The sequence below is a fragment of a genome, unplaced genomic scaffold (assembly GCF_019419815.1).
Source record: "Pyrus x bretschneideri cultivar Hongxiangsu unplaced genomic scaffold, Pyrus_bretschneideri_v1 Contig36, whole genome shotgun sequence".
In the NCBI taxonomy this organism is placed as follows: domain Eukaryota; kingdom Viridiplantae; phylum Streptophyta; class Magnoliopsida; order Rosales; family Rosaceae; genus Pyrus; species Pyrus x bretschneideri.
In genome coordinates, this window is record NW_025999679.1 from 2,884,508 (window position 1) to 2,956,596 (window position 72,089).

General features: G+C 36.0%; 3 protein-coding genes and 1 pseudogene across 3 annotated transcripts; 1 reads left to right on the top strand and 3 right to left on the bottom strand.

Annotated features, from left to right (window-relative positions):
* The first annotated feature begins 14,438 nt into the window (after window positions 1-14,438).
* On the top strand, window positions 14,439-16,248 carry LOC103950469 (annotated as a pseudogene).
* Window positions 16,249-17,086: 838 nt separating this feature from the next.
* LOC103950470 (calcium-transporting ATPase 10, plasma membrane-type) lies at window positions 17,087-46,227 on the bottom strand. Its single transcript, XM_018648245.2, has 37 exons — window positions 46,113-46,227; window positions 45,979-46,032; window positions 42,621-42,660; window positions 41,356-41,506; window positions 40,087-40,203; window positions 39,960-40,002; window positions 39,326-39,435; window positions 39,106-39,237; window positions 38,903-38,992; window positions 35,177-35,246; window positions 33,891-33,961; window positions 33,719-33,802; window positions 33,552-33,629; window positions 33,390-33,461; window positions 33,107-33,190; window positions 32,945-33,027; window positions 32,756-32,864; window positions 32,619-32,674; window positions 24,617-24,659; window positions 24,435-24,518; window positions 23,898-24,035; window positions 23,734-23,799; window positions 23,538-23,636; window positions 23,111-23,221; window positions 22,585-22,752; window positions 22,358-22,417; window positions 21,407-21,571; window positions 21,168-21,284; window positions 20,848-20,946; window positions 19,525-19,662; window positions 19,310-19,410; window positions 18,609-18,654; window positions 18,365-18,490; window positions 17,944-18,051; window positions 17,761-17,852; window positions 17,497-17,596; window positions 17,087-17,403 (listed from the first exon to the last, which is right to left on the bottom strand). The coding sequence occupies exons 1-37, from the start codon at window positions 46,135-46,137 to the stop codon at window positions 17,392-17,394; spliced, it is 3,342 nt and encodes a 1,113-aa protein (XP_018503761.2). The 5' UTR covers window positions 46,138-46,227; the 3' UTR covers window positions 17,087-17,391.
* Window positions 46,228-58,433: 12,206 nt separating this feature from the next.
* Window positions 58,434-59,985, bottom strand: LOC103950497 (zinc finger MYM-type protein 1-like). The gene is made up of 5 exons (XM_048591935.1): window positions 59,971-59,985; window positions 59,710-59,823; window positions 59,180-59,187; window positions 58,937-59,022; window positions 58,434-58,576 (listed from the first exon to the last, which is right to left on the bottom strand). Exons 1-5 carry the CDS (start codon window positions 59,983-59,985, stop codon window positions 58,434-58,436), a joined length of 366 nt encoding a protein of 121 aa, XP_048447892.1.
* Window positions 59,986-66,504: 6,519 nt separating this feature from the next.
* Window positions 66,505-71,945, bottom strand: LOC103950468 (suppressor protein SRP40). The gene is made up of 7 exons (XM_009361681.3): window positions 71,692-71,945; window positions 70,986-71,050; window positions 70,341-70,375; window positions 69,425-70,173; window positions 68,838-68,927; window positions 68,688-68,749; window positions 66,505-66,900 (listed from the first exon to the last, which is right to left on the bottom strand). Exons 1-7 carry the CDS (start codon window positions 71,935-71,937, stop codon window positions 66,795-66,797), a joined length of 1,353 nt encoding a protein of 450 aa, XP_009359956.2. The 5' UTR covers window positions 71,938-71,945; the 3' UTR covers window positions 66,505-66,794.
* Between the last annotated feature and the right edge of the window lie 144 nt (window positions 71,946-72,089).

The following is a 72,089-nucleotide window of genomic DNA, read 5'->3' on the forward strand; positions in this document are numbered from 1 at the left end:
CTTGTATAGCGTAAGCACTAGATATTCAACCGGGGTTGCCCACTTTAAAAATTTGGTCACAGTACTGTACGGCAAGTCGATTGTATAGAGCAACTACACACAAAAAAATGGGATCAGGTGAGATTTTCTGTTGGGGCGCACTTTTTATGAGAGAGTTGCCATGTACAGATGTTCGTATGGAATATAATTTCATGTTTACCCAGCGTATTGAGAATTTTTTTTTGGATTCTATATTTTGTGTGTACGTCATTGTAGCTCTCACTTTCTTATTTCTTTCATTTATTAACAGAGAAAGAAGAAATAAAGAAGAAGAGAAAATGGTGATCGGGCAATGAGAGATGAAGATAAGATTTCAATTGTGTTTATTACATCATAATTCACAATGACTCGTACACTTTGTTTATATACAAATCTAACACACTACACAACTACAATACAACCTTTCAACTAGCTCAATCCTTACAACTAATTCAACCAATACAAACACGACAAATGTCACTACGATTATTATTCCCCACCTCCCCAAAACACGAAGCTGGGAAGTCCCATACTGAGATTGTTGCAAATCTTCAGGAACTCCCAAACTAAGATGTCGATAATGTTTCTGAAAGACAGGACTATGCAGTCCTTTAGTAAGAACATTTGCAATGTGGTCCTTTGTTGCACAATGAGATCTCCTTTTTGAACTTTCTCACGAACAAAGAGGTAGTCTGTGTCTAAGTGTTTAATCCAAGAATGAAAAACAGGATTTAAACTCAAGGCTATGGCAGAGAGATTATCATAGTGTAAGTATGGAGGTGCATTTATGAATTGAAGAACATCTTTGAATAAAGATCGAATCCAAAAGATATCAACTGCACAATGAGCTAAAGCCTTGTAGCCTCTATTGAGCTTCTGGAAACTGTTGATTGCTTCTTAGATTGCTATGAGATTGGATTGGATCCTAAATACACCACATTCAAGTGATTGTTCTTTGAGTATTGATATCAGTAGCCCAATCAGAGTATGAAAAATTCATGAGATTAAAATATGCACACTTTGTATACTTTTGACTAGATGGTTCCTTGCAGGTATCTAAAAATTCTTTTGACTAGATGAAGATGCAACTTGGTAAGTTATGTCATGAATTGACAAACCATGTTGACCGAATGTGCAATATCAAGTCTAGTCAAGGTTAAGTATTGAAGAGCAACAACCAGATTTCTATAATGACTTGGACCAAAAAGTTGAATAAGAATTTATCATGTTGATATTGAATATGCAAACCTAAGAAATATGTAAGTTCGCCCATGTCTGTGAGATCAAACATCTTTCCTAGGCTTGTTACAACTAACTAAATTTTGGTAGTACTTGAACCAGTAAAAATGGTATCACTAACATATAGCAAGAGAATAACGTTTTCATCATCAACTTTAACAAACAAACTGGTGTCTGACAATGAAGCTTCAAAACCAAAAGCTAGAAGATAACTTGTAAATTTGGAATTACAAGCTCTATGAGCTTGTTTTAGACCATAACGATATTTAACTCATCTGTAAACATGATTGAAATACTTGGAATCTGTGAAACCCTGAGGTTGCTTTATATAGACCTCTTCTTCAAGATCCCCATCAAGAAATGCATTTTTTATGTCCACTTGTCTTAAATTCCAACCAAATTCAGCTTCTAAAGCAAGAATGAGTCTAATAGTAGTATGTCAAACTACTGGACTAAGTCTCTGAGTAATCTAAACTTTACTGTTAACTATACTCTTGAGCAACTAGCCAAGCACTATGTCTAGATATAGAACCATCAAGATTCTTTTTCACTTTGTAAACTCATTTTCTCCCAATGATAGCTCTATTAGGAGGAGAAACCAACATTCATGTTCCTTGAGTTTTCAGTTTATCAAATTCTTCTTGCATAGCAGTTTGCCATTGCACTCTAGCAGAAGTAGTTTTAAAATTCTTAGGTTCTTGAACAATAGTCATATCAATCAAAAATGAAAATCCTCCAAAAAAGGAATCAAGTATTTGTAAAGATGTTAGTTCAAGTAATGAAGCAAAAAATGCTGCATAATTCTTCCTACAAATGGCACATGTCCGGAGCCTTGTTTGTACGCGATTATTCCTTGAAGCTGAATTAGGAAGAATAACTTGATCAATGTTATGTGGAGGTGTAGAGAAATGAAGAATTACCTATAACTGTGCAGAATCAAAGATAGGAAGCTAAAATGTATCTGATAAAGAAAAAAGAGTATGGCCAGATGTTGCTGAAGTTTCAAATTCCTGAACGTGTAAACCCTCATTAACATTAACTCCAGTGGATAAGGACACATCAAAAACAGATTCACCAAACTTATTGAAGGCTGATGAAATAGAGTAAGTAAATGGATCTTGAGGAGCTAAAACATATGTAATTTTTGGTCTTAATGAAATTGGAATACGTACTATAACAGGAGTTAAAGCATATGGATCATATCTCAATTGCTGCATATTAGATTAAAGATGAATTTGTTTGTAAAGAAATATTGTCTCATAAAAAATCACACGCTAGAAATTATGCATTTCTTAGTCTTCAAATTATAACAAATGACTCATTTATACTTCATTGAGTATCCGTAAAATACACACGTCAAACACCTTGATTGCAGCTTATTAGCATTACAAAGCCTTAACTAAGGAAATACTGCAGAACAAAAAATTCTTAAAAATTGTAAATCTGGAATCTTCTTGTATAATGAAAGATAGGGTGAACTCAATGACAAAGTCTTACAAAGCATCCTATTAATTAGAAATATTGAATGTGCACAAATAAAATACCAAAACACATGAGATACTCCAGCAGCAGTAAGTAGAGTAATTACAATTTCAACTATATGTCTATGTTTCCTTTCAGCCACTTCATTTTGTTATGGAGTGTAAGACCATGAAATCATTTGTAGTATTCATTTTGCAGAAAGAAAAGCATTAAAACACTTACCAGTATACTTTCCCCCACCATTTGATTGCAAACACTTAATTGGAATATCAAATTGAGTAAGTATGAAATTATACAATTTCTCTAAAATTGCAAACACATCTGATTTATTGCATATGACAAATATCCAAACATATCTTATATATTCATCAACAAAGGTGATTTAGTATATGTATCCTTCTAAGGACTTTATAGAGAGGGTCCTCAAATATTAGAATGTACCTTTTCAAAAGGTGACAAACATTTATCTTTCCTTGTAGGAAAATGAGTTCTAGACAGATAACAAGTTGTAATACTAGATTACTTTAACATTGTAGACAATATTTCATGAGTAGGATGTCCCAACCTATGATGCCACACATTAGACTTCACCATTTGACCAAGAAAAGCTTCTGAAACTTTTGTTGTAGACTACACACTTTGAGCAGGTTTTAATTACAGTTATTTGAAACTATTCTTTAGGCATACTCTTTCCTTGATACATTGTTTCCATTGTCTTCTTGTCTTGCACAAAGAATTCAATACATATAAACAACTTTTGTTGTCAACACAAAATTGTTTCACAAAAAGTAGATGTCTAGCAAAATGAGGAACATGTAAGACATTACTAAGAACAAGAGAATGATTATTGTTTTGAAGTGTAGTAGAACCAATATTCTTTATTGGTAAACTTGCACCATTACTAATTGTAGTTTTCTCATAACTTTAGCATTTAAGTTGGTCTTTAAGGAACGATGATAGTAGAAAGACATCGAGATGAACCAAAATCATAAAAATTCACATCAAATTCATTAATACTAAACTGATGAAAATATATATATATCAAATACAAGAACTATAGTGTCTAATCTGTTTAGAACAATGTGATTGCTTGTTGCCTAAACAATTGGGCTAACATATCTGAATAACATAAATAACTAATCTGCTAAAAAGCATTTAATTATTGTAAATTCAATCTAATAAGTGAGTGTATAATGAAGCATGAAACTGACAAGATTATGTACTTCATCTGCTCAAAATTGCGAAAGATATGTAAAATTGCCTTCGTATTTATGTTTCTATTATGCAACCCTAATAGAAATAGCTTCTATTCAAAGATGATGTTGTGTTTATATGCTTTTAATTAAGTGAAAAGTATTAAGTAAAGCTTTTAATCATCTGTCATAAGATCAATAATAACAACATCGATTAATTACTTGTTTTAATTACCTTCAGTGGATATGACCTCACCGAATTTCACAAACATTGAGACACTGACTAGTTCCAATTTTAAGAAGCTGAAACAAGATGTGCAGATAGTGCTAGACCTTATGAATATTGAATTGGCATTGAGGGAGGATCAGCATGCAGCCCTAACTATTGCAAGCACCGTTGATCAAAGGAACACGTATGAGAAATGGGAGAGAGATAACATGATGTCCCTAAAGATAATGAAGAAAGCTATGAAAGAGTTAGGATCCTCTCCAGATTCATTCCTTGGGGATCCTCGGGATTAAATCATCTCAGCGTTTATGTAAAATGTACGGTTGAGATAAGGCTTCCTCTTAACTTTATCACTCTCTCTTTCTCTTCAACATTTTTGCCTTCTTTGCTAGCGGTAATCGAGATTTTCTGTCATCCTTTTTGTCAATATTCTTCCATTGCTAAGAACTCTCTCCCTCATGCTACATCTCTATGGTGAACACGACCATGGATTTGTTATGAAGCTTCAACTTCACCTTTTTCTCAGTCCACCCAAATCCACCATTGTTAGAGCCCCTTGCTTGGGAGGTATATTTATGATTGAGTACATAACCAAATAATTAGAAATTTTATTTCTCCAAAAACTCTGAGTTCTGTTCTAATGAAGACTAAATCAAGAGTTTCTACTGGATGGCTAAGGTTGCGGTTTCGAGTGAGTGGTGGAAATTTTTATGGGACGTGGATTTGGTCATTTGATGCTGATAGAAAATCTCGATCATCGCTAGAGAGAAGGCAAGGACGATGCGATCCTGCGGAGAGAGAATGTGGAGAAAGTTAAGAGGAACAGTAATCTCAGTTGCATGATTTTGCATGAACGGCTGAAATTATTTGTTCCCAAGGATCCCCAGGAAAAGGATCCGGTGAGGATCGTAGTCCACCATGATACAGTCAGTGAAATGAGGCATACCAAAGCAGACTAATGCCACAAAATTCCTTTTTGTTGTTGCTGAAAATTTAAAAAGTTAGAGAAAGCTAAGACATGCAACTTTCTTACAAAGCTTACCTTTATGAAGTTTGATGGGGGCATAGCAAAGTATGCTAATGCCATAGAAGTCCTTTATGTTGTTGCTGAAAATTTAAAAAGTTAGAGAAATCTGAGACATGCAACTTTCTTACAAAGCTCACCTCTATGAAGTTTGATGGAGTTCGAAGTGTTCGTGAGCATATCCTCAAAATGGCTTATCTTGCTCATAAACTCAAAGACCTAAAAGTACCCATGACTGACCATCTTTTGGTCCATATGGTTTTGAATAACTTGCCTGCTAATTATTGTCAATTAAATGTGCCTTACAACACCTTGAAGGACAAATAGAGAATCGATGAACTCATCTCAATGTATACTCAAAAAGAAGACAAATTGAAGGCTAACAAGACCATGGAAGCTAACTCCAATGTTGGTTCATCAAGTACTATTGGTAAGAAGAAGTAGAAGAAATCAATTTCTTCTTCATTTAAAAATACTAACACCTCTAAAGGTTGTCACAAACTTAAACAGTTAACATTGATGTTGAAAAGGAAAAGAAGTGTTATTTTTGCAAAGAAACTACCTTTTAAGGAAGAATTGCATTGGTTTCAAATATTGGTTTGCTAAGAAAGGTGAAGTCTTAAATGTTTTTGTATGTGCTAAGCCAAATTTGGTTTTTATTCCTCCTCAAAGTTGATGGTTTGACACTGGATGTTCTATTTGTATATCCAATTTTTTGCAGGGCTTCTAAAAAACAAGGGAGATAAACAATAAGGTCTACAATGTTTTTGTGGAGAAGAGGAGCAAGTTGCTATTGAATCCATAGAAAGCGTCAAATTGGTCCTGTCACTTGGTTTTGTTTAGTTTTTAAGTTCAGTTTTATATGTACTAAAACACCCATAAGGACTAAAACTCAAAAGTTGTAGGACTACCATATATGCAACACGAGGAAATGACAGCATCACGCTTTGATGATCATCGTCAAAGAAGCATTGCAACGAGTCATCACCAACAAACGGCAACCTTCCTCCTTATGGTCCTTTGCCAGACAAACAAACCACAAGAAACACAATGCCACTAAATCTACTCTAACAGATGTTGCTCAAAAGATTTGAATATGAACAGTAAGCCATAGACTTTACAAATGTTCTCCTCGATAAAGCGAGAGAACGACCACAACTATAAAAACTCTGCTCGTCAAAATGAAGGAGCAACCATAACCAGAGGATGAAGATGGTTGGAAGATGTAAGAGAAATATGGAGGAGAAGAGAAAAGAAAAACTAAGAGAATTGTTGGAATTTTTAGGGTATTTCAAAATGCAAAGTCGATTTATTTCCTAAAATTATGGTTGTTAATATTATCACATAATTGGTTGGTATCCATCACTTCTTGTGAACCGTTATATATATATATATATATATATATTAATAGCTATAGTAGCCGTTCGTGCATTCATTGACATCTTAATTTGATATCAATTATTTCCCTTGTAACTGTTAGTCACTATTTGATGTGAATCATTATTCATGTATCTCCAAAATGTAAACCCATTCCGTAAGAGTTGATCAAGTGATTCTCTCCCTTGAACCACTCATTCATAAATGAAGCTTCTCAAAAAAAAAAAAAAAAAAAAAATATGTCTCTGAGTCTCTCCTCTCTCGTCTATGGATCCCTTATCCTTTCAAATGTTGATATGTCATTCAATTGTTTTGTACAATGGAAGAATCGAGTTGTTCACTCGATCCAAGTATTGAGAGTGTACGCTTACAAGGATCATAGGTTGTTGTATCCTGGAGAGTAGGGCGCCATAACCTGCTACACCGAGACATTATCTTAGAGGGGCGAAATCTACTCTGGAGGGCAGTGAATTTGCATGCCTCAACCTAAAAGTAACATCCATATCGCTAATATTTCCAATAATCTTAAGAATAAATTTTGGCTGCTACTCCTACTACTTCTCAATCACATATAGTCCTCGATGGAAAATTTCTATCCATGTTAGCTATATGGATAATTTAAAAAGGAAGCGTGATTGCAATATATATGGAGCTTTCATATAAGTACCGCAAATTATTTTAGTCATTGAATTATGATAGGAGCATATTTAGGTGATTTAGTTAGCTTATTGTCTTACATTTATGTTGTTAGTTCTTAATTATTTTAGTATTTTCAGCTATATTCATGTGTTTATAGGTTCACATGGTTAAAGTAGCAAGAAAGTGCATTTTGGAGTAGTTTTGGGCATCAATTCGATAGCATATGCTTGGAGCAAGATGGATGGACAAAATTGAGGTCCAAAGGAGGCTAGGAATCTGCTAAGGAGATGGAAGAAATTAATTCAAGACTTGGAAGAAAAGGAATCAATCACAAAGAAGGAAACATGAGTCAAACTTCCTTGTTTTGACTTAGTCAATCCTAATCTTTCCTACTTAATTTCCAGCTATCAAAAGGGGTTCCTAATCAATTTGGGACACTTAAATATATGTCCTAAAAGCTCTAATCCCAGTCCAAGATAAAGCTGCACCTTTCATACCTTTTTCTTCCAAAATCTGCCACATATCTTCTTTCCCCTTTTCTTCTAGTCAATGCCGCAACTTTCCTTTCCTTTCCCATTGGGATTCTGATTTGTTACCCTTTTTCCTTGAAGATTTGGAGCCCAATTCCTTCCCAAATTAATTAATTAAGGCCTTAACCTTTCTTCCAATATATAAAAGAATCTACCGCACAAAATAGGGCTCTCTCATGCTCTCCATTCATTCAGCCATCATCCACCCCCTACCACCATCCAACCTATCCATCCATCACCATAATTCATACCCAAACACCCTTGTGCCGTAACAAAGAAGGAGAAAGAAGAGAGGAGAAGCCTTGGACGTTTTGGCCATTCAAGCTTGGATTGTTGGAGCGTTTCTAGGTGTATTCAATCTTTGTTTTCAATGTTTAATTTATATTCCCTTTGTTTTGCTGTAAACATGAGGAGCTAAACTTGTTTTAGCTAGGGGAGACTTTGAAACCATGATTATATTTGTGATATGAATTGATTAATTTCAGTTGTGATTTCATAAGTTGTGAATGCAATTTACTTAACTGTTTGATTAAGAACTTATTCTTGTTTGTTGATTAAGGGTGCACACTTAATTTGCATGCTTGAATTTGGTGCTAGAATATAAAGGAGTCTCACATAATCGTTACAAACTTATATTCACAAGTAGTTAAGGTTGTTTTCCCAATCATGTTAAGTAAATTCCTAGCATGAGTATCATGATGTTATAGTTACAAGTGCTTTATCAATACTTATGATTTTTCATAGAACGTAATGATCTTTGATTGTATCTCTATTATGATGTCATGTAGGGAACTTTTGAAGAATGCTTTTGGTTGTCATATGATGTCATCCAATCCAATAACTAAAGGAAAAGCTGAAGGTTAATTAGTGATGTCACGGTTAATCTGGGGTGTAGAGGTTCATGGTTTATTGAAAAAGCAACTGGAAATCAATTTGTGTTTGAATGTATCATGTGTGGAAAAGAATCCTCTAGCTAGCTAATCACCCATCCATATCCCCAAATTCGTCCAAACTTTATTTAAGTCTTTTAGTTACTTGTTTTCATCTTAAATTCGTCAAAAACTCAATCCCCTTTACTTTGTTGTGTCAAATCTATCCTAAATTGTGCTTTTAAGTGTTTTGAGTCAAAACCAATTCTATTTTCGTCCAAATTAAGTCCTAGAGTCTAGTTTGAGTCTATCTGATTGTTTTGTGTTGTTTTGAGTCTTTTCAATTTGTTTTGAGTCATATAAGTTTAGTTAAGAGTCTTTGAGTCTATTTAAGTGTTTTCAAGCCTAGTTTTGTATTCTTGAGTTAGTTTTCATTAGATTAGCAATCCCTCCTAATCCCCGGCCTAGAACAATCCCTACTTGCATCTTTACTACAATTGTCAACAAGAGGGTTTAATTTGTGTGCTATTATATATCACATCAAATTATTACCTTCACTTAAACATTTCTAATAGTTCGTTACGTGAGCCTGTGTTTGTGTGCCATCAAGGAGGCTAATTCCCTGTGATTTTGCAAATCTAAAGCTAAAGAGCAAGGCATATATATTTTATGTGTAATGGCTTTGATTCTTAAAGAATAGTAGGCCATTCTTACATACCTTGAAAACAAAAAGCAGGTACGAGACTGACGCTTGAGCTTGATTTATAAGTGCCACAATCTTTTAGATTATTCTTTATAACCATTTTTTTTAAGGGATCTTTTTATATGGGTCCAATTTTATAAGCCTGTTTTGAATGGAATCCACTTATATTACATAAGCATAAGTGGGGGCTAGTAAGTACAACAATCATCCATGTCAGCAATTAAAATGCACATAATTTACCAACAAAATTACAACAATTGCCATTAGACCCCTTTATCAGGTCTCTTGCAGATTAATCTCTTTGTTTATTCAAAAACCTTATCCTCCCATCTTTCAAATTGGTTTGCGTCCGTGTCCAGCGAAAACCTTGTTTTGAATCCTAAATCCGTATGAAGCTATGAAAGCTATAAATTTTCTCCCAGTATATGATGAAAACAGAATAGGCGAAGATTTGGTTCTGGCTTCCCGGTATACCTGGAGAACAAGTATTGTAAGTTTGGGTGTTATGTGAACTGAGATATGCTTTGTCATATCTGTTTTTTAATTTCAATTTTAATTGAAAGGGGATATTCTTCATGTTTCCCTTTATTGATTGCACAATAAGATTTGTTTGTAATCTCAAATAATGTTATTTTGTCATTATCTGGACATAGTTCGTAAATGTACTTTCTAATTGTATAAGGATAGGTACTTTCAAATTGTTGATAAAAAATGGATGTCGGTAATTTTCCTACATGTTAGGTAGTTTAAAACCGTCCCAAACAGTAATATATCTGTACAACTAATGGTGAATGTAAAAGTCATATTCTACAAGGATAGGTATACCTATAGAACATGTATTGTAACTTCTCGGAAGATTTCAGTTTCATACATGGTCATATGGTATACCTGTAGAACAGGTACTTTCAAATTGTTGATAAAAAATGGTTGTCAGTAATTTTCCTACATGTTAGGTAGTTTAAATACAATATAAGTGGGATTTTTTTGCTACATGTTGGATTTTTTGCTACATGTTATCAATCATTTGGTAAGTTGGCATCTTGCGTTCATCCAAAATCCAAGAATTGAAGGATTCTGCAATATTAGAGCACATCTCACCATATTTTTTCCCCCTGAAGTATGCATTGGACCAGTTTTCTTTGGGTATGTTTTGCAAAAATTTCTGAATTACTGTACCACCATCCTTGATGAGAGTTTTCATTTCCTGATCGAACACAAGTTGGGATGGAGCGTAATTAACAACATTTTTGGAACAGGTTAGCAACGACTTCACCATAACCAGAACCCATCTGCTTTGGATATTTACTTTGTATATTCAATTTCAAATGAAACATGCAAAATACATGTGGTGCTTCTGGAAAAACGGTGGAAACAGCTTCAAGTAAACAGCCTTTCCACCAAAGAATGCCCAAAATCAAGAAAATGAGGAATAATGCTAAAACAACTCCAATCACAATGAATTTCTTCCTTTTGCTATCATCAGGCGGCTCGAAATCTAGAATAAGTTACAAGGATAGTGACAATAAGAAAACAATAAATTTCCACCGGAAATTAAAGAGTACACTTTTCAAAGAGGCATAACATCAAACACCTTCTGTGCATTGGATTTTTTTTTTTTTTTTAATAAAAAGAGAAAGAAGCGTATCAATGAGAGATGATAGAAAGGGATTAGGGGGATTAGGATAAAGTCTTCATGTTTTGAATTCGCACAGCAAACAACAATAAAGTGGAAAACAATTATAATATACCTGACTTGAAAGTTAATTGGCATTCAATCTGTTGTGTTTTAGTCCTTTGATAGATGGAGAAGGTTGAGTATCAACAAACCACGAAGGAAAAACACGATCATAAAAATTGTACCTAGAGAATAGGTCTTCTGAAGAAATCTGCACGTATAAACACATAATTTGTATAGAAAGTTACTAGAAAGTTAAAAGTGATTAAGCCTTCCTTAAAAATAGATTGATAAGAAATTCAAATTCAAAAATTGTTATCAAGAAATCTGGGAGAGATGAAGGACTACTGAACAATGAATTTGAATTCTGATAAAAATTTAAAACGTGGGAAATATATGGAGAACGTGCAAAATCTATAGGAGGGTAAAATAGTAATAACAATGCAAAAAAAAATCAACCTAATCAGAAAAATTGCTAACATGGAATCCTAGTTATTGGAACTAAGTCAAAAGTAACTAAAAATTGGACTAATCCTAATGTTGGGCTATAAAATTAGACCTATTTCAAGTTTTCCCTTTTTTTTAATTTGTTATGTAACGAGTATATGAACGGCAGCACGTTTATTTGTTTTTTTTCTTTTTTTTCTTTTTTTTCGGTGGCTAGTTTTCTATGAAGATGTAGTAGAAAAGGTCAAAGTACAGTACTTGATATCTTCATCTCAAAATTAAGTTTGCTACTAGTGTTGGTCAACTGGTATCATAGTGTTCTTGTGCTATTAATTCGTGTTACTTTTTTTCATCGAAATTAATTCGTGTTACTTCAATATACCAATATAGTGTAGTTGAAGAAACAACTAAGACAAACTGGTAGTAAGGCTAATGCTGTTTTTCTTCTTCTTCCTCCTCAGGCTGCCCTTTCTGGTTTTCTTTCCTCGCGGCCACTACCACCAAATGCCCAGATTTAGGTGGTCCTCAGTGGTCTTCACAGCCAACTATTAGAGCTTTCAGATGGTCCTAGGACCACCTTGGTCCCTTAATAGATCTACCCCTGCTTATGGTGTACATAGTGCAACTACTGCAGCGTCCAAGGTTGAACTCATGTTCTTAATGAATACCACAACCTATAGTGCACACTTGATGGATTCACCTATATGAGTATGGGAGTGGGGCCTCTTCCTATGAGAACTTAGGCAGGTTCTCTAGAGCACTCATGAATATCTAGGTGGGCGCATGGCTTATTCGCACCAACCTGAACAAGCTCAATTCCGAGGATTCATTGTGGGTGGTTAGTCCTATGATTCACACAAAGAAATCTTGGTTCATAGAAAATTTCATTTTCACCACATTTCTGTGAGCTACGACTAGTTTGTCCTAAGGCTAGTTCATAGTCCAAAAAAACACCAGTTCTGATGCGTTGGATTCTCACTTTCTGTTAGTACTTCCTTGTCCTCTTTAAACTTTTGTTTCTCAAGTTCCCTTCTGGTGATTCGATTTGTATTTTGAGATATGTGGGGGGATTGTTGGAATTTTTATGGTATTTCAAAATACAAAGTTGATTTATTTCCTTAAATTATGGTTGCTAATATTATCATTTAATTGTTTGGCATCTATACCGTTTCTATAACAGCCATATATATATATATATACATATATATATATGTATATATATGTATATGTATATATATATGTATATATATATATATATGTATATATATATAGCTATAGTAGCCATTTTGCTTGTGCATTCATTGGCATCTTAATTTGATATCACTTATTTCCTTTGCAACTGTTAGTCATTATTTTGATGTGAATCATTATCCTTATATTTCCAAAATATAAGCCACTCCATAAGAGTTGATCAAGTGATTCTCTCATTTGAACCACTTTCAGAAAAACTCTCCCTCCAATTCTCTCCTCTCTCGTCTATGGATCCCTCATTCTTTCAAATGTTGATATGTCATTCAATTGTTTTGTACCAATAGAAGAATCAAGTTGTTCACTCGATCCAAGTATTGTGAATGTACACTTGCAAGGATCATAGGTTGTTGTATCCTGGAAAGTAGGGCACCACAACCTGCTACACATAGACATTGTCTTAAATGAGCGAAGTCTACTCTTAAGGACAGTGAATTTACACGCCTCAACCTAAAATCTTGTTCTAATCAAGGATTGATGAAGAGCATTCTCTACCTACAAAAGATAAGTATTTTATCGTACGTATTTGGTTTATTTTATTTGATAAATTGTTGAAATATGTTGGAACCCTATTGGACTCTAAACTTATCACATCAGGGTTTAAGTTTAGAGGAAGCCGAAATCAGTTAGAGTTAATATATGAATAAATATTATTTCCTTTAAAGTAGGACAATAAGGATAAACATGGTAGAGAGTGGATATCCCACGTTGGAAATCAAATGGACGTGGCATTTAATCAAATCGTTTCCGTGATAGAAGGAAATGGTTGAGGTTGCACGTCTATAAAGGTTCAGTCCCTGCTTAAGGGGAAATGTACATTCTTATTCAATAAACTAGCCCTATTCTAGTGAGAACATAAGGTCCCCATTGAGTAGAAGATTTACCTCTGCGAACTCAGTTACAATGGCTTCTTCAGGTTTGATTTACACTTTGCTTCTAGTTAATATTGTAATCTATGTGAAGCTAAACTAATAAAATTCCAACATCTGGTATCAGAGCAAATCTTAGCTCTTCATAGATTCATTCTGTACTATTTGTTTGTTGTGATGACTAATGTCGTGTTTTCATGAGTGTGCTTCTTCAGGAGCAAAGTTGATACAAACTTATACGAAATCCAACTTCATTATCATTTAAAGGAAATCATGCTGATAAACCATTAAAACAAATGTTTGAAAAGTCGCAATTTCGTTCTCGTTATGCTTGCTCGTGTCAGCCGCGACACTACCGTCGCTGCTCCTCTCGAACCCATCCCTCTTTATTTGACAGGGGCGGAGATTACCACTCTATCAATAACAAGAATAAAGTAGCAATTCAGTTTCAAATGGTTTTTTTTTTTTTTTCTTTCTTTCTTTGGAGGGGGAGACAAACTGCGTTTGGTTTGGGTTTTTTTTTTTTTTTTTTCCTTCCTTCTTCCCGTTCTTCTTCTTTCTGGGTTGCGTTCTTTTTTTTTTTTTTTTTTTTGTTGAAGATTAAGCAGGAGGATGAAGATGGGGGAGAAGAGAGAGAGAGAGAGTGGTGGGGTGGGGAAGGGACGAAGTGAGGGCTTTTTTTTTTTTTTTTTTTCCTTTTTAACTTTTGTTTTAATATTTAAAAAAATATTAAATAATTTCTTTAGTTTTTAATCATTTTTTAATAGAAAGTGGGCCCCGAATCAAGCCACGTCGTCAGTATTTAACTGAGAAATAACCGGCCAAGCTAAGTCGTCAGCATTTAACTGAGAAATAAACGGCCAAGCTAACAGAAGGTATAACATTGGCATAAATTCTAAAGATGAGGTATGACATTGTCAATTTTAAAAGATGAGGTATGAAAATATCGTGACACTAATAGTTGAGGTATTTTTTTGTACTTTACCCTATATTCTAATTAAGCAAAGTTATTTGCGTTAGAACATTAGATTCAAAATTTGAGTCTAGTTCTCCAAGTTAACGAATTTTGCAAATAAAACAAAGTTATATATTTGTATTGATTCACATAGTTTAAGGTTATATGAACCAGTATATATGCAAATAAGGACATGTATTGCTAGTAATTTATTGTGACTTAAAACAAAAAAACAATATAAAAATACATGCAAAACCTCGCAGGCATGCATGTGTGTGTGTGTATATATATATGATATGTCGGAACATCTTATAGGGCACGAAGATTGCAGCTCAACTTTTGGGGCACGGAGATCGCAACACTATTCTCTTACCTACGTAAACCGTGAAGAGACTGCCATTTCAGTATACCTTAGTTGCTTGAATTCATTTACTTCATCAAATACTATAGTTGCGTCCCTTACTAGCTATACACCATGGAGTCCATTAACCAGTGCTACTGCAAATGTATTTGTTTGGCTTTGATCTTCATGTTGGGAGCCTTGTCTTCTCAAGCCACTTCTCGTGCTCTCCAAGATGCATCAATGTATGGGAAATACGAGCAATGGATGGCTCGTTATGGACGTGTATATACCGACATTAACGAGAAGGAGAAGCGTTTCAACATATTCAAGGAAAATGTGGCATTTATTGAATCTTCCAATAAGGATGCAAACAAACTTTACAAATTGAGCGTCAATCAATTTGCAGACCTTACAAATGAACAATTCAAAGCCTCAAGAAATGGATTCATGGGGCACGAATGTTCAGCAAAGACTTCTTTCAAATATGAAAATGTTACCGCACCACCAACTGTAGATTGGAGAAAGAAAGGAGCCGTTACACCCATCAAGGACCAAGGCCAATGTGGTAATCAATTTTATTTGAAGCCCCACCCCCTTTGTGTAGATAATATCGTTTGTTAAAAAAAATTACGATTTAATTGCAAGATTAAAAATCAACGTCTATTAATCTAAACCTGGTTTAATTTATCAAGCAAAAACAACCCAATATTTAATTTCAATTATATACATGCAGGATGTTGTTGGGCTTTTTTCAGCAGTGGCAGCAATGGAAGGGATTAGAAAGCTCACAACTGGTAAATTGATATCTTTGTCTGAGCAAGAGCTGGTTGATTGTGACACAAGCGGTGTAGACCAAGGTTGTCAGGGTGGTTTGATGGATGAAGCATTTCAGTTCATCAATCAAAACCATGGGCTTAGTACCGAGGCTAATTACCCGTACACTGGAGTTGATGGTACTTGCAACACCAAGAAGGAGGCCAATCATGCAGCCAAGATAACTGGTCATGAAGATGTGCCTGCAAACCATGAAGATGCCCTAATGAAGGCCGTTGCTAATCAACCAATTTCTGTTGCCATTGACGCTGGCGGTTCCGACTTTCAATTCTATTCAAGTGGTGTCTTTACAGGAACTTGTGGAACGAGTCTTGATCATGGTGTTACTGCTGTTGGTTATGGAGTTAGTGATGATGGTACCAAATATTGGTTGGTGAAGAATTCATGGGGCACAGAATGGGGTGAAGAAGGGTACATAAGAATGCAAAGAGGTATTGAGGCAAAGGAAGGTCTTTGTGGCATTGCTATGGAAGCTTCTTACCCCACTGCATATTTGAATTACCATAAAAACCAATGCCTACAAGTTAGTACATTGAAGGTATATATCAAGATATGTACATGATCAACTTGTACGTTTGGGACAATATGTTGCATGGTATCTGTATAAAAACTAGCAACTTTTATAATTACCAAATGAAGAACTCAGTTTATTTTAGTTGAATTGTCCAGTCACGCGTACATTAACTCTTTGCTTAGAATCATTACGTAACAACTAAATACACACCGATATAATTACGACTTAAGGTTTTGGTTTTCAAATATTTTGTTTTAAAATAAGGGAACCAGTTGGTAGCTTTGCCATGACAGTCCACGTTTCCAAAAGCTGAAAAGACTCACATAGACATTTCAGCTTCCTCCTGATTACGATCGTGTGATTCACCAACGCCATGTACTTTAACAAAAAGCTCTCAGTACTGTTCACTTTAACGAAAACCACATTTTTTCACTAAAAAATCAATCATGATACTATTCATTTTACCCTTTATTTTGTCCTTATCATTAAAACTCAAAGTTTTCAAGTCATTTTTATTAGTTTTTCTTTGATTCTAATGGACGCAAAGGAAATTGGTCTTTAATCAAAATGTTCCTTATGGTTTTGTTAATTGTAATTCTGAATTTGAAAGATTAATGACTGTATACATATGTTCACTGCCTTTGTACTTGTCATATGTGACCTGTTCTCCCACAATGTTGCTGGGAAGAGAGCCTTCCGGCCTACTCTTGATTTGCATATCATTATTACTGATGGCATCAGAAATCAAATCGCGATTGATGAACTATTCAAAATTAAATCAAATATTGACAACATAATAATCAGATGCAGACGGCATATTAAAAAACTGATCATTTCGGTAGTTGGGATTTGAATACCGATCATTTCGGCAGTTTCCCTTTGATCTTACTGCTTAGGGTTTAGGTTGAAATTTTTATTTTTTTATAGACTAATCCATCATTCCAAAAACAAGTCGAACTGTAAAACCCCAAATCAGTCCTTAAGTACATAAACTGCACACGTAAAATTCCGGTCAGTGGAGACCAAACCGAGTATGGCTTCTGTAAAGCTGAACCGCTGCAAGTACATACCCAACTTAACAAAATATTAGTTTGTGGATTCTGTGAAATATGATCTGTCAAGCCAAAAACCGAAAAAGAGAATGATGCAGATCCAGAAAACTATGAAACCCGCTGCTGTAACTGCAGTATATCTTCACACTTCCTACTGACTACCCTGAAAGACGAAAGTGCAGGTGACTATTAATCACGGGCTCGGAATATAGTAATACATCTTAATCCCGAAGCTAAAATATACAAGAACTCTTACCTCTGGACTGTTTCTTCGCCCAGGGATCATTCTTGTAAAATACTTGAAGAGAGGAGTTTCTGGAACCGGAATCAGCTTCCCGAGAACAGCAAGAGGCCAACTGCAGAAGAGGAGAGTTGAGTCAACCAACAAAGGAAAACTAGAGACTCCAGAGGGTTTAACTTATACTACAAAACACACCATAATCATATAGCTTCGTTTGGGACAAATAATAAATATCATCGTAACATCAATTGAACTTTAACGGTGTCTTCACCAACTCACCTGATAAAAGCTATTACAGCTGAAATCAGCCAAAGATTCCAAGTAAGTGGTTTTGTTTTAGTGAACTTCCCAAGGAACTCGACTATGATAATCTGACCAAAAAAAAGAGGGAAAAGCCAAGTGTAAACAAATGCAAACTTTCACCAAAATCACATGAGAAAAACAAAAGCACTAAAGTATCACCTGAAGTACAAGAGTTACTGTCACTATTCCTATAAAAAGGTAGTTCTTGGTTATCCCCTTGAATATATTGAACTCATCAGGCTTTCGAGCATTGAATTCATTGAAAATCTGCAAGTTGTACATTACACTTATTAAAGACGTTGCAAGTTGAACGTTACACTTATTAAAGACGTCCTTTTGATAAATCATGTTTAAAAGTACAAATGAATAAACTCTAGCAGCTTCATATCAGCTGGTCACAACACTAGAAATCCAAACAATATTCCACTAGATCTGAACTAACAAGTTACATATCATTTTCAACAGATCAACTTTAGTAGCAACTTAGTACAGAACTTGATAGGAAAACTTGACGTGAGAAGTTGATTTGTCAGACTTACTTGACAAGGGGCACCAGAGAAAACAACAAATGTAGACTTACCTGACATAGGACAAATGTATTGAATATCAGAGTATTCTTCACTGTGTTAGCATTGGAACCATGTAGCTTCAGTATACTTATTCCTCGGAAGTTGAGGACAAGTAGGACAGTGACTTGGTAGAAAGCCTGAAGTTCAGACAATAATGTCAAAAATATAAACGACAAAAGCAGAGTATGGCATGACAATACATGTTATAGAGCACCAATACTTCAATTTACAAAAAAAATCAAGAAACGCATGTACCTGAACCAACAAGTTCCTCCACATTATATTTGTTATGAGCGGCTCTCTGTAAAACATTGTACCATAAGTTCATTACTATAACCATCCGGAAAGCAAATAGTCTGCTTAATGACATGAAGTATCCAATACATATGGGCCAAGAAGAAGGCATGAACATTCAAAACAATAACACAACACTTTTGGATTCTGTGCACAAGACAGTGTAAAAAGGATTTGGAAATTTCTCTCGCAATCCCACTGATGCCGTACAATTTCAGAAGTTAGTTCCTTGTTAAAGTTATGTAAATAATATGGCTACGATAAGCATTGTCAAATGTTGATAAGGACTTGGAAAACTAGATGTAATCGATAAAAAGGAAACCTAACTGAAACACATTTGGGCACAAAATATGGAAATACTGTAACTAAGTTTGTCATAGAAAATATCGAGTCTTGTTCCCTTGCATCACCTTTGAGGGTAGAGATCCGGAACACAACATAAACAAGAACTTTATCCTAAACAGCATGACAAAATAAATAAAGGAAATAAATAAATAAATAAAGGAAGAGATGATAATTTTTTGTCAACTAAAACAAAATGCTCCCAAATTTTCCTAAAATTTAGGTGACTAACATATTGATTAAGATAGCGTATTTGGTGATCTAATGGGATTTTATGTTTTTGTTCTGTAAAAGGAAGCTGTCATCACATAAAATATTACCTTCGACCAACAGGGGGTCTGTCCATCAAGTGGTCTGTAGGTGGCTCCGTAGCCAATGCTAGTGCTCCAAGAGTATCCATGATAAGATTCACCCACAGAAGCTGCATCAAGCACAAGAAAAAGAGGCATCAACAGGTATACACATGGAGGACGAGAGATATATGCATATACACAGAGATAGAGATAGAGATAAAGAGAGTAGAGAGAGTGAGAACCTGAACAGCATTTAGCGGTACATCACCAGATGAAATGGCTGCCACGACATTTATAATTAGTGCTGCTACATTGACTGTAAGCTGGAATTGGATGAATTTCTGAATATTTGCATATACAGATCGACCCCATCTAACAACCTACAACCATTAGATGAACAAAAACACTGCTAAATATTGCAAATTTGGTTTCTGAATCGGCACTTGAAATAATAATGAAAAAACAGACCAAAATAGATTTTAGATACACATACGGCCATTCTCCAATCCAGACTTTAACAGTACATTCAACAACTCAGACATGACGTGTAAACACAGTTAATGGCATATGGTTAATCTGGTCAGTTTATCACCATGCTGACACTCCCTAAACAACTGCCTTTTTTCTTTTTGTTTAATCAAAACTTTGTATGCACTTCTTTCATACATTTTGCTTCCCCCTACTCTATCCTCTCAACATATTTTCTTTTAAATCCACACTCTAGGAATTAACTCTCAGCCATCTCCAAAACTATTGACATCTCTCAGCCTGACCACCAATTTCAAAATGCAAAACAAACCCTCCCCATAGGTAAATGGTTCCCAAAGCAAAGAGAGCAGATTGGAAGATTAGAGGAATGATTTCTTGGATGGTTCTCCGAATGGTCAAGCCAATTTCACGACTTTCCATGCCATTTCTACCTCGGCAGAAAACCAGAGATTTTCTAATATCATCTACAAACCACTATAAAATTATGTTGCTTCGATGGGTCTAATCGGATATAATCTCAATCTTTTTCGAATTCCCATCCTTTCCAGTCATTAATTTGTTTCAGTGATGCTGTGCTATTGAGGATGAAAAGGTCACTGATGCTCTCAGTTGTTTGCCATTTTCGTCTAGCAGTTTTATTGAAGCAATATTCTTGACAAAGCATTCGATGCTATTTTTCTGTAATTGTATGGCTAAACAAAAAGCAAACTTCGAAGTATAAAAGCCTAAAGTGGAAAAGTAAGTTGTACATTTGGGACACCATATATGCACACTGAGTGCTATCCTATTCACTGAAGGGTGAGGGCGATGCGAGAAAAATTAAAAGTGAGAACTCAGAGAGAACAAAGTAATAAATTAATTAAAAGTATGTATCATCTGTTGGTTGGAATTGCTGAATGAAGCACCTGAACTTTTGTTACAGACTTACAGTCCAAATAGAAGAATGAGCTTGTGTGTATGTTACTGATTAATTAAAGCACTAGACAACATGGTCTATTAAAGGTAGAACAGAGTGCGACAACACAATACACAATGATATTACTAAGAAAAATTGCAAAATGTTCAGAGTTACTAACCTTCACAACTGAAGCAAAATTATCGTCCAAGATAATGATATCTGAACTCTCTTTGGCAACTTCAGTCCCTTGAATACCCATTGCAAGACCGATGTCAGCCTGAACTCGAATGTTGATTATTTCCCAAAAAAAAAAAAAAAAACAAAAACAAAAAGAAAAAAAAAACCATCAAAACATAAACTCATTTAACACTAAAGCTAAAAGGGACAATAAATGGTCCGCTACACTACAAAACCAGTGCAGGGATTCAAACACATAGCTGCTACAATAAAATAAAATAAAAAGACAAAAAAAGACTGAAGTTGAAACATTTGAGAGACCTCGTGCAGTGCAGGAGCATCATTAGTGCCATCTCCAGTTACAGCAACAACATGACCCCTTCTCCTCAATGCTTGCACAAGCAGAAGCTTGTCATTGGGGGAAGACCGCCCCATCACCTGCACATTACACAAAAAAGAATCTATTTTCCACAAAGCTGGTGTTCATACGTCAATCATCAAAACATGTCACCAGAAACATAAAGTAAATACGATTAGATATTCAATTACTCAGATCATACCGAAATCTTTTCAGCACAATCTTCTCTCTGCTTATCTGAAAGTTCACGGAAAGCTGTTCCTTCAATGAGAGTTGGCTGGGTAGCATCTGAATCTGGAGCAAGTATGCCACATTCCATAGCAATCGCTTTCGCAGTATGAAGATTGTCACCTGTGACCATGCGTACCTACAAAATTATCAGATTGGAAGGAGAACTTAAGCTACAACATCACGTGTTCACTTTCTACGAACAATATTTAAAAGGATACCCAGAAATTAATTTATGAAAACAAAATTTTAAACAGTAGTAAATTTCTATATAAACTAAATTGATTCTTCTGATTTACAGTTACCGTACGAATAAAATACAGATAGACATGTATCTAAACCTAACTAAAAATAATCACAAAAGGACATATATTGACACATAATGACCTTACCACCAGTGCAAAAACAACTGCATTTAGACCAAGTGTATAAAACTCAAAATAATGATAAAAAATTTAAGAGCAAGGAAATGAGGGAGCAATTGGAGGCTGAAAAAAAATCTACAAAACAATACAATAAATTCAGGGTGGTACCATCCGCACCCCTTTTTACCTTCCACACACCCCTCTCAATTCCGACCGTCAGATCAAATGAATTGAGGAGGATCAAAGGACATAAATTACCAAGGGGTGTTTGGGAAGTAAAAAGGGGTGTGTGGATTGCACCACCCTGAATTAATATGAATAGGACACCCCTATGACAAACAAAGAGGGAAGTTGATCTACCATTGTTGCAGAATAAACAAGAAATTGATACAAATTGACAGCCAAACTTATTAGCATAGAATCTATGGGCTTTCTACGAGTTGGGGACTGAACCCTTTCTGCTCTCTCCGGCCTAATACTCTTAATCCGAAAATAAACACCCCTCTATATGAAGAACAAAAATTCAGAATACCATCCACATTGATGTTACTAAATAATACCTTAACACCAGCTTTTTGGCATAGTCGCACTGCATCTCCCACCCCAGACCGACAAGGATCCTGCAATTTTTTTAATTCTCTAAATAAACTAAACAAACTACAAGTGAATGCAAATATGGAAGGTGCCGCAAAAGAAGCAACATATCAGCTTAGAACAGAGGATGTTAAATGTTACATGCTCCTCATCAAAGTTAGTAATGCAATGTCTGAATTTATGAACGCACTACCTTTATACCAACAATAGCAAGCAAGACAAGGTCATCATCAGGCAACACCCACTCAGATAGTTGTTCATCACCTGGAACATTTTCCAATTCATGTGGTCTATAAGCAATGGCAACACAACGCAAACTGCGGGTAGCCATATCCTCAATTGACTTCCTGAACATGGTTGACTGCAGAAAAAGGCATATTTCATTCGAATGAAGCATTAGTTATAACCTTCCAAAGTTCAAAGAAAACATAAAAGGAACACAAAATAGTAAGAAAATGAGTTTAGGAACAAGATTCATATAAATGATAATTCTGGATAATTGTACAACTTCAAATTTGTTCAAGCTTATAAAAAAGGTTATTCTGTCTTGCAAGATCATAAAAACTTAAAGGGGTGTTAAAATCATCTCAACCTGGAAAGAAGTGACTAAAATAATAGGAAGAAAAAATAGAGACTGTACTATACGAGTGTTTCACTAAAGGTGAAACTGCAGAAGTTAACTATAATTTTATCATGTAAAAGCCAAAATTTTCTCCTACCTTGCCTTCATCCATAGCTACCAACTGGTCATTAGGATCCAGGTACTTTGTACAACAGGCCAAGACTATTTCAGCAGCCCCTTTCCAGTGAATATGAACTTCAGTATTGGGCTGTACAGATAGATAAAAGGCAATCAACCATTACTTGCAGTATCCCTTGAATGCAAAAGAAGTTATCCACAATGAGAATACTAATATTCTTCCCTGTGTACTGTGACTGATATATGAAGACATTTTACAAAAGAGAACATATAATATTAAATCATCCAGATTCCTGAAATAATTTTTGCATCCACGAAGTTAACAAATAGACACAACAATGAATCTAAAACAAAAGTCAAAACATACAATCTTAAAGTGCCGCATAATATATCACATATAACCAAGAAAGCTTAGTGTGGCAAGGTATGATTCTTAAGTTGCCTACCAATTTAACAGCAGCACCGCCCCGTTTTTTCTCTGAGTTGAATGGGAACACGTGAAGAATTGAAGACTTGGACCTGATGGCATCAAAATTCATTCCGAGCTGCAAAGAAGTTATCAACAATTAGTGGCAAGTTTAAGGGATGTAGTCACCCGTGAGAAGTGGCAAGATACATGAATTGGAAAACCAACTAAAGAACCTTGATTCCCAATTGCAGAATTGCCTTTTCAGTTGGTGATCCAGAAACCTCTATATCACCGCCAGTCTACAAAAGGGAAGAAACAGTCTGAGCCTCAGCCTTTACCACTCATTATTCTGCTAAAATAATGTACCAAGAAAGCAACACAAATACTTTAAGCATACCTCAGGCGTATATACACTGCCATTTGTATTCAATGCAATGCCTTCAATAAGCAAAGATGATAGCATTGGAGACACGTCTGACTTACTGCCAGAGAGATCGATTTTCCCCCCACCAGTAATAGCCTCAACAACAGTCATCTATACTCAAGAGGAATGTAAAAAAGAATATCACTCATTAGCAATCTTAAGCTAGAGAACAGAAGAGTGAGAGAGAGAGAGAGAGAGAGAGAGAGAGAGAGTGACAGAGCAAGAGAGACACAAACCACCAGTGTCTTCCCCTGTCCTATGCACAATTACAAAAAAAAATGTCCATAACATTTGTTCTGCTCACATCCACCACCATTTTTAATCTCACAACAGCCACACCAATTGACTAAATTTTCTTTTAGTGAGACATACTTTAGCTGATTTGAACCCTCAAAATAACATCAACAAAACTAGCCTGGTCAATAAGACCTCAACACCTCGGTCGCCATATATTGAACAACAGAAGAAACTGTGCATTTAGAACTCCATCGTGGGGTAAGTTACACCCACCTTGTTCAATGTTAAGGTTCCAGTCTTGTCGCTGCATATAGTAGTTGCAGAGCCCATGGTTTCACATGCAGACAGCCTCCGCACCTACATTTAGAGCTCCATCATATGCTTAAACCCCAACAAAAGTATATAAAATTAAAGTTCTGCAAAGCCATAAAACTGAAAAAACAATTAAGACATACCAAGGCCTTATCTGCCATCATTTTTCTCATCGAGTAGGCAAGCCTGTGTCATAGCCAAAGAATGAAAAGAGAGGAGAGGGGGGGGGGGGGGGGGGGGGGGGGGGGGGGGGGGGGGGGGGAAAGTAAGAAATGAGGAATGTAGAAAGATGCTCATGTGCAATAGAAACGTATGTTTTACAAGAGAAGATAAAACAAAAGAGTGTTCACTTTTTATTTTACGTTTGGCTTGGAGGGATGGGGATGGCAATTCTAACCGTTAAACCCGATAAACGTGGATAACCACCCGAATGGATTGGATTTGGATATGAAAATTCCGGTATGGTATGGATATGGGGAAAAACCGTGAACTTTATTCGGTTATGGTTTTGGATATGATTATAGGGATCCCTAATCCGTATCCGTCCCTGGGTCATCCCAAAGGGTTGTTTCGAGCTTCTAAGCACTAATTTTGAGGCTCTAGGAATTGGGAGGAAAGCTAAAGCTTTGTGGGGTTGTCTGGTGTCGGCAGTTTTTTGGAACATTTGGTTGGAGCGTAACAAAAGAATTTTTGAGGATTATACTGGTGTGGGGGTAGCAGATCTATGGGGAAGAGTAAGATATTGGGCAGCCTTCTGGGCTTCAGTTTCAAATGAATTTAAGAATTACTCTCTTTCTCACATACTGTGGGATATGTTAGCAGTAGTAAAATGATTTTGGTTGAGGTTGTCCTACTTGTAATCTGATCCTATGGAGAGTTTTTCTTGTTCTGTTCTTGGTGGATTTCTTATCCACTTCTGTGTATTTCACTTTTCTTTTTTAATAAACTGTTATAGTTTCTTCTCAAAAAAAAATCCGTATCCGTCCCATAATCCGACCTGAATATTATATATATATATATATATATATATATATATATATATATTTGGTATATAATATAATTTTATTCAATTTACCGAACCCTCCCTATACTAATTCATTATGCATGCATCAAACCCTATACTATCTTGATTATGCACCAAACATCATGCATGGGGCATACCAACAACCTCATCAATTCAATACTCTTATTGTTATACTCAACCAAATTAATTCATTGAATCATTTGATATATCAATTATCAAATGTTCCAAGTTTATTAGATTCATCTCTCTTCAAGAGTCTCACTATCAAGAAATTGGTGCATGTTGTCAGCTCAATAGGTACTCTTTCATTCTTTTTCATATTATTTGATTCATGCAAATTCTCAATTAGCATCAGTTTTCTAGTTTATTACATATGTTATGAGCCCATAGAATTATGAAAAATTAAATCAATAATTGTCTTCTTGTTTGTTGTTATATATTTAGTTTACATGTTAATTGATTCAGTTTCAGTATTATACCATGTCTTGGTTTACATATTAATGGATTTGGTTGTGTTCGCTGCAATCAAAATGTCTAAAAGAAAATTTAAGTCTCAAGAAGAAATAATATCAACCCCAACTGATTGTAATCTAGCACCTACATTGAATCCAAGTGTTGTGCAACAAGAAATACCAAATCAAATTGCTCAGCCCCAAGATATACCAACTCCAAATGAGGTTGCTGGTGAGATTGAGGAACCTGGAGGTGATCATTGTGAACGTAATAATTCGAGACTTCGCAGTTTGGTGTGGCAACATTACACAAGAAGTTGATGGGGTGATAAAAGCAATATGTAATTATTGTAACAAGAAGCTTGGTGGGAACACTGGAAATGGAACCAGCCATTTAAGGCATCATGTGACGATATGTCCACGTCGGAGACAAAAAAAAATTGAAGCAAACGCTAACCCAAAAAGTGGGAGATGGGAAAGTAGAGTTGTATACATTTGATCAAGAAAGTGCAAGGAGAGCTCTCGCCCGAATGATAATATTGCATGAGTACTCTCCTTCCATGGTTGAGCAGGTTGGATTTAGAAACTTCATGAGTGTTGTCCAACCGTTGTTTAAGGTTGTTTCAAGAAACACAATCAAGAGTGATATCCTAAAAATATATGATTATGAGCGTTCGACAACAATGCAATTGTTTGATGAAAATAAGAGTAGAATTGCCATAACTACTGATATGTGGACTGCAAGTAATCAGAACAGAGGATTTATGGTAATAACAGCACATTTTATTGATGACTCTTGGACGTTGCAGAGCTGAAATAATAAGGTGATATTTTTAATACTTTAATTTCTATTTAATTATTGTCTAGCTTTAGATTTATATTTCAGATTCTTTATTGTAACCATCTTCTTTGTAACTTTTTTCAGATTTATTTATGTGCCTTGTCCACATACCGCCGAGAAAATTTCAGATGTTTTGATGGAGTGCTTGCTAGATCGGAACCTCGATCGTAAGTTTTCTACATTAACCGTAGATAGTTGCACTACAAATGATAAAATGATTGATCTTATGCTTTGAATGAAATTGATAAGATTCGCAAATATTGTTATGATTTGGTAAAAGAGTGTGGATCTAATCATATCTCTAACATGGGTCATCAACCATCATTCACTTCATCTCAATTGAATCAATCTGACTTTGAAGCAATGTTTTAAAAAACTCGTCTCGGGGCGCTCTAGGCGCCCTTGGAGGCAGGGCTTCACGATTTTCGCCTCTGTTTTGTGGGAGTGGGCGAAATACTCGCCTAGGCTCGTCGAGGCACGTCTAGGCGCCTGAGGCGTCAACTGGCCGTCAACTGGGCGCCCCTTTTTCTTTTTTAGGTTGCAGAAATCTGGATTTCTTTTAGCTGTAGGGCTGTTTTTGAGTTGCAGACCAAGAAACTAGCGAAGGAGATGGAGATGGAGATGAAGACAACGGCTAGGGTTTTTTAGGTTTGAGTTTTTTTTTTAATTTTTGTCTTTAAATACCCTATAAATACTCCACTCAACTTTTTATTTTCGTCATTTATTTCATTTTAAATACCTTATAAATACTCCAGCCCATTTATTTCATTTTAAATACCCTATAATTACTCCACTCAACCCTTTGTTTTTCTCAAACTCCCATAATTATTGCTTTATATCATTTTAAATACCCTATAACTACTTCACTCAGCCTTTATTTCCTTTTAAATTACTTATAATTGCAACATTAAGCCTTTATTTTGCTTGAAATTTTCCTATAATTGTGACCATTCATCCTTATTTTCCTTGAAGTTCTCTGTAATAGCCAATGTATTAAAAGCGTGAGGCGTGGGCGAGGCATCCGAGGCGAAGCCTAGCCTAGGCGTGAGGCGTGAGGCGAAGCCTTACAAGATTTAATTTTTTTATATATATATGTTTTATATATTATACATATAATTGTATAAAAAATAATACTATGTAAAATAAACATCCATTCTCAATATTTCACTCAAATCCATAGTCATTCAAAACAGTTTATGGTATAATCATAATTGCAAAACAGTTTATGATATAAATTATAATTGCAAAACAGTTTATGGTATAATCATAATTGCAAAACATTTTATGGTATAATTGCAAAACAATTTATGGTATAATCATAATTGCAAAACAGTTTATGGTATAAATTATAATTGCAAAACAGTTTATGGTATGATTGCAAAACAATTTATGGTATAATCATAATTGCAAAACAGTTTATGGTATAATTGCAAAACAGACAAATAAAACCGTGGGCTTATTCCCCTGTTTTCTACTCGGCTTCTTTCTCTCTGTCTCTCTCTCTGTCACTCTCTCGCAGAAATCCTTCCCCAGAAAATGCAAAACCTTCCCCAGAACCAGAAAACTAAATCCCTAGAAAACTAAATCCCCAGAAAACTATTAACCCCTCTATAGCAAAAGTTGCAAAACCTTCCCCAGAAAACTAAATCCCTAATTTCAGAAACCCTAACCTTTGGGATCTTACTGACGGCGCTGAGGCTGGGCTGATGGTGCTGAGGTGACGGCGGCGGGGTGATGGCAGCGTGGCGGCGTGGCCACTGGACGGATGTTCTAAGCCTCTGGCGCGCGGGAGAAGAAGACGCAACAAGGCAGAAGGCAAAAGGCAGAGGCAGAAAAATGGGATCGAATTCGAAGGTAGGGTAGAAGACTGGGTTTGGATGGTTTTAAAAAAAAAAAAAAAAAAAAAAAAAAAAAAAAAAAAAAACAGGTCTGACAAGGCGTCCAGACGCCTTGAGGCGCGCCTCCGCCGCCTCGGCGTCTCCGGCGAAGCATTTCGCCTACTCCAGCAAAACTGAGGCGTTTGCCTCTCCGCCCAGCCTCAAGGGCGCCCTAGGCGCGCCCCGAGGCGAGTTCTTTAAAACATTGTTATAAATATACTTACATATAATATATATTTAAATTTTTGTTTCCATGAGGCTTCGCCTCACACCTCACGCCTAGGCCAGGCTTCCCCTCGGACGCCTCGCCCAAGCCTCACGCTTTTAATACATTGCTTTGAAGAGATGAATCCTTTAATGGATAACTTTGACTTGTTTGTTTCTAGTACTATAAGTACTGATAATGTAAAGTCAGAATTAGATCACTATTTGGATGAGGCTGTTTTGCCTAGAACGTTTGATTTTGATATTTTGGGTTGGGGAAATCAAATGGGACTAAATATCCTATCTTAAGTGCTTTGGCAAAGGATATATTAGCTATTCCTGTGTCTACAATTGCTTCCGAATCAGTTTTCAGTACAAATGGGAGATTTGTAAGTCCACACCGTAGTAGACTTCATCCAAAGACATTGGAAGCCTTAATGTGCGCCCAAAATTGGTTATGGAAAGAAATTCAAGGTACCCCAAAGTATTAATTTATTTTCATCTTATATTTGTACATGTTCTTTAATCTTAATTTCGAACTTATTTTTCAACTTTAATTAATTAGTATGCATTCAGTTTTAGAAACAATTTAAGTATTCATGTTTCACAACTAGCTTCTTGTTCTAATGCACACAGCGGTTGCTGCACTTATTTTGAAGATATGGATATGGATGAGGTAAGTATTGGCAATTATCTTATGGCCCTGTTTGGTACATCGTATAAGGTACCGGATAGGACTAATAATACGGTGTACCGTGTTTGGTGACCGTTTGGATTAAATAAGCACCGGATTAAATAATCCGGGCCCACCTTTTTTACCCGATGCTTACCTGCTTAGTAATACCGTGCAAATGCACGGTACAAATTAGTCGGGCTTCGGTTGGAAAGAGCAGTCTTCCTCACCATCTCTTCCTCTACAGGCGCTCTCCAGTGCTCTCCAGGTGCTCTTTCTTCCTCTCCAGGCACTCTCTCTTCCTCTCATCCCAGGTTCGTCTTCTCAACTTCTTCTTCTTCGTTTGAATCACAGTACTTTTCAAATTTCTTCTTCTAGGATTCCGCCCCTCCCTCTATTCTTCCCCCTCCTATTTTTCTTGCAATTTTCTTTCAATTGATTGAATCTAGTTATCATTTTCTCTCTAATTATGCAATTGATTATGTAATTTTGTGTTTTAATTAGAATTTTTGAATTTTAGGGTTTTCTATTGGGGTCGAATTTAGGGTTTGTTGTTGGTGTTGAACTTACAATTTTAACTCACTGTGTGTGTGTGTGTGTCTGTGCTTGCAATGTGCGCAGATAGTGTGTGCAGCGTGTGTGTGTGCAGGGTGTGTGTGTGCGTGCAGCGATGTGCGCAGATAGTGTGTGCAGTGTGTGTGTGTGTGTGTGCAGCGTGTGTGTGCAGGGTGTGTCTGCGTGTGTGTGTAGGGTGTGTGTGTGTGTGTGCAGCGTGTGTGTGTGCGTGTGTGTGCAGGGTGTGTCTGCGTGTGTGTGTGTGTGCAGGGTGTGGGTGTGTGTGTGTGCAGGGTGTGGGTGTGTGTGTGTGTGCAGGGTGTGTGTGTGTGCAGGGTGTGTGTGTGTGTGTGCAGGGTGTGTGTGTGTGTGTGCGCGCAGTGTGTGTGTGTGCGCGCAGTGTGTGTGTGTGTCTGTGCTTGCAATGTGCGCAGATTATGTGTATGTGTGTGTGCAGCGTGTGTGTGTGTGTGTGCTTGCAATGCAAGAGAAAACCAAGGGCAGCGTGTGTGTGTGTCTGTGCTTGCAATGTGCGCAGATTGTGTGTGTGTGTGTGTGTGTGTGCTCGCTTGCAATGCAAGAGAAAACCAAGGGCAGTGTGTGTGTGTGTGTGTGTGTCTGCTTGCAATGTGCGCAGATTGTGTGTGTGTGTGCAGCGTGTGTGTGCTTGCAATGCAAGAGAAAACCAAGGGCAGCGTGTGTGTGTGTGTGTATGTGTGTCTGTGCTTGCAATGTGCGCAGATTGTGTGTGTGTGTGTGTGCAGCGTGTGTGTGTGTGCAGATTGTGTGTCTGTGTGTGCAGCGTGTGTGGGTGTGTGTGTGTGCAGATTGTGTGTGTGTGTGTGTGTGTGTGTGCAGATTGTGTGTGTGTGCAGATTGTGTGTGTGTGTGTGTGTGTGTGCAGCGTGTGTGTGTGTGCAGATTGTGTGTGTGTGTGTGTGTGTGTGTGTGTGTGTGCAGCGTGTGTGTGTGTGCAGATTGTGTGTGTGTGTGTGTGTGCAGCGTGTGTGTGTGTGCAGATTGTGCGTGTGTGTGTGTGAACATGCTTCCTTCCGTTTTCAGTGTTATTATGCATTCATGCTCCAGTTACTTAATTTTTTGCCACTATCTAATAATGTTATTTTATATTATCACTAGACATGGATCAAAGAAAGGAAGAGAGCTACTAATGATAATGATCTTGCTGTGGCATTTAAAGAAATGCTTTCTGAATCAGTTGATAAGTTGGGTGAAGTTTTACAAGTTGCTTTTGGGAAAGGAGTGGATCCAAAACCTGAGATTGTTTCAGAATTGTCAAAGATGGATTTGTCTATTGAGGATCAAATCAAGGCACTAAATATCCTTTTCGAAAAGCCACAGAATGAGAGGACATTCTCGTCTTTGGATGGTGCAATGAAAAAAGCATTTGTACTCATGTTACTTGGACAAAGTAACCCCAATTGACATTTCAAACCAACAACAATATATTTTGTTAAAAGCTGTAGCATGCATATATTTTGTTAAAAGTAGCATGCATATATTTTGGCTATCTGGACAAACTGTTTCTTACTGAAACCACCTTGCATTTGTATATTTTATGAACTTGGATATGTGGGTGGATTATATATCGTAACGATTGTAGTTGCTTTTTGTGAACCTTTTTTTATGTTATTAGAAAATATTTTGAATTTGATGTATGAAATTTACTATTTTTTTGTTATTTGAAAATTTATGTGGTTTTCAATAGGTATAAATATGAGAAAAGTTCAACAAACAAAGAAAGATTTGTTAAATTTTTTTTTTCTTTTGTCCTATCCGGTTCAGTACCAAACACAGTATAAATAATACGGTCATTAATCCGATACTGCACCAAACGCCCGACTAATTTAGTCAGTACTATTCGGTGGCTATTTATACTATCCGACAGAAATAGTCAGTACAGTCCGAGCTGCCAAACGAGGCCTATATGTATATAACTATCTTCTTTGTAGATTATGTGTGTACAACGATTCATATTAATTATTTCGTCATCATGCTCCATTGATGGGTGTGAAGGAGGAGCACCATGAAATATGATGCTGGCTTGGTGGAACTAGAAGCGAAGTGCAAATATATCGTTCTTTTGTCGTCACAAGTTTTGGAATTATTAGACAATTTGTTTGGACCAATTTATCATATTGGCTTATCATGAACAACTTCAAATATATTGTTATGTTTTTAGTAATTGGATGTTGCTATTTAATGATGGAAATAGCATCTACTAAAATTTATAATGTGTCAATTGGATGAATATATATATATATATATTTTTTTTTTTTTTTTTTTTTTTTACGAAGATGGATATTACCGATAACCGATTGAAAATCCGTTACCCGGTGGATATGGTTATGAATAATCCCTGATGGTTAATTTGCGGTTATGGATAATCCCCCATGGTTAATTTTCGTGATTATGGGGATGGATATATCATTTTCATCCCCAAACCAAACCGTTGCCATCCCTAATGCCCAGAGACACAACACATGGTATAGAAGACTTACGTCAAGGTAACAGCTAATGGGAGCCCTTCAGGAACAGCAACCACCACAATGGTGACCTAGAACAGTTTTCAGATTAGTCAAATTCACACAAACACTCGTATGCAGGAGAGTGAATAACCAAGGAATTATTGACATACCGCAATAGTAACAATTTTAATGGCTCCATCTATGGCATCTCCAAATTTTGTCTTTCCCGCTTTAAACTGAGGGCTTCCATTTGCATTTTTTGTATGGCCAGTAAAGTATCTGCACACGTAACAGTACTCTATCATAAATCAAGTGTCACTGTCATAGAGAAGGGGTCATTAGTGAAGATCAAAATATACCTAACCAACAGGACTATCAAGACAAGTAAAGCCACTGTGAGTCCAACAATACCAATGAAAGTTGCAACCCCGTTTAAGCGCACCTGTTCAGAGATGTATATGTTTGAGTACAGGATTTCATGCATCGAATGACTATATTCATGTTAATAGTTCATTGCTGACCTGCAAAGGAGTTTCTTCACCAGTATCTTCTGAAATACTAGCCATGAGCATTCCCCATTCAGTATTAGTCCCAACACTGGTTACCTGAAGAAACAATGATAATAATATTAAAATATTGAAAATTATATTTCAAAATTACATGGGCAGCAAAAAAAAACAAGCCTATGGAAAACAAAGTTTCAGTAATCAGAAAGAATTTCAGATTTGTCATTGACTGACTGTAGAAAAACTCTTATAAATCTATGAGTCAAGGGAAAAGGAAAAGAGAGATTGGAATCTTTACCAGCATGCTACCATTTCCATCTGCTACTTTGCAGCCCGACATTAGAAATGGATTTTTGGAGTCCTTGCGTACCTGAAAAAAGGAAAATACATACATCATATGTTTTACCGAAAATAAATGGTCAATGTTCAAACAAGGATAGGAACATGTATTGAGGCTCACAATCTTGCTCTCTCCAGTCATACTAGACTCATCTATCGCAAGTGAGTGTCCAGTTATTAAAATGCCATCAGCAGGGACCTACATATAGAATCACAATATCAATAAAATTTTCAATTGGAATGTAATTGTGAAATATATATGAAACATTTTCTGACAAATGTGCATACCTGATCGCCGATGTTAAGGGGTACAACATCACCAACAACAAGATCATAAATTGAGACCTCAACACGTCTACCACCTCTAATGACCTGCACAATACCTCCAAAGCTAAATATCGGCACATGAGAAGAAATAAAATTCCCATAAATCTGACAGAGATGAGAACCAGAAGCGCACCTCCAAATGTATATTTCTCTTTTCCTCATTTAGATTCTGGAACTGAAGAGACTGTCTGTAATCACTAACGGCTGCAAGGGAAAAGCTTGTGAGTGTGTACCACTTCAGATTAATAGAAACTCACATTTATTTAGAATTCAAGTAATAAACTTGTAAACGCTCATGGCTAAACACCCCAAAAAAGAGCAAAGATGATTAAACATCATCCAATTTGTAAATCACATATATGGTGATGAGTGACATAAATAGTACCCCCTCCAATAATGATACACACACACAGAGATATACGTGTCATTAAATAAGGACCCTTGGATGTTATGTAATCTAATGGCTCAAAAGGAATGTAAAAATGTTTGTCCCAAAAAAAGAAAAAGCACACACACAGATAATCGGGGAATTGATGTATTCTGGCCACCATGAACAGTTTTCACTCAATTTAGTTCTTGGGAAATAATTACAAAACTTGCAGAGCTTATTCACAGAATTTTATTTGAATATGGAGATGGAAAGAAAGAAAACTGTTAAAACTCTATAATATATATATATATATATGTGTGTGTGTGTGTGTTTATTATTTAAAGCAAGTTGACTAGTACATGCAACCAATGTATTAAAAGCATGAGGCATGAGGCAAAGCCTCACGGGACCCAAATTTTTTAATATATACACTGAGCATACACATATTATATTTATAAAAAAAAAAAGATTATTAATCAACAATCACCCTGAGCACACACATATATTATAAATATATATACACACATATATTATATTATATATATATAATATAGGATCAAAAGCACAATGAGCACACATATAACAATGCACGCAGACGACACACATATAACAACGCAGACGACACACATAACAATGCACGCAGACAGCACACACATCCATTATATAAAAAAAAAAAAAAAATCAGGAAAAAAAAAAAAAAAAAAAGGCAGAAAGACGAAAGTGCAAGGAAGAGGTATGGGGCAATTAAAACCCTACCAATTTGGGTTTCGGAGTAATAAAATAAAAAAAATAAAAAAATGAAAAAAAAAACCCATGAGGCTCGCCTAGGCGGCCCCGGCGACGCCTTCCGCCCACTCCCTCAAAATAGAGGCAGCAACCCTCACGCCCAGCCCCAGAGGACGCCTAGGCGCACCCTGAGGCGAGCCTTTTAAAACATTGCATGCAACACAACAGCCCCTACAAGCAAATTAACTAAAATGTCGGAAACAAAAATGACACTGAAATATATACATTTTAGCCATCAGCGTATACACTTGCTCAATCAATACCTGTGACAACAATGACAAGGAGAACTGCAAAAGCAATGCTGCCCCCATCATACCATCCCTCCTCTATACCCTGTAAGCAACAAAGAACGCATAAGATGAACACCGTAAAGAAATTTCGGGTTTAAGATGAATAAATAAAATGGGATTTACAGGGATTTGTGATATCACTTTTCTCCAAATATGATTACGAAATCATCAACACTCCCACAAAAAGTGACAGATTTGCAACCATGTAAGCACTATATTTGTGATGATCAATGTTTTAAAAGGCGAGGGCAAGGCCAAGGCGTTTCTTGGATAGCCTCGCCTAAGCAATAATCTCAAGGCGTGAGGCGATATTCTCAAGGCGTGAGGCAAAAGTTTCACAGTACCAAAAATTATTATAATACTTAATATATATACATAAAATATAATACTTTGTAAAAGAAATATCCATTGTCATTTAAACAACTAAGCCAAAAACAAGCATATAATTCAAATAATAGTCAAGATCATCACAAACAATAACAAAGTCTTATCCCACTTAGTAAGGTCGACTGTATGAATCCTAGAATGTCATTGTGCCACGTCTTCCATTAGATCCAAGTACTCCAAGTCTTTTCTTAAAGTCTCTTTCCAAGTCTTCCTAGGTCTTCCTCTACTTTTTCGACCTTAAGCCTCTGTCTCTTAATCACATCTTCAAATCGAAGCATATGTAGACCTTCGTTTCACATGTCCAAACCACTTTAACCAATTTTCTCTCATGTTTCCTTCCATTTCAGCTACTCCTAGTTTACCTCAGATATCCTCATTCCTAATCATATCCTTTCTCGTGTGCCCTCACATCCAATGAAGCATTCTCATCCCCGCTGTGTACATGTTGTTGCTTCACCGCCCAACATTTCGTGCCTGGCCTTATTGCCGTCCTATAAAAATTTTCCTAAGCTTTAGTGGCATACAACGGTCGGATAACACACCCGATGCACTCTTCTACTCTACGATGCATGGACACGGACACGGACACGGACACGAGGATACGACACGGAGATACGTCAAATTTCTAAAAACTAAGACACGATACGGCATGGATACGGCAATTTATATAATAAATATATATTTAAAACATATATTTTAAATAACAATGAAAAAATTAATTACTCAAAATTTAATTTATAGTGTTTCAAACTCTCAAAAAATAAAGGATGGTAGTGGTGTAAATTCAGTGGGCTATGTAGTTTTGGGCTTTAGTCTCATTTAAACCCTTTAAAGAAATAAAAATAAAAGAAATGTCGACCTAGCAGTCATCTTCTTCGTGAAGCCTCCTCCACCAGATCGGGTCGTCTTCGTGCGACGCCTTCCTCCGTCAAATTGCGTCATCTTCTTCACGAGGTGTCCTTCCACCAGATTGCGTCATCTCCTTCATGAGGTTTTCTTCCACGAAATTGTGTCAAAGGCCATGGTGCAGATATCTGTATCTAGACAGTCGGATACCCGTATCTAAACAGTCGGATACCCGTATCCATCTGTCAAATGTCGTATCTATTGATCCAGATACGTATCCAACGCGTATCCGATCGTATCAGAGGCGTATCGTGTTCATTTGTGTATCCGACACGCGATACGCGGGCGATGTGCCGTGTCTGTGCATCGTAGCTTCTACTTCATCCATCCAGCTTGTATTCTATGGTTGAGGTCTCCATCCAACTCTCGGTTCTTTTGCAAGATCGATCCTAGGTAGCGAAAGCAATCGCTATTTGGTACTTCCTGATCTCCAATCCTCACCCTTAACTCATTTGAACCTTCGTTCGCACTGAACTTGCGCTCCATATACTCTTTCTTTGCCCGACTTAGGCGAAGATCTTTAGATTCCAACACTTCTCTCCAAAGGTTAAGCTTCGCATTTACTCCTTCCTGAGTTTCATCTATCAACACTATATCATCTACAAAAAACATACACCAAGGTATATCATCTTGAATATGTCATGTTAACTCATCCATTACCAATGCAAAAAGGTAAGGATTTAAAGACAAGCCTTGATGTAACCCTACAATTATGGGAAAGTTTTCGGTTTGTCCTTCATAAGTTCTTACGGCATTCCTTGCCCCATCATACATTTCCCTTATAGCTTGGATATATACTACTTCTACCCCTTTCTTCTCTAAAACCCTCCAAAGAATGTCTTGGACCCTATCATACGCATTTTCCAAATCTACAAAGACCATGTGCAAATCCTTTTTAATATCTCTATATCTTTCCATCTATCTTCATAAGAGATAGATTGCCTTCATGGTTGAGCGCCCTGGCATGAACCCGAATTGATTATCCGAGACCCGAGTCTCTTACCTTAATCTATGCTTAATTACTCTCTCCCATAGCTTCATGGTATGCCTTATTAACTTAATACCCTTATAATTCATGCACTTTTGTCCGTCGCCCTTATTCTTGTAGATAAGCACCAAAGTGCTCTTTCACTACTCATTTGGCGTCTTCTTCGTTTTCAAAATCTTATTGAAAATGTTTGTGAGCCATGATATACCCATCTCTCCCAAGACTTTCCACACTTCGATCGGTATATCATTTGGGCCCAATGCTTTTCTATGCTTCATCTTTTTCAAAACTACAACCACTTTGTCCTTCCTAATTCAGTGGTAGAATGAGTAGTTTCTACACTCTTCTAAGTTAGTCAACTCCCCCAAAGAATAACTTCTTTCATATCCTTCATTAAAAAGATTACGAAAATAACCTCTCCATCTGTCTTTGATCATGATCTTTGTAGCAAGAACCTTTCCATTCTCATCCTTGATGCACCTCACTTGGTTCAAGTCTCGTCTTCTTTTCCCTTGCTCTTGCTAGTTTATAGATATCCAACTCTCCTTCTTTGGTATCTAGTCGCTTATACATATTGCCAAAAGCCACTAGCTTTGCTTCTCACAGCTTTCTTCACCTCCTTCGCTATTCTATAACTTTCACAGTTTTCGTCGGTTCTATCCTTGTATAAGGCTTTACAACATTTCTTCTTAGCCTTAACTTTTGTCTGTACCTCCTTCTTCCACCACCAAGATTCCTTTTGGTGTGGAGCAAAACCCTTGGACTCTCCTAATACCTCTTTTGCTACTTTCGGATACAACTAGCCATGGAATTCCACGTTTGGCTGCATGAGATTTGCATGATGTCGCTGGCCTGCTGCTCTCGCTCTATGTTCTTTTACGCAAACGCGAAGTGAGAGAGACGCTATTTCAGTTTTTTTTTAAAACGCTGCCCAAAACAACATCATTTTGGGTTTGGCTTTTGTAAAAAAAAAAAAAAAAATAGAAATAAAAAATTGAACGCCCACATCATGCCTCCCCAACGCCTAGACGGAAATATAACCCACTCCTGCTGGGCAGAGGCATTTTCTTGATAGCACCACCCAAAAAACTGCCTAGGCTGGTCTCAAACTAGTTTTTTAAAACATTGATTAATGATAGAGATCATTTCTCTAAAGTTGGAACATCATGGCCTTCACAATATATGCAATCAACTAGGGTGTAGTATTTAAGAAAGACAAATCAAGGGACAAATCAAGAGTGTAGTATTTAAGAAAAGACAAATCATGCTACAACAATAACTCAGACTTCAAAACAAACAGGACATTATCAGAATACAAAAGATCACCACAACTAGCAGATATTCATAAGACCACCCTAAAAGTTTCACATCCTACTGTGATGAAGGACGCAGCTATTAAGAAGCCAATGCCAGCTCACCTCTGTTTTTATACCCAGCGCTAAAGAAGCCACTGCAGCTACCATCAAAATGATCAGAGTAAGATCTTGCCAAGCTTCCCAAAGAAATCTCTATCAGACAGAAAAAGAAAAAAGAAATATATTATAAAAGAAAAAAATTTCCTTTTTTTTCTTATTATATCCAATGTAGAAACTTCAAAAGTTCACAACTGTAGCAAATTTACCCAGAAACTTCTTGCTTTTTTCCGAGGATATGTGTTCGACCCAAATGCATTTTTCCGTTTTAGTAAATCAGCATCATCTTCATGAATTCCCTTGTCAAGATTTGTTTTCAATAAGTCCCCTAAGCCTGTGACCTGATTTAAGAAAACAACAGAACAAATATAAGCAACAGTGTTTATGTACCAACTTCAGATCATGAAAGAGGTTATGTGGTGGACTTGCCCCCCCATATTGTTGAAGAGCAGCAAAATTATGATCCCTCGTCACTGGAACTAGTTCCTCTTGTCCAATGGGAAAATCGCCAGTAGGATTTGGTTTCGGTACTACAATCCCTGACAATAAGAAGCAACAAGTTGACTATAGAACTATTGCAAAGAACAGTTTACCCAACAGGATTTATGCATCATGATGGTGGAGCGAATGAGAGAAATGTCTAAAACACAATCCTTAAAAAATGAAACAAGAAAGCAACCTCACAAATCCAACAACAATTTAAATGACAATGAACCGGAAATGAACAGAGCATGACAAACAAATTGCCATACCGTCTTAGGAAAGAAAAATGAACATTTACAATTGGAACATTGCACAATATAGGAAATCAAACATCTGCTTGTTACCAGGTATTCTACAAGAAGAGTGAGGCAAGACTACACACACTTGCTCAGAACTGAACAATGGCATGCTCGAGAACAACAGCAGTTTATTTTGAAATAAATACTCTTCTACTAGTATCATACCACTGTTGGATCTAAATAATTGAAGCATGGGGCAATATCAAATTAATGCTGCATGTTTTTTCCCACAGGTAATATTTGCAAAGAATTAATGGAAATTAAAATAATAAAAAAAGTACCATTCACTTGTTGATCTGCAGCTTCCTTGAAAAGATATGCAGCCTATTTTAAAAATAAACAAAAAATCATATGTTAAGATACTAGGACATGAGTGACATATGACACGTTTATTTTGAAGTGAATTACTCGTATGGCTTGTGCATGTGCTCTAATCTTCCTTAGTGTATGCTGCTTTTCTTCTTCCTTTTTCAAGTCTAAGGTGTACCGGAATCGACGAGAAGCATTCAGCACAAGTGCTGCTTGCTACAACAAAACAAAAAAAAAAATAGTTTAGAAAAAAGCCTCGATAAAAAGATCAGATCAAATCAAATAAAACAAATGACTTCCGCTAAAAATGTAAACTAAGCACCCAAACGAAATTTCCAATTTTTAGTTTAAAAGTACATGGAAACCAGGTATTTCATGGACTCTCACCAAGCCTGACCTGGTGGCATCTAGGGTATAAATTCCCTTGAAAGATAGGCATTTTGTGTTTTATTATCATATCCAATATAGCAATTTCCTTTGGCAATATTAAATTGAGAAGATTGAAACATGAACAACCACGTATATAACTCCCATCAATCATATGTGAGGAAGTCAAAAGTCACTCATCACAACCCCCCACGGTTAAATACATAAACAAATATACAAAGAGAACCTCAAAAATCATAATTTCATTTGGTAACACTCCCATACAAAAGATACTCGTAGAACCTTCCGATTTTATTTCAACTGTATATCCACTACTTTATAGGTTAAATTTATAATTCTAGCCATACTAAACCTAAAACTGTTCGAAAAGTCCTTTTCCCCTCTCCCTCAAAAACGAGACTAATCTTTTCCACATAGAGGGGGCAACTACACTATTAATAGAAATTTACCATTAGTACCGAAAATCGACATTAGAATCCAAAACCTAAACCGCAGAGGAAGATACATACACAACAGTTATAGGGTGAACTACCAATTTAGTACCTGAATTATCACCCAAGTGAAAATTAGGTCCCTAAACTATTTTTTTCAGAAAATGAGTCCTTGAATTATAAAAATCTGCCAATTACATCCCTAATATTAGATTCGAAACTACTATATTCAATTTTCCGTCAATTTAAGTCATGTTTCTTTTATGTATGGAGTTAACTTTGGCAGGTAAATTAGACGTTAGATTAGCAACCTATATGAAATGTTAAGGGCTTATAAGCAAGAAAATGACAATTTTTAATGAATTTACGAAATTTTATACCGAAAAATAATTCAATGACTAAATCGGCACTTCACCCTAGAACATATGAACCAAAAATACACCTCCAAAACAACATATACAGAGATGAAGAACAAGTAGCAAATAAATAAATAAAATATATACAAATTAACTGTAAAACTGCAAAATGTGATATAAATTGGAAAGCATACCCTCCAGCGCTTGAGGCGATCGACCGAAGCATCCTTAGTTCTGGCAATGTAAAAAGGACTGGACGAGGACTCGCCGTCCAAGTCACCGGAGCGGCTGCCGCCGGCCTCCAAATCCGAACGTGAGCCTCTTGATTGATTCATCGTTAAAAACCTGTCGCAGGAGAGATGGCGCTGTTAGTTGCACCCAACCACTCGAAAACCTTCTCACACCCCCAAATTCTCACCCTCCGAACCAAATTTCAGCTCCCGAATCTCTAATTTCACTTCAAATTTTCGCAAACTCGAACGCTCGTCACTGATTTTCCTACTGTCTAACCCATAGTAAAAACTAGTGCAACTTCCGGCCCAGAACCTCCCTCCGCTCCGCCGCACTTTCTCGCTCTCGAAAACGCTCCGGCTCTCCACTTTCTCTAAACCTTGGCAGAAATGTTGGGGATCCAAAACCAAAACCGGAAAAGTTTGACTACTATGTGTAGCTTGATAGTGCGTTCACTTTTGCAGTCGAGAGACTCCACCGGGAAACTTCCTACTACCTTCTCAAAAGACCAGTGAAACAAGGCACTGTACGAATAGAAAGGATACTTTGGACAAGGCCAATAAGGTACTTTCAAAATATTCCCCCGGTAAACTTCCTAGATTGTCCGCTTCTCGTATAGAAAATTACAGCAATATCCCTAAACCTTAGCCAAATCAGAGCTTTGGCTAAATTAAAAACTTATGAGTATTGATCCTAAATTTGTTATAATGTAGAGCAATGATCCTTTGACTAACTCCGTTATAACTTTCTCTAGAATAAAAGGTTTAAAGGGGCAAAAGATGGATGGAAGTTCTAAAAGAGTTAACCAAAATGATCATTATTTTACATCATTACAAATTCATAGACTAATATTCATGAATTTTTAGTTCTAAGACTAAAACTGTGATTAAGTTAAAATTGATAAATCATTGCCTCAATTATCTCTAGATCGAATATATGTGTTGATATTCCCTTTTTTTTAATCAATATATGTGTTGATATTCTAATTTTTGAAGATTTGCCTTGAGTTTCTAGTTCATCTTATTCCTTCCCACAAAAATCCAAAAAATTGGAATCAAAATAAAACCAATTTAAAAATTCAAACAAAAACAATTGCTTCAACAATAATTAGACTTGGCATAACACGTATAAGATGTATGAATAATTTAGAATATCGCGTGATTAAATTTTATATTCATAACAAGAGTTGAGATTAAAAATAAAAAAAATAAAAAAAAAACTAGTATACCTTGTAATTGGTGGTAAAAGAGAAGCAATATGAGTCTTACCTGCGCCAATCAAACCATTAAATGAGTTTAACTTCAAACAAAGAACAGAGTTTTTAGTTGAAAATAAAGACAGTTGATACATAAAAGACGAGTATCCAAGTCAATTATCTTCCTGTTAAATACCCATTTTGATCCATGAGAGTTTACCAACAAGGGAGATTATATTCATATGTCTCAAATTACTTCTCCCACATCGTTTTATTTTTTTAATATTTTCTATCATGGTGTGTAGAAAATATTAAAAAATTAAAAAAATATGAAAAAAGTAATTTGAGGTGTATAAATATAATCTCTCTACGAACAAATAGATAGATAAGCGACGAGACACGTGAGAACTTTAATATTCATGTCAAAAATCCGCTTTGACCATTGGAGGGTATAATGGGAGAAAAGGTTAGAAGTGGAAATTGGTTCGTACAGTAAATTGTATTTACAGTGTTAATTACTATAGGTGCATTCTTATGGCCCAACGCGGCAAGTCACCGACCGAGGGGAGGAGAGAGAGTGTTTTGCGGCGTTGAGGAAGGAACGCGTAATTAGTGAATGACGTACGTTTCCGCGTGGTGGCGGTGGGTGGGGGATGAGGACCTCTCACATCCTATTCATCTCTAGGATGGTATATGGTCAATTTTAGTTAGGCAGTAATTGTATTTAATTTTAAATGAATAATTTAAAATATTTTTTGATAAAATGAAAGGGTAGGATTTAAAGATTCTTAAAATCCTCACAAGGAGGATTTAGATGATAAGAAATTTTTTATTGTAACAGGAGCACGAATGGTATACTACGTATTTTTATGTAAATGGTTGAAAATTTTATTTTTTAAGTTATAAATTTTTTAACACATATTCCACTATTTGTATAGTAACACATAATGTACCAACTTATATGCTAGTTATATTAAAAAATCTCTCTTCGGATGAGATCCAAACCCCTTTTTTTTGGGGTGGGGGGGGGGGGGGGGGGGGGGGTCGGCAGGTCACACTAGGCACGTTGGGGTGTCATTTGCATAGTGGTTTAATGCTGGATATGAACGTGGGTGCCTTTTATTGTTCCGAATCGAATCATGTGATCGTTGAATCTAAATCTTGTAGTGGGAATTTGATTTGATGTTTTTGTTTGAAGCAAGGAAAGAATCAAACGGTGATGACAAAGTTTTGCCTAAAAAATCTACTACTTTTAAAAAAGAAATTTAATAATCAAGAGATAGAAAATGTTTGAGATAATTATACTGTTGCTCAGCATCGCTAGTTTATCTTTTACGGAAGAGCACTCGATCAATTTTGTTACACTCATTTAAGGATTGTTGCTTCGAAGCAAATTTTCTGGCTATCTCCGCACTCCACCTCCTTGATCACTGAGTGGTCATTTAGTGAGCTTAGCTGGTGATTTGGGTTGTTTATCTCGATGATAAAGGTTATCATCTTACCATATTATTGGCCGACCTTACCTAGTTTGGAAATTAGCTTTAAAATGTACTGAATTAGCTAGGCGAGAAAATAATGAAGTGCGAACAAAGGTATAGAAAATAGGGCAATTATGGAAAGTTTGTTGAGTCGGCCATGAAGACACTGCTGAAGCATCACCATTCATAATTTGGTCACACTTTATATATATTTGATGTCGATCGATGCGGTGTGGTGGTACTACAGATTAGATTGTTGACGGGTGGAAAGTTAGAGCACTGTCCAAAGTTTCGAGTGTAAGGCGTTGATTGGGAAAACAGGTAGGCAACATATGGGCGTGACTTGTGGAAGTTTGGCACTAGAATTTGTTGTATGATGGACTAAGGAGTATGGGCAAGACAAAGTCTGAGAGAGTTGAATAGAGAGATAAGAGAGAAAGATAAATAAAGGAGAAAACATTATCCTTGGATACACAACTACTTTGGTCGAAAATAAAATAATGTAGTGACTAGAATTAAGACACTTCTTGAATTATTTAGAGTTGTAATTCAATTAGAATTTTAAAAAAATTTTAAATTTCGAAATATTGATGGAATGTTATAAGATATTTCTAGCGTCGACCTAAGTTTATAGGTTGTCAATAAAAATTTTAGAAGAAGCAAATGGCCTTCTATCACAGTGGTAGACGCAGTGTTGCACCATGGTATGCGTTCTGACTCCATCAACTCTCTATTCTAACAAATCTATCGTTTGACAAAAAAAAAAATATAGGTTTTAAAAGACATTAAACAAGTGTGTGCAAATCAAAGTGTGTAGGATTTTGTTAAGTTGTGGATTTTGATGGATTTTAAAGTAAAATGTATATAGCAAAGTTCATAAACATTCTCACAATTTCTCCAAAAATTGCTTTGCATTCTACTTCCCTCCTCCCTGTTAAGCTCGCTCCCGTATCAATTTGTCAAATCTTAGTTTGTTTTACGTGGTTTTCTTCGATAAGTTTCTCGTTAACGAGGTTCACATCGTTAGTGTAAAATGTTTAGTTTTCTTTGTTTTAGAAAAGGCTGTATTTTACATAGAGAATTGGCGATGTTTGTACGATATTTTGTTTGTTTATGCTCTCTGATAATATTTCACGTTGCTGTGTTTTTAAAAGGCTGTATTTCACGTTGCCGTCTTAAAAGTTAAAACCACGACAGTTTACCGCAGTACGAAGAAGAAGAAGAAGAAGAAGAAGAAGAAGAAGAAGAAGAGGAGGAGGATGAGGAGGAGGAGGAGTGGCGTCGTCCAGTAAGCAACGACTGCAACAAGGTCAAGGTTGGTCAACGTTTTTATCAAATAGGAACAAAATGGCCAAAGTTACGACAACCTTTGTTATTATTTGTCTCCTGTATCTCGCATGCAACGATGATATGCCAGTTTTCCATGAAATGTCCGTTAAATAAAAAAATAACTCCAGCTTCACTTGTCGGCCAATTAATCCATCAAAAATATGGGTCGGCATATAAATCCAAATTCATGTAAGGATGGAGTAGAAATTATTATAAAAACATTTTTTAGGGTAAGTTAAATTAAGGTATAAAACTTCAACAGTGAGGAGATAAAATTTCAAGAGCTGGAAAAGTTTGGTCAAAATATTTTGGAGCCCAGACAAGAAAGTGGCATTTTAATTATGTACGAAAAAATAAATAAACAGGAAGAAACAAAGCAAGATGATGACTTAAGGCAATAACTCTCCCCCCCTCCCATTTTTCCCTAGATTTTAATTTGTATATTGCTTAATATCAGTACATATTATATTATTCTAAATTTTTCTTTTTTGTCCGAATCTGATACATATATTTTTCTTCCAGATATGAACGAATAAACGCTGAAAATTAATTAATTAAAGCCGATTAAGTAAATTAGTACGTACCAGATTTTGCAGAATATATATTCAGAACACCGCCGAAGTGTTGTCTGATATGATCTTCAGAAGAAAAAACAATGATGATCAATATCTCTGCATCGCCAACGAGATTGAGATCTTATATACATAAGAAGCCTGACCTGCTATTAATAATCCACCATGCATGCGTATATTATTTTTCGTGTCTATAGTAAGAGTGCATGCTCTAAAATAATTTCCAGTAATTACTCTACGCAAAGCATGCAGTACTCTCAATCAAAACGGACTAACGTAAACTGGATACAAGCTAAAATAGATCTAGGGTGGAATTTAAAACATAAAAAGGTTCTATGCATGTCGGTTGGATTGGTATGACTTCGTGTATAGGTGGAAGGTATAAAAATTAGGGAATTTTAACAAAAATTTTCCGGTAATGTTCATTTTAACGAAAAATCACATTTTTACACTAAAAAGTCAATCATGGTACTATTCACTTTACCCTTTATTTTGTCCTTATCGTTAAAACTCAAAGTTTTCAAACATTTTTCATTAGTTTTCCTTCAAAATTATGTAAAATCTGCCTTTTATACACTTATTGCCAAATTAAGCAATTTTAGTTGGTCGCAAAATTCAACTTAAATGTAAATGGTTGAGTCTAATTCGTATATTTTTTATTTAACACGTCTGATCAAACAATTGTTGTCCAATAATTTAAAGTTCAAAATTTCTCCAACGATTAAAGTAGACAGTAGTCGCTAAAAATGGTCATTGATCGACTACAAGTAATTAAAAATGGTCATATCCAAATTAAGAATAACTTTGCCATATTCGAACGCAAATGTATATGAAAAGAATTGATCTTCACCTCTTTATAATTGACAACTTTCATATTCAGATATGGGCTTTATGAAGTTTCAAGGAAGGTATAAAGCTTCTCCGTGAATACATACTATATTTGGACCACCTTTCTCTTTTTTCTTTCTTTTGTGCTTTATTTTATTTATTTTTTCTAATTGATCTTATTTGATCTTATTTCGTACATCGATCTGTACGCCTTAAGTGGGGCGGCCTTTGCTTGTCAATTGGTTTTGGCACTGCGTATCCATCCATTCGTATAAATTAAACGACATGTGTGTAAGAACCTACCCTTCGATCGGAACAGTCGTCACAGGCTGTCTTATAAGCTTTCTTGAGTTTCTTCTCTGATTTAGGTTACGGTGCATGATTTCACGTCCAAGTAATCTAATCCCTGTCCTAATTAATCCTGTTAAATGTTAATCTTTATTCTGAAAGTCTTGTAATTAGTTTTATGGATGGAAGGACTCTATCATCTGTGACAGATTAGATTGAGAGGTTACCTTACACTATTACATGTGATCGACAAATGTCTTCATCACCTGCAGGTAATAAGGTGGAGGCTCACATAACACCATGCAAACCAACAAAGAAGTGGGATCGACAAAACGCAACACACAAGACCTAGCCTCTTGCAAAACAGACCTGGATGCTATATTTAGATGGGGCGGATATCATCACATACTGGCTACTTAAGATATTGAAGCATATGTCCTACAACAGAAACATCTTGAAGTTCAATTCCATTATACTGATCGAATGGGATCGTTACTAATTGCATTGAGACTTGAATAAGACTTCACACCTAAAAAATTGGAAACAATATGAATAATGAACTGCGAGAACATGTTTGAACCTTTTGACACTTAAATCGATCATTGTTGCATTTTATCTAAACAATGATGTGTCAGGAGATTTATGATTACAAGGGCTTCCATGGGATCAATACAATATATAATACTTGCGTTTCCAATGGCACTATGTCACCTTTTACGAATAAATATTCATCATGTAAATTTATAATCAAAATTGTTTACCTTGTTAATCTTCATTTGAAGATCTCTCATCAAAAAAAAAATTATTCGAATCGAAGATTGTTTAGTCATCTAAATGTATCAACACTACAAAAAAAAAAGTAGTCATTACTGATGAAGATTTTCCTAGGGCCCCAAAAAAGGGTCATAAAAAGCACATTTTGCGACCATAAAATACGGGTCATCGGTAACATGGCATGAATTTTTTATTTTTTTTACCAACGCACATAATGTCCTCGGAAAAAGTCTCAAGTTTCATCGGAAATGCACTTTTGTTTGGGGGGAAGAATTGGCGCCAGTTGTATTAACGACGAGTAAAGTTCTTATTGGAAATAGAATGGTTATCTCCGAAGGTTTACTCATGTTGACGAAACAGATTTAGTATTTTCGAGGGAAAAAAAGTCCTCTTGGAAATGTTTTTATATTTTTTAGGGGAAAAAAAGTCCTCTCATTAATACTTTTATATTTTCGAGGGTGATCAGTTGTTGTCGGAAGTAATCATATTTTTTTTGACAAAATTTTTTCTTTGTCAAAATAAATTTTTAAGGCATATGGTTTTGTTGGAATTAATTATTTACCAATGGTCACATGTGTCGTTGGAATACTCTTGAAATAAGTTTGATGCTTAATTTAAATTCTACAATAAATAGATTATATAACTTAGAATACATATGGAGAAGATTGGACTAGGGGTGGGCACGGGCCGAGCCCAAATTTGAAGGGACCGGACCGGATCGCTTAAAAAGGAAACGAGCCAGGTCGGGCATTACAAATCTAAAAATTGAAACCAAACCTAACATGGCCCGTTTCAAACGGGCCGATTCGAGACGGGTCCACATGTTCTCTTAACTTTTTTTTTTTTTTGGTTTTTTGATCACCTCTCGGAGTCCGGGTGGGCAAACAGTCCCAAACTTGCTATCCCCCACATAGACGTGCTCATCCTAACCGTCGACCACGTCATTCCACACAAACTCGATCTCCTCGTCGCCTTCCTCAAATCACTCCAAGATCTCATCTTAGCCAAACCCAACCCGACCCAAACCCGCTCTTAGAATTCGTCATCCCAGATCTTCCGTTCATTCCACCATGTTCGAAACCTCTTGATCGAGCTCCCGTCGAGCGATCTTCGGTTCGAGAATGAGCGAAAACCGGCAAAGGTGCGTTATCGGAGACAGAGGCGTAAAAAAGATAGAGAGAGACTATGGGAGAGAGAGATCAAGAGGGATGAGACTGAGAATCGGAGATTGAGATTGAGGTCTGAGATCAAGTCATCAAGATTGAGGTTCGAGAATGAGAATAAGAGAGATAGGGTTAGGGAAGAGTTGAGTGGTGACTCGGAGTCGGGATAGAGAGAGAGGGTGAGGGGAGAGTTGAGTGTGAATTGAGACTGAGAGTGAGAATAAGAGAGATAGGGTAAATGGGTAATAATAGAGGATAAATCATATATGCAATGAACGGTCTGGGCCGAGGACCCCTTTTTTCGAATTTTTAGAACCGGTCAGCCTTGTTATTTATAAGGAACCAGCCCGGCCCACCCCATTTTGTATTTATAATCTTTGGACCCGCCCCGTACTGGCCCTAAACTGCAAAGAACCGGCCTGCCTCGCGAATCCAGGAACCTTTTGCCTACCTCTAGATTGGACCATAAAATTAAAATAAAATTGTTGAGCAAAAAGGTGTATAATTTAACATAGTATTCTATGATAAGGAGATAATTTGCATGCCTTTGTTAACTCATAACAATTATCCTGGACATTGAGCAAAATACAACCACATCTAAATTGTGAGTTTTCGTTTATAACCGTCAAAAGGTTTTGTCCCATTACCTAATATCTAAATATCTGTTTTTTGCGATTTTTTACTTATGCAATCTTGGAGCATATACAAACAAGTTTGATGGTTGGATGGTTGAAACTAGTTTTGTAGAATGTGTATCTCTTCAAAACGGTAGATTTAACAAACACTTGAAATTTATTTTATACTTCCATTAAGTAGAACATAATAATTTGTGGTATCCACTAGTGCAAATATCAAATATCTTAAATTGAAGATTAAATTCGTTTATATTACTCTTATAGGTTGAGGAGTGTATTTGTAAAAAATCATCAAAGTTGGAATTAAAATAACCGTTAAATCATGAGTTTTTTTTTATAACCGTTGAAATGTTTCGTCTCGTTACCTAATATTCGAATGTTTGTTTTTTGCGATTTTTTATGTATGCGATCTTGGAGCATATACAAACGAGTTTGATGGTTAGATCGTTGAAACTAATTTTGTAGAATGTGTATTCTTTCAAAACGATAGATTCAACAAACATTTGGAGTTTATTTTACACTTCCATTAAGTAGAACATAATATTTTGTGGTATCCACTTGTGCTAATATTTTAAATTGAAGATCGAATTCATTCATCGTACTTTTATAGGGTCGAGCTTGATATTACGAGCAATATATGTATATATATATTTACATTTTTTGCACTTCAACAACGGTTAAATTTTAATCTATAGTTTATGAGATTATAGTGACAAATTTCAGAATTGACCTCTTCACAAAAGTTGTCGAGTTTGATATTACGAGCGTTTGTATATGTTTTTGTACTTTTACATTAATTAAAAAACTATTAAAATCTTAACTACAATAATAGCAATAAGATATAATCTTACGTATGTGAGATTAAATCCTTACCATTGAATTTAATCTAGCAATTAAATCATAAGGGGGCGTTTGTTGTGCCAGACTATCTCGGACTGGAATAGCTTCAAGGACTAAGCTGGACTGGCTTAGACCAGACTAAATTGGACTAACTTAGTGAAGCGTTTGGTGCAGTATTGGACTAAGAAGCTGAATAATAACAAATTCTAATATTATATTATTTAATATATAAATTATTAATATTTTATTATGATCTTATCTTTTTCTCCATCTTTTCCTACCATTTCCGTCCCACTCTTTTCCTCCTCTCTCATTGTCCCACCCTCTCCCTCTTTTTTTCCTCTTAGACCTCTCAATTCATGTCTCTTTCTCATTCCTGGTCAAACTCCTTATTGATTCTAGTCTCTATTTCTCTGTCCTCCCTCCCTCTCTAGTTATGCGTTGTTCGAACGGAACCTCACGGCTCCAATTTTCCCGACGAGTTGCAGGTTTCCCGATGTGTTTTCCGGCCAACCCTCGTTAAATTGGATGAAGTTAGCACCGCCAAAAAATTCATCACATCCCTGGACCGAGATCTTAGCTTTGAATGCTCGAATCTGTCATGGATTTGAAGAAGCCCAAACAGGCCGAGACTTCCAGGCCATTTTCCGGCCACATTTGACCACATTTTGGCCTCGATTCAGGTAAAATCGTAATCTTGTCACTCCCAGCTTCAATTTGGTATATTTTATATGAAAGTTGGTTGTGAAATGGATCTGAAAGAGAGTCGGAAAGTTAATGATTGATCTAGGTGACCGGAGATATCGAGGAGTCTGTCGGGAGTGGTCGTTGAGCATGACGAGGACGAGAAAGAGAGGATAGTCTTAGCTAGTCCCATGGTTATTGGGGGGTCTCGCTAAGACCTCTTAGTGAAGGGTTTTGTCCATGCTAGTCCCCTTTAATCTCATTAATGTTAGTCCCAGCATGGAACACACACAGTATTGGACTAATAACTAGTCCAGTCCAGTCCAACTTAGTGAGGGCAAACAAACGCCCCCTAAGTGTTTTTGGCGGGCTGCCAAAATTTTGGCATGGCGCTCCAAAACTAAACTATATTTCCAAAGAGAACGCCATTTAGCGCTCTCTCCTTATTTTCATTTCTCTCACAACTTTTTTGCCTTTCCTCTTTCAAAAACAAAACCCTAGCCTCCATCATTCATTTCTCAAAATCTCTCACAGCTTCTCTCTCTCCATCGCTCTATCACAATCCATGGCCTTATTTCTTTGTTGCTTGCTGCCCACCACTGAAAATTCAAGAACCTAAGAGATCCATTCCAACAAAACTCAAATCCACAACTAATCATCATCTCCCAAACTCACGAGACCACCGTTTTTCAGCCAATGTTCTAAGGTTGAATGTTTTTCATATTTTTATCATTTTTCTTTATAATTTGGTTTTGAATTTGCAGGTACTTGCCTCTAACAGCCATCCACCTGCACATCCGCACTCCACAACCTATAATTTGGGTAAACTTTGGTTCTAACTTTTCTAGATTGATATGCATTTGTCTCTTCAAAACTGCCATCAAAAGCTTTGTTTTTGGAGCAAATTTCCTCAAGTTCCTTGAAAACCTTATAAATTCCGCCTTGGTTTCGCCCTTTTTCTCACCTTCGCCGCTCACTCCATTGATTCGTCTGTCCATTGTAGCAAGCCCTAGTAAGGGTTTTCAAGAAGGCGGTGTTAGACGACGGTGGTGAAGCAGAATAAGGTAATAGTGATGGAGGTAGCTCGGTGTGTTGTAGGTTGTGCTGGTGACGAGCAGCCAGGTTGGGTGTGTGCTTGGGAGATGAGGCAAGATTGTGGAGAATATTAGGCAGGAAAGTGGAGCCCACATTAGGATTTTGCCCATAAACCAGATTCAGCCATGTGCATTCCCTATAGATGAGTTGATTCAGGTAAAGAATGCTTCTTTTTTTCGGTTTAGAGTGAGACAACCATGCCTCTGAATAAAGCCGAAAGCAGTGGAGAGAAGAAAGACAATGTTAAAATTGAAATAACAAGATTTTCATTAATTAGATCAAAGTAAGATGAAGCTCAAGTGGAGTGATGCGTGAATTATACGCGCACAAATTAAACCCTCTTTTTGTCGATTTGTAGTATAAGTATAAGTAGGGATCGTTCTGGACCGGGGATTAGGAGGGATTGTTAATCTCTTGGAAACTGACTTAAAAACGTAAAAACAATATAAAACACTAAACTAGACTCAAGAAATGCGAAACTAAACGTTAAAACACTAAGACAAACCAAAAGACTCAAACACTTTAAAAACACAAACTAAAACACTATACTAAACTCGAAGAATTCAAAACTAAAAATAAGAAAGATTAAGACTAAGACTTAAACGAAATATGGGGGGATTGATTTTGGACGAATTTAAACTAAAATGGATAGATTGTAAAGAAAACAAATTGTAAATATGAAATTGACGGAAATGAATGGATGGTATGGCTAGCTAAGGGGTTCATCTCCATACATGTTACACTTGCATAATAAAATGATTTCCAATTGCATTTCAATAAACCATGAATTCTCAACGCCCCGGGTTAATTAGGTCCGCTTAAATTAACCGTCAAGTTTTCCTTAAGTTAATGAATTGGATGATTGCATACAACAATCCAAAGCATTCCTCACAAGTTCCCTACATGAATTGCATAATAGAGATACAAGCAAGAATCATTAAGCAATATGAAAACTATAAGTGTTGACGAGGCATTCGTTACTATGATTGCATGAAACTTATGCCAAGAATTTGTTTAACGCGATTGTTTATAAGCAACCTCCACTACTTGTGAATATAAGTTCATAACTATTACGTGAAACTCACTTATATTCTAGCGTCATATTCATGCATGAAAATTAAGCGTTCATTCTCAATAAACATACATAAATAGGATATCAATCAAATAGTTAAACAAATTGAATTCACAACTTATGAAACGTAATTAAAAGTAATCAAATCATATTGCAAGCATAAACATATATTTCGAATCACCCCCCTAGCTAGGGGGGGTTTAGTTCCTCATACAAAACAAAGAGAATTAAAATTAAACATTGAAATCAAAGAAACACCTAAACATTCCAACAACTCAAACTTGAATTGTATGAACGTTTAGGCCCTCTTCTCTTCCTCTTCGTTGTAGCACAAGGTCTAAAGATAGTTGGTTTGGGGGGATGGAAGTGTGGAATGGAGTGGGGAATTATGGAAATAGGTGAGGAGTGGTGGAGAAAATGGTGTAGAAAATGGAGAGAAACTCACGGCTAGAGAAGGAATGGAGTGTTTGTGTTGTGGTATCTATAATGGAATGAGATGATTTGAATGATGGGAATGCAAGGGTATTTATAGGAGGAGTGGAGATGTATATGGCTATTTGTTTAAGGTGTTTGTGTGGAGGAATGATGGAGAATTGCATGTGGAATGGCTGCAATGATGAAGAATGAAAGCTGGAAAATAAAAGGGAAAGCTGGAAATCTGAAAATGCAAATGGGAATCCTGAAATGCAAAGGTGGCCACGGTTTTGAGTGTGTTTTGTGTTGGAAATGCATGTGAATGCATGTGAATGTTGTTTGTGTGAAGTGTGTGTGGGTTAAAGAGTGAATGGTGGTGTAATGATGAAGTGTGATGGCTGAAAATGTCAAGGGAAATGCATGTGATTGCATGGCAAAGAATTTCAGGATGCATGTGTGTTGGTGTGTTGTGTGATTGTTTTGTGGTTTAAGTGGCTTAATTAAAGAATGGGAGTGCATGTGGCTTAGGTGGTGTAATGATGAAGTGGGAATTGAAAGAATGTGGTTGGAAAGTGGAAGGGAAGGCACAACACAAAGGGGGAAGTGTTGGAAATGCATGTGATGCATGCCAATGTTGTCTTTTGGTGCATGTGTGTGTTGAATGGTGTCCTTTAATTATGCACGGTTTAGGGCTGTTAAGGGGAGAGAAATGGGAGTGAATGTGGCTTAATGATGAAAGGGGGAAAGCTTGGAAAGCATGTGGCAAGGTTGGTTGCATGATGATGATGCATGTGAGTTGAAATGCATATGTTTAAATGGTTGAAATGTGTAGATGATTATGAGTATGATAAGTGATAAGTGAATGATGTATTAAGTGATAAATGAATGATATGTTAAGTGATAAATGAATGATATGTGGTGAGTGATAAGTGAATGGAAGTGATAAGTGATAAGTTTGATAAGTGAATGATATGATAAGTGAATGCTTATAATAAGTGAATGATATGATAAGTGAATGATTTAAGTGTTTAAAATAGGGAAAAAAGCCCTTCCTTGCATGGCAAGGAAGGGAGACACAAGGAAACACACGACAATGTCCTAAGGCTGCAAGGAATGTTGTTTTTGTGTTCTAAAATGCGCAGGAGTCTTCAATGATGCTTAAACATGAGGTCTTTTAGGATTTAACTTTCCTACTTCAAGTCTTTAATTTCGTCCATCCTCTTGGCTCCAAGCATATGATATCCATTCCAATCTCTAATTTGCTCCAAAAGGCTCCAAAAGGCATCCTTTTGCATACCTTGCCCTTAGAACCTGAAAACACACAAAAGAAGCATAAAGGACTAAAATAACTAGAGAAACATAACGTAAATGCACGAGAACAAGCCATTTAAGTCGCATGAATATGCTCTTATCATGGAGCCACTTGAACAAGGTGTCGAATTTAATGATTTTGGGGAAGAAGAAGAGCATCAACATTGTTCACCAATTAGCAATCAGGTGGAGTAAGGAAAAAGGCAGATTGAAGGCACTCGAATTTGTCAAACATATTAAGGGGTTCGAACTTCAACGCATAATTTACATGTATTTTAGAGATGCATAGCATAAGACAAACCCATTTGAAACAAGAAGAAACCTGACATGTTTGGGTTTGACTAAGGTGAATTTAACTATGCTCTTAACATTAGTCAAGGAGATCCAACTACTTATTAAGAAGACATAGCAAGTGATGAACGAGATAGTTGGATAAATGTTATGACAGAAGAAATGGAGTCTCTTTGCAAGAACTCTATTTGGGAGTTGGTTCCTAACCCAAAAATAAAAAGCTAGTTGGATGCAAGTAGGTGTTTAGGAAAAAAGAACTACATGACCAGGAAGCCGTGATATTCAAAACAAGGCTCATGGGTAAGGGGTACTTACAGAAGAAAATGGTGGATTATGATGAGATATTTTCACCTGCAGTCAGGCATACTTCTATCAGATTGCTTTTAGCAATGGCAGCACATTATGACATGGAGATTGAGCAGATGGATGTGAAGACTACATTTCTCTATGGTGATCTAGATGAGACAATTTTCATGGCTCAACCAAAAGGGCTTGTCGATATGGGAAAGAAAACCTAGTATGTCGACTTAGGAAGTCCTTTTATGGTCTGAAACAGTCTCCATGGTAGTGGTAACAAGATCTTTGATTTCTTTATGTTGAAATTCAATTTTAAGAGATGCTTATATGACCGTTGTGTGTACTATCATGCATTCCAAAATGGGATGATTACATTATTGCCGCTATTTGTGGACGACATGCTAATTGTTTGTCAAGACAAGTCAAGAATTCAAGACTTAAAGAAGATGTTGAGTGCAGAGTTCGACATGAAGGATCTAGGTGCTGCATTAGGGGTGGGTTCGGTTTCATTTGGTTTACTTTTTTTGCCAAAACCAAAACCTAACCAAAACTTCAATTCGGTTTTTTTCAGTTTGATTTTTTTTTTTCAATTCGATTTTGTTCGGTTTGGTTTTGGTTTGGTTTCGTTTTTTATTTTATTTTATAAAACTTGATCTTTTTTTTAATATGGAATTTAGAAAAGAGGCTTACATTGTTAGACTAATAATAAGAAAATAGAGAAAGTGAGAAGGTAGTTGTACATTTACAAGATCATATAAATCATATTCTATCAGCAATCTCAATTGCAAAGAAAAATGATTATCGTATCCATTCCAAAAGAAAACAAATAGAGAAACTCTTCCAAATTCCAAAGCCTTCCAAAACTTTTTTCTATAACCAATTGAATATCCTTCCTAATTGAACCAAGTATGCTCCTTGAAAATGTCCTAGGCTTAGTTTCAAACTTGGTAACAAAGTTTCACAAAAGAAACATCATGGGCATACATTCATTAAGTGTAAGGGGTTCAGTTTGGTTCAGTTCGGTTTTTCCTATTTCGCTTTGGGTTTTTTTCAGTTTTTCGGTTTTGGTTCAGTGTTTTGTCCTTTTTTTTTTGTTTTTGGTTTTTTTACCCACCCATAAGTTGTATAGAAGATCTTAGACATGGAAATTCAGAGAGTTAAGATCGGTGGTAGAATCTGGATATCACAAGACAAGTATATTCATAAGGTTCTTAAGAAGTTCAACATGCTAGAAGCAACGGAAGTTTCAACTCCATTGGCAGCTCACTTCAGATTAAGTGGCAACAGTGTTCTAAGTCAGAAAAAAGAGAAACAAGCAATGGAAAAGGTGCATTATGCTAATGTCGTAGGCTGCTTATTGTATGCATAGTATGCACATGACCCAACGTAGCTCAAGAAATCAACGTCGTTTTCAAGTGCATTGCAAATCCAAGAAAGCAATATTGGGATGCAGGGTGCTGGAATATGTTGATGTCAACTATGCAAGGGACTTAGACAAGAGAATATCAACTTCTGGTGATGTCTTTACATGTGCAAGAGGACCAATCAGTTGGAGGGCATTACTGCAAGAAATTACAACGTTGTTGACAACAGAAACATAGTATATTGCTTTGGTCGAAGCTCGAAAGGAAATGTGATAGTAAATGTGTGAAAATGCATGTTTTTTCATGGAAGATGAAAGCACATTGAAGTGAGATATCACAGAATCCATGATTGGGTGGAGTCCAAGGAGATTTGTGTTGAAAAGATTCACATGAAGATAGTGTCGGCCAAGAAGTTCAAGCATTGCTTTTACTTGATCAATCTTGTTGATTGATTAAGGTGGAGCATCGCCACACTTGAGGTGCAATGAGGTGACAAGAAGTTTGCTAAGGTAAAGATTCTTGAAGATTTCCAGAGCTGCTTCAAGAAGGTGAAGATACTCTAGGGAGCAACAGTCAAAACTTGGTTTAACTCACCAAGGTGGAGATTGTTAGGAATTGGCTTGTCAAAGTTAGTTTCCTATTTTGTTTATGATTGTATTAGGGAAATTAAAGGTGCATTGAGTCTTCTCCTAAAAAGACTAGGAAAGAATCAAAGTTTCATTATTAGGCATTCGAGAAGCCTAATTGAAATAGGAAAGTACGCTTACTTTCCTATTCCATATAAAATAGGAAATAAAGTACTTTCCCATTTCCATATAGAATAGGAAACTTAATTAGAGAATAGGCATATAAACCACACCTTATTTTAATAAATAGAGTGCAGCAAGGCTAGAAACAGTGATGGATCCAGGATTTTGAACTCGGAGGATCCCATTAATAAAGGTCAAAAAATTTATAGACAAAAATAACATTGAAAAGTTAAATATAATACATTTCATTCAAAAATCATACGCAAAACAATATTACAAGCTATAAAATCATAATTCAAGCGTCCACGACCAGGTTTCATGGTCTGAAAATGTTCCATGACAGCTTCATTACCAATACATGAAAAAACATCTTTCTCAATGTAAACAACTAAATTATCACTCAATTATTGATCCCTCATTTTGTTGTGAAGTTGACCCTTAATGATATTCATAGTAGAAAATACCATCTCCATTGAAGCGGTTGCAATCGGTAAAACCATAGCGAACTACACAAGCAAATATACATATACAAATGTTTGATGCAACCCTTTCTCCACCATTTTCTTAGCGAGATCATTAATCTCTTGCAATCGAGAAAAAACATTATCAAAACACACAAAATGAATATAAATATCAAGTTGATCTTGAAGTGCTAAGCTATCTCAATCCATGAAATCTTTAGGATACAACTGAGCAAGGCAAACAAGCTTTTCTTTATCAAAAGCTACAAATGAATCATTCGGACTCAAACATGCCAAGCAAATAAGCAATTCGGTGTTACCTTCAGCGAAGCGATCATCTAATTCTGTAAGTTGGAAATCAATGACCTCAAAAAAGAGTTCCACTTTGTAATGATGACGATTGGTCTTTCATGGAGCCTTATGCAATGACTTCACTTGAATGACATATGAATCATCCATATTAGGTACCTCAATTTCATGTTCGACATAAAAAGATGATATTTTATTCACCAAAAGATCAAAATTTTCATTATTCCTCATGCAACGTAGTTGTTCTTTACATGTCTTAACTAAAGCCATTGCATTCACAATCTCTTGATCTTTCTTTTGTAATGCATGTGACAAATCATGAGTCACTCCCAATATGGATTTCATCAAAAAAGAAGAAGAACACAAACTCAAAAGATTGTATAACTTTTAGTAACCTTTTACTTCACTAACATTATCATTGTAGCAATCTTCAACAATCATGCCAAGCACATCCACCGTAGATGAGAACATTGTAATCAAACTAATCAAAACACCATAATGTGAATTTCATTGTGTATCCCCAGCACGTTTGAGACTAGTTTCTTGATTCAATCGTTGCCCCGTTTCAAGACACTCATTTTCAATAGCTTTCACGAGATTTTCTTGTTGTTTCTCTCTAAGTGCATCACGACGCTTACATGAGCATCTAACAACATTCACCAAACTATTAGTCAACGTGAAAAAAGTGGCAACATCGGAGTTTTTCTTTGCTACGACAACGAGAGCTAATTGTAGTTGATGAGCAAAACAATGAACATAGAATGCACAACTTTCTTCATCCAAATTTTTTTTTAAAGGCCATTGAATTCACCTCTCATATTACTCATGTCATCATAACCTTGGCCTCGTAGGTTGGAGTAGCTCAAATCATGCAGTTTCAAAAACTCATCCATTGGCTCCTTTATTTTACTTGAAGTTGTTTCGTAACATGTTGGACTCCCACGAACATTTCAATTACTTGACCTTTGTTGTCCACATAACGCAAAACCACGGTCATTTGCTCATTTGTTGAGACATCATGTGATTCATCTACCGTTATAGAAAGAATTTACTCTCTTTCACTTCCTTCATAATAGCCTTAATTTTCAAAGGCACATGAATTGACAAAATCTTTTTTAATTGAAGGAGCGATTAGCTTGAGATTTCTTGGAGCATTTTCCAAAACAACTTCCTTTATTTTCTCATCATGATCCGCAAGCAATTGCAAGAGCTCTAAATAATTCCCCCTATTATTTGAAGTGTCACTTTCATCATGGCCACGAAAAGGAAGACCTTGTTGCAACTAGAACTTAGTGCAATCTATTGATGCATTCAAGCAACAACGATATTTCATACTCTTCTTCTGATTGTTTGATCATAACTGGTTCAAGATGTGTCTTTTGGTTCGTTAGATAACTAGCCACTTTTCTAACTTTATTGTGGACACTACCAATAGGACCAACATGTTTGTCAAAACATTCTCTTGCATTCTTCCATTTCTTAAAGCCTACTCCAATGAAGGCATCACTTCCTAATTGTGAAAAGTTAATTTTAAAGAGATAGCAATGAAGATAAAATACTGTATCTTTAGATATACTATACTCCAACCAATCATATTCTTCAAACCACAAAACAACAAATCGTCGCTTTTTCTTTGCATGCAAGGTGTATGAGAACTCATGCTTTGTAGGCCTATAAGGTTCCATTTGCAAATATGCTCTTCGGATCTCATCTTAAATATTAGGAGGATAGTCCTTCATTCGAATTCTTTTTCCTGAGTCTCTCTCAAGATTATTAAAATCAATGTCACACTTATTTTGTCTTGATTTCAAACTACCCAAACAAATAAATGGTCCTATTGGCTTTGGCTTGAAAAATCTTTCCATATTTCTTATCTCTAAACTACACATTTAACAAAAAACACAAAACATATACCAAATAACCAATAAACAAAAATTCCATTTAAATTATAATGATCAAATGAGTATAAACATAAAACCTATCAACAATCATATCAATAATAGACTAAAAATCTTCATCAATATCTAATATAATTTAATTGAGATTAGATTAGAATACCAAAAAACTTACTTGAATTGTTAACCAGTATTGGAGTAATAAAATTATGATATGGGATTGGGTGGGATTTAGAATTTTGGGGTTTTGAAATCTAGGGAGTTGGGGATTGGAATTTGGGTGAATATGTTAAAGCTGGGCACTAGGGGAAGCAGAAGAGTGGGGAAGGGTGAGACAATGGGGAAAGATGTGGGGTTGGGGCTAGGATTTAAAACAATGGACAAACGACGGCGTTTTGTCCATTGTTTTTTTAAAAAATTTAATTAAAACAATTGGCCAAAACACTGTCGTTTTGGGCCAATTGTTAAAAGAGGATTTTCTTTCTTCTCAGTGCACAGTCATTTTCTCTGAGAAGAAGATATTGTTGCAACCTACAACCTTCAACTTGCACTGCACAGACCTTGTGTTTGAGTACGAGGGGTCCCCGGAAAATTTCTAGCAGCAATTTAGGGTCACCGAGGGGTCCTGGGACCTCCCAGGTCTCTCTGTATCCACTACTGGCTACAAATATGTGAGAACAGCTAGATACAGCTGAGAGGGACAAAGAGGGGATAGTTTAGGGTTTTGCAAAAGTAATGTAACTCTATTATTATCAAAGAAGGCATGGTTTCTCTATCCAGAGAAATCACAACTAGACGCATGCAAAACTTATGCCAAACCAGTATAAATCTTATTTGTTTTTAGTTATTCTCTAATTTGTTAAGTCTAGTCTATTGACGGTTACATTAAAGAGCAAGGTCTAGAGGAGAGTCAAAATTATAGCAGAGCCTTGGGTAACCCTATGATTATGGGAAAGCTTTTAGTTTGTCCTTAATGAGTTCTTATTATAGTCATTGCTTCATCATACATATCCTTTATTGTTTCGATATATGTTACTTGTACTCCTTTCTTCTCTAGAATCCTCTAAAGAATTTCTCTTGGGATCCTATCATACACTCTTTTTTTTCAAGTCTATAAAGATCATGCGCAAATCCTTTTGCATATCTCTATATCGTTTCATTGATCTCCGTAAGAGATAAATTGCCTCCATAGTCAAGCACCCTGACATGAACCCGAATTGATCATCTAAGATTAGTCTCTCTTATCTTAATCTATGCTCAATTACTTTCTCCCAAAGCTTCATTATATGACTCATTAACTAGTTTATGCAATTTTGTATGTCACCCTTATTCTTGAAGATAGACACCAAAGTACTTTTTATGCCACTCATTTGACATCTTCTTTTTTTTTTTCAAAATTGAAAAGGTTTGTAGACATGCTATACCCGTCTCTCCCAAGGCCTTTTACACTTTGATCAGTATATCGTCGAGACCCACTATTTTTCTATGCTTCATGTTTTTCAAAGTTACAACCACTTCCTCTTTTCTGGTTTGGCATTAGAAGGAGTAATTTTTACGCTCTTCCAAGTTACTCAACTCATCTAAAGAAGTACTAATTTTGTGTCCTTCGTTAAAAAAATTATGAAATAAGCTCTCCATCTGTCTTGAACTGCATTCTTTGTCTCTAGAATATTTCCATTGTCATCCTTGATGCACCTTACTTGGTTCAGGTCTCTTGTCTTCATTTCCTTTGCTCTAACCAGTTTATAGATGTCGAACTCTCCTTCTTTGGTATCTAATCGCTTATACATATCGTCAAAAGCCAAGAAAGAGCCACTAGCTTCGCTTCTTTCATGGCTTTCTTCGCCTCCTTTTTCTCTATTTTATACTTCTCATAGTTTTCATTGGTACTATCCTTGTATAGAACTTTACAACACTCCTTCTTGGCCTTAACATTTTTTTGTGCCTCCTTCTTCCACCACAAAGATTCCTTTTCATGTGGAGCAAATCCCTTAGATTCTCCTAATACCTCTTTTGCAACTTTTCAAATATAGCTAGAAGAAGGTTAAAACAAAACAAAGAAAAAGTTCAAAAAAAGGAAGATTGCTAATACTCTAGGTAAATTGTTCAACTACTTTGATATTTATAACTTCGTCTAAGTTCGGTTGTGCATAATTTCACTTCATCTTCCTTGTATCATTTTTCTTGCTAACTGTCCAAATCAGTGGGGCATTTTTGTGTCAAAATTATAGCTTTGAGATAAGATATCATTGTACCATTCCATTCAACTTTGCCTGAGCTTAAAAGGCAAAACCCATCAAGTTATAAAAAAAGAGTGGTTGAGCAGCTTCTCTAACAATAACAACCATGACCCGCAACCACATTGACATTACCTGCTTTTGTCCACGTTCTTTCATTTCATTCTCTTATAATTTAATCAATTTAAAAATAAAAATTAATAAAAATGTGTCTGAAGAAAAAAAAAGTGTGTGAATATCACTGCTGTTCAGAATCGATGAGTCTATTGATTGCACCATGTATATTAAAAATATATCTACAAGCAAAGTTCTAAAAGGCACTAGAAACTAGTCGGACGGCGTGTAGGGACCTAGCGCCTAGGCGTCTAGGGAGGGGCCTAATCGGATTTTATAATTTTAATTAAATTTATTATATCATATATATAAATGTTTACTTATATTTTAAAAAAAAATACATAGTTGTAGGATACATAAATTGCAAGATAGAACGACATAGATTATAAAGTATTATAATATATTGGAAACATGAAGAACAAGTATATAATGAGTGTTCATCCAAGTATCCAACAAGTATTTTACAATTTATTGAAAAATATAATGTAAAATGAAAGTTATCTATTTTTTGTTTAAGTGAGTGTCGCAACCTAGGCGGGTGGGCGGGTCTAGACGGGCGGGTGGACGAGTCTAGCAGTTGGGTGGGCGCCTGGGTAAGTCTCTACACCATTTCTTAACTTTTAAACACCTAGAAATTAATCGTGGTGTTGGCCAGCCGCCTGAAGCCTAAGCAGCGCTAGACGGAAATTTTTAAAACATTGCCTACAAGATAATCATACTCTTAAACCAATCCAATTTATTAGAAAATGTATACACACAAACACACATATATTAGAAGAAAAAGTAATTACTTTGGCCTAAGCTCCAAAAAGCTTGAAACTTACAAGGACATGGTTAACTTTAAAATTTCCAATCTATTTGTGTTGGAAAAGTTATCAATTTGGTGTATTTAAGTTAACTTTAAAATTTCCAATCTATTTCCGTGGAGACTTGCCATATGAATCTAGTTTGATGGCGGAGGCGAATGTGATACGAGCAGCGGGGTTGGCTGGTATTGATAAAGACTTTGCGGTTGTCCAGGTAGAGTCAGACTCCAAGTGTCTTGTAGATATGCTTAATGGGAATATGCAACATGATGTTGTGATTGAAGGCATCCTCTTTGATATTCAGTGTTTGAAACAACAATTGAGGTCAGTAAAATTTATCTTTGCTCCTCGAATTTGTAACAAGGTAGCACATCTAGTGGGCTTCGTTTGTTGCGCAAGAAGGGGGCTTTCATTGTGGTGATGGTCTTGAGCCACAATGGTGGTTTAATCCGTTGACTTCTGATGTAAACATTTTCATTCAAATTTAATAAAATTCTTACCCTTGAAAAAAAAAAAAAAAAAGTTAGCAAGATCTACTCTTTCGGATTACGTAACTTTCTTGGCAAATATATTATGCTCTTGTTTCTTTTCACTAGATGAAATAATAGTCAGAGTTTATAATCAGTTTGTTCTTTTTCTCCTTATTTGATTTTTTTTAACACTTTAGCCTTGCTATTACAAAGCAACCGCACCAACCTTACTTCATATTCAAGCTATGGTTTTATGGTGATTGGTAGACAAAGTCCTCCCAAATCCCCACGAAAGTATCTTTATATATGGTCCAACTTCCAAGCTTCGCTTCAATTGAAAGCAAGGGACATATGTACAAGAATTTCCAGTTTTCTGTTTTTGGTAAATTATCTTTATTGCTTTTGGAAAAACTAAAGTATCTTGTCCCACACACTATATAATAATAAATATAATAACCAGACTTATTTGTTAATTTGTCTTCGAACTTGTATTAAGTTGTTAATTTCTTTCCTAAATTTTAATTTTATGCGATTACCCCATTGATTTTTTATAAAAGCCAAACTCCCCCTGCCCCTCTCCCACCTGACGTTAGGTTTTGAAAATTTTCATCCAATTTTCAATCCATCTTGTCATGCGGACATCACATGTATCACGACAAAAAGAAAATATAATTAGGTAAATGTGGTGCAAAGCCAATACTTTGCAGTTGTTAATTGGACTTCCATGGTTAATTCAAACAAAAAGGAGCCAGAGACAACTCGCGGAAGAGACGAAGAAGAAAAATTAACAATCTGTTGTCCATATTTGGGATAAAATTACTTTACTACCCTCAAACATTTCCCTTGTGACCAAAATGGATAGAAAATTGGATGGAAAATCCTAAAATCTAACGTCATGGAGAAAACTGCCTAATTATAAAAGTTTAGGAGAGTAACACTAAAATCAAAGTTAAGGGAGAAAATTAACAACTCAATGCAAGTTCGAGAGAGAAATCGACAAATACCTCTAATAATAATTCATACTAGTGACTCAAATAAATGGATAGATATAGCATAAGATGTTGAAAATATGATAGAAGCAAGCCTTTTTTTCTACATGATGCATGGAATATAATCTTTATAGGTTACCGTCGCCTTCCCTTTGTCAAAAGCTAAGAAAAAGTGATTAAGTGAATATTAAATATTAAAGAATTAGATTGAGAAAATGAGCATAGTGTATTGAGTGGGATAATACTTGGATACTCATTAGTGAGGGGGTACTTTTGCCCTGCACCATAACTATGGTGTATGCTCACTACACATCTAATTATTTGCCATATGTTATTTCACTTAACTTTAGTTAAGTTTCACATTTAAAGTTACTTTTTCACTTTTGAATAAAAGTAACCAAAGTTAAGTGAAATGACACATGGTATATGATTAAGTATATGATGAGCATACAGATAGTTTGTGGTGGTGATCAAAATGTATTGTTTAGTGAGTACTTATCTTTCGATTTTGTCTAATGATATCTTAACATACATTTTATTGTTTAAAAAAAATGTATACGTTACTAATTTTTTTTTTTGGCCTTTTAAAAACAAAGAACGCGTGAGATTTTTTATTAGGCCAAGTCAAAAAATGATTAAGATTATTCATTAGTGAAAACTTAAATTTTATCCGATTAAGTGTACTGTTTAAAACTTTAAGTTGTTATTGGAACTCTAAGAAAATTCATCATTCACTATAATTTTATGAAAACACGAAGGAGAAAATTATACTTCAAAGCATGCAAATACCATTTTGCCCAAAAATAAAAGACAGAATGCAATACAATCAGCACACCCGCCACTTAACCTAAAAAGCATATGCGGTTGTTGAGTCAAACACATATTGAGTGACGCAAGAGCATATGCGGTTGTTGAGTCAAACACATGAGCAAAAATATGAATCACAAACACAAACAGAGTGATGCAGGAGCACCTGTTTGAGTGAAACGCATGAACAAAAATATCCAATCCAACGACGGGCAATTCGCAGAGACGTGGAAAATCTATCAAATTCTAACCCACCTATATTCTCCAATTTTGGCTATTTTTTTTCAGTTTTGGGCAGTAGTCCCAGACCTAGCTTTGATTAAGCTAGAGGTTAATGGGGGCACAACACAACCCAACCACAGAAGTGATAAAGATTTAAGAACATTTATCCTTGCACTCAAAACATGTATAAAAATGCGAAAAATACATGTAAGCATATCTTCAAACAGCTCCTACAATCTGTGTGGGGAGAGGACACAGCTTCCTCGATGAGTTCATTTTATATGGAAAAAGATGTACCAGTCATGCATAAACTATTTGCGGCTAGACATACAAATTTTTGAAAACCAAAGTCTTTCGAGTTAACAATTACTAGCACGAAAAAAAAAACAACAAAAGAGAAGAAGAAAAGAACGAATAAAACGGTTACAAAGAAACTTAACTCATCACATAAATACTCTGTAGTACATCCTTCGGACCACAATTTAAGAGAAAAATACTATCAAAGGACTGGAGCCAGCCTTCCGTGTTTCAGAAGGGAATAAAATGGCTCGTTCCATCAATAACAAGAGGAAGAGTTGTAATAAACTCTAAATAGGTAGAAGCTAGTCCTTTCGTTGAAAACTTTTGTAAATATAAAATAGGCCGGTATCATGCTAGATCAAGGAAGAAAACGTTTCTGCAAGTGAATACCGGTGCCTTAGAAAACTTTCCGATTAATCTTCATCAGAATAATTGAACTTGACCGAGTGTGACTGCAGATCAATCAGCCCTCCTCTGTATGTCCCACGCTTCTTCTTGGTCTTTTCATGCCGAAAATCCCTGCAAATTCAATGTAAAGCATAATTAAGAAACAAGTGCCTAAAGAGCACGAGGCATTCTAGCGTGGTGTGTGCACTCGTGCATGTGTGAATGAAGGACATAAAGCTTGAGGTCTAACGTAGTTCTCAACAGGAAGCATCACAATTAGCTCAATAATAGTAAGAAAGACACTAGTTATCTTTTTTTATTTTTGAATATTTATGTTTACGAGTGTCAAATCATTCAGCTCTTTCTGTACACAAGAAATATATTTTAAAACCCCTTCCCCATCCAAACCCTAGTAGGACAGATGAAAAATAGTTCATGAGTCCTGCTCTACTGGATGACAGTTTTTGCGAAACTGTGAGCGGCAATTAATTTACACTGTAGTGTTGGATTACAAACAAAAGGAGTGGGGTTATTAGCCATAGGATCCACATGTGCACAGGCGCTCAAAAACAGTGCATTAGTTGAAACTTGAAATACGTAGCAGTTTTCCCATCAAAACCAATTTCACTATAGTAGAGGTCCACAGGAGAAAAAGAGAAGGATGGTCAAAGGTGAAGAAATAGGAGAGAGCAAAGACTTAAGAGACGTGGTCCCTGTTTTTCTGAAAATAATGTAACTCTAACTTATGCATTTGAAAATGTGGAAAGACATAAAATTTTGATGAATACAAAAAAAAAAAAAAAAAAATTCATTTGCATAGAAGTAACATGTTTTTCTAACAGTACAATTATTTCCTAACAGCCAATATGTAGAAAGGATTTATACCATTTGTTCTCAAAAAAAAAAAAAACAAAAGGATTTATACCATTTATGTTTGTCACAGCTTTCACAGATGATCCTCTAACCCTTAACCCTTTCCCTCTTCTAGTATGATGCTGGATTTTTCTTCTCTGAACATTTTAACTACTGAACCCCCATTCCATTCTTTATCCAAGTTGACTTCCACGGCAGTATGAGGGGTCTCCGTTCAAACAAATTAAGGCACAAGAGACATCTAAATGTAGATTTTGATTACAAGTCAGCTAGATGATTTTTTATTTTTTTTCACTGTGAACCCCACTGGCTGTTTACCCAAATTAACTGTCCGTCAACCTACAACCTGTCCATAGACTGAGTCCAACTTAAATCAAATAAATCCTATTACATTTAACGCCTTTCACTAAACATAACCAAACCATCTCAAACAATTATTCCTCACAATTCATTTTATCCAGGATTGGTGTCATCCTCACCCGATTGCATATACATGTGTGTATGTATAGATTGTATATCTTGATTGAGTCATTCACATGAAATCCTTATCTCAACTACACTGCCTTAATGGGCATGTTGGTTTGAACTTGCCAGTGATGTGCATCTTTTTTTCATAATTACAAACATGTCCATGCCACCAAAAATGGCAGGCCTTGCAGCAATCCATTAAAGCTTCACAGGTGTTTTATAATCATAAAATACAATATTTTTATATATGCTATCTAATATAACCATAAAAGTTTTCACCAGATAACTATGTGAAAACTACAAACTTGTTCGGTTTTTAATCCAACCAACCACTATAAGATTTAACAATACAAATGGGAACAACGCTTTGGACTACAAAAAACTGACCCACTCTCTAATAGAGGTGTGCCCTACCATTTGTATGTGGGAGCCACATCTATCAGAGTGTCGGTTTTGTTCATCTAACTAGCATTGCTCCAAAAGGAAAAGCAAGATGAAAATTCAAAAGAGCATAAAACAGTTTAAAATACAACATCTTTAGTTAACTTTAATAAATAAGTGGCAATCAGCATACACACCTTCCTCTGACTTGCCCAAGAATCTCTTGTGCTTTTGCACCATAGCCAATCTCCGCACCATCCTGCACAGAATTGAGAGCGAGAAATTAGTAGGGACAAAGATAAGTACAGCTCACAAGAAGATAATACATAAGCTAATCAGTCTCACACCTTTGCCCAGTAAGAATTATCTCGAAGCTTCTCATCAACAAATTCCACCTCATCGGCTTTCACCCTTTGAAATGCATTAACAGTCTTTGGCTGCACTAACAGCATTTATCAACATTGTTTAACCCTGAAGTTACATAAGTATAATGCGCAAGAGAGAAATTGAGAAATAGAGAAAAGGAAACAAGCATGAATCCAACAACAACATCAAGCACCACAGCGAAACTCATGCATAATATAGATCACAATAATAGTTGAGAAGAAAATTTCCCAAGAAAGAACTCATTTGAAATGACTTAGTGAACAGTTAAAAGAATACGACTTCATACCACCTGCAAAATCAGTAAAATTAGATCTAAATAATACTAGGACAAAAGAGCTTGAAAAAAGTAACAAATGAAGATAAAGAGTTCAATTTGAGGCGAGATTTTCATTGATTTTGATTCACATAAAAAAAATGAAGGAAAATGCATCTGACAAGTCATGTAGAACATGTCAAATCATGTAGAACCTAGAGAATCTCAAACAAGGCTGCATGAATAGATCACATCTCAAATGGTTCCTATCACACATAAAGATCAAGGAAATACCTCAGCTGAACCATTGTGTTGCTTCTTGTTTTTCTTAATAGAAGACTTCTCAGCACTTTTATCTAGTTCACCAAAATTTTCAGCTTTTCCTTGTGATGCATTGTTATTTACTGGTTGCTCACTTCCCTTGGATGATTTTGAGCTCTCTACCTTCCTGCGCTTGGATTCTTCATCTTCTTTGTTGTCGGCAGGCTGTGAATCATTTCCTTCAGAAGCTAATCTTTTTCTTTTTTTGGAACCTTTATTCTCCTTATCAGTAGCATCCACATCTGATATCTTGAAATCATATTTTCCAGAACTAGTTCCATTCCTATCTCCTATACTAAGCGCCTTCCCCTTCTCACCACCTAAACTTTCAGAAACCAAACCATCTTTCTTTTTCTTCTTACTTTTAGGTTTGACACTCTTCCCATCCATTGGATTGTCATCAGCAACTGATTTACCAATTTCAATTGCATCATTTTTTCCTTCCAAGCCATGCTGCTCTACACCAGCACTGAAAGAATCGGTACTTGACTTGTTCTTCTTTTTCTTCTTAACCTTTGGTTTCTTTTCTATCTCAGAATCACCAACACCATTTTCCTTTAAAAGTACAGCATCCTTAATTTTTTTTTCAGTTGCACCAAGAAACTGCTCTGATTGATGTTCTTCTGCTGCACCAGCAAGAGAACCAGAAGCTATCTTGGACTTCCTTGCCTCCTTGGATAACTTATCCGCCATTACCAGCAATTGGAAGGTATCCTTAAATACTGTGCAGAATTAAAAAATTAACATAAGCACTACATACAAATAATGAACATATAACTACATCCTGAGACTCATATTCATACGCATAAGAGAAAGAAAGAGAGACAGAAAGAGAGAGAGAGAGAGATGCACGATGAAAACCAAAAATTATTTATAAATTCCTGCATACCTTTCTCCTCGCTGTGAACATTTGTGTCTCCACTACTACATAACAGAAAAACACAAGTTAAATTAGAATAGAAACTGAAATTTAATGTTTATCTAAACAGCAGTATAATCACCAAATGTATTTGAGGCATTATGGCAGTCTGCCAGACAGCATCAGGATTTTTCCCATTAGATTTCATGCTAGTGATTGCCATCAGCACAATTCTAGGATGTTGAACAAAAACCTAAGATAACCCTCTAATTAAAACTATTATTTAAAAGAAAATCCTTTAATTTGAAACTACTTAAGCATTAAAACAAAATCTATCACAGTTGTGATAACATTGATTTCCTACTAAAGGAACACTACAAAATCATCAAATCCCAAATACCTATACCATGAAAGATTAGCATAATACCATCCTTCTTTCTAACTCCACATCGCTGAACTTACAAAAAATCAGAAACAAAAAAAGTTTCGTAATTTATGTTGCCACACGAAAAATATCATCTGTATTAAACTCATACCGTTGAATACTTTAAATAAAAGCGTGTAAAGATTTAAAGAACCATTTTAAAAGTATTTGAGAAGAAGTTACAATTGATGACCGTCTTCATATAAATTCATTAAGAGAAGAAAAATAAGTTGAAGAATTGGTCAACTCACCGCATCTCAGAATACTTGCAGTAAATTTCTCCCAAATCCAGTGGCAAATCCTTCAGTTCACTTTTCTGCAAAAGGGTCAATAACCAATTCTGAATTCAATTCACTAACAACCACAGAATACAGTAGACACTTATCGTATTGAAAGTCTAATACTTGGTTAAGAAATTGTCCAACTCCATCTTATGCGACAATGTTACGAGTGCATTACTATTCATTCATATTAGATATGAACCAGGCCAACGAAAAAATCATAACGGATACGATAACAATACTGGATTAACTACTGAAGGTCCAAAACAAACTGTAAAATGCTCTACAGAGAATGCATCGACCATTTAGGCATTTTTCAAGAGTAAATTGTTGCAATGGCTTTTGGTCCTGCAATTTTAATCAAATTGGAGCAATGGTGGAATCATGGTTCCAATTGGATTAAAGTTGAGGATCATTTTTCCAGTTGAATTAAAGTTGAGGGACCATTGATACAAATTTTTTATATGATTTTTCATATTTGCCCCTTAATTTAGCTTTTCATAGAAGTTCTAACGGAATTGACGAAAATGGCTGCACATTTTGATGAGACGAAAGACCAATGGTAATTAATCAATGTTCAAAACAACTTGTTGAGAATGCAACAATAAAAATTCATGTATGCTCTGCATTTTCATATTTTTCTAGGCAACCAAACAGAAAATAGACAAGGGCCCACCTCGATTCCAGCTTCAGAAAGGAACTTTTTCAAGGTTTTGGAGAACCCATTGTTTTCCAGGAACCGAGCCACGGCGCGGAGGAGTGGACCCTTCTGGTCGGGACTCAGAGTTTGTGCTCCGTTGGCAGAGCTATTAGGCTTCCTGTGCTCCATGTCTCGGTTTGCGAGCAGAACTTGGCGAGGCTTGAATGCGAGAAGGGTAGGGTTGATAGCGTCCTCCTGCGTGCTTGTTAGGGATTTGGGCATGCGAGGATTCTGCTCTGAGTAGGTTTATTGGAGGAGGACGAGGAGGGAGAAGGCTCCAACGCCGACTGATGAGGTTTTAGGAGGAATTAGGGTTTATTCGTGGCTGTGATTCAATATTCGGACATGGAGTTTGACATAATTACGAACAATAA

Coding starts and splice junctions, on each gene's coding strand:
- LOC103950470 (XM_018648245.2), bottom strand. CDS start 46,137: ATGCATGGTGGATTATTAATAGCAG. Junction 23,637..23,733: donor TTCTGCAATTGGGAATCAAG/GTTCTTTAGTTG, acceptor ACTTCTTTGCAG/CTCGGAATGAATTTTGATGC. Junction 17,597..17,760: donor GCTGTAATAGCTTTTATCAG/GTGAGTTGGTGA, acceptor CCTCTTCTGCAG/TTGGCCTCTTGCTGTTCTCG.
- LOC103950497 (XM_048591935.1), bottom strand. Junction 58,577..58,936: donor TAATGTTAGTGAAGTAAAAG/GTTACTAAAAGT, acceptor TCCAACTTACAG/AATTAGATGATCGCTTCGCT.
- LOC103950468 (XM_009361681.3), bottom strand. CDS start 71,937: ATGCCCAAATCCCTAACAAGCACGCAGGAGGACGCTATCAACCCTACC. Junction 70,376..70,985: donor TGCAAGTATTCTGAGATGCG/GTGAGTTGACCA, acceptor TCTGTTATGTAG/TAGTGGAGACACAAATGTTC. Junction 68,750..68,837: donor ATAATTCTTACTGGGCAAAG/GTGTGAGACTGA, acceptor AATTCTGTGCAG/GATGGTGCGGAGATTGGCTA.